General features: G+C 41.0%; 1 protein-coding gene and 1 long non-coding RNA gene across 4 annotated transcripts; one reads left to right on the top strand and one right to left on the bottom strand.

Moving 5' to 3' along the window:
• Positions 1–4,146: 4,146 nt before the first annotated feature.
• Positions 4,147–24,840, bottom strand: pik3r1 (phosphoinositide-3-kinase, regulatory subunit 1 (alpha)). Of its 2 annotated transcripts, XM_082540949.1 has the most exons (15): positions 24,587–24,840; positions 22,928–23,559; positions 14,471–14,563; positions 14,307–14,381; positions 13,974–14,105; positions 13,110–13,311; positions 12,716–12,798; positions 8,191–8,392; positions 7,915–8,095; positions 7,685–7,810; positions 7,458–7,600; positions 7,192–7,368; positions 7,003–7,077; positions 6,745–6,915; positions 4,147–6,593 (listed from the first exon to the last, which is right to left on the bottom strand). In XM_082540949.1, the coding sequence occupies exons 2-15, from the start codon at positions 23,265–23,267 to the stop codon at positions 6,404–6,406; spliced, it is 2,190 nt and encodes a 729-aa protein (XP_082397075.1). In that variant the 5' UTR covers positions 23,268–23,559; positions 24,587–24,840; the 3' UTR covers positions 4,147–6,403. The 2 variants fall into 2 exon arrangements, with proteins under 2 accessions (XP_082397075.1, XP_082397076.1); XM_082540950.1 differs by lacking the exons at positions 12,716–12,798; positions 13,110–13,311; positions 13,974–14,105; ... (2 more) ...; positions 22,928–23,559; positions 24,587–24,840 and adding an exon at positions 10,637–11,073.
• Positions 24,841–43,782: 18,942 nt separating this feature from the next.
• LOC309711502 lies at positions 43,783–60,565 on the top strand. 2 transcript variants are annotated; one of them, XR_014277989.1, is made up of 4 exons: positions 43,783–44,183; positions 57,756–57,838; positions 58,040–58,104; positions 58,841–60,565. It is a non-coding gene; the product is annotated as an uncharacterized lncRNA (long non-coding RNA). The 2 variants fall into 2 exon arrangements; XR_014277990.1 differs by having other exon boundaries at positions 43,788–44,183; positions 57,756–57,830.
• The last annotated feature ends 8,743 nt before the right edge of the window (positions 60,566–69,308 follow it).

The raw sequence follows: 69,308 nt of genomic DNA on the forward strand, positions 1-69,308 counted from the left end.
GACAAACGTAATACTTTCCGAGAGGGTAAACCGATGGACTTTGGTGCCTAATTACTTCCCTGAGATCTCTTTCTTAGAGCTTCTCATCAATGCTTCAGATATATCTGTGAATATTTAACAGAGTGCTGTGCAATGCCGGAGCCTCTGCTCCCTCTATCAGGGGTTTATAAGATAAGCCGTCTGAACCCATTGCCTTATCGCTAAACCTCATTCTTTATGGCTCTGTAACTAGTATGGCTACATTACAGTCAGAGCATCTGACCTAAAAGAGGAAGAATTCCCCTTCTAAAATAATCAGAGATATAAAAGAATTGAATGATTCTATTGATTAGAGTGTCCACAATTGAAATAAAAGGCAAAAAAGAGAGCGATATTTCACTCTTGTCGCTCCATGTGTGACAAATTATATCAGTTAGGTATCGTCCAGTTTTGTTTTTTTTTCTTTTATGTAGGACATGCTGTATAATTTGTCAACCCACTGATTCCATGGTTATGTAAACTCCGAGGCTCTTTCATTAAATATTTTCCAGAGAATATGACTATTAATCACAGATGTAGGAGGCCATTAACACCAGCCTCTCCTTATGTGCCACCACAATAGCTTAGATGATTAATAATTGAGTTAAGATGGCATACCATGAAATGCTTCACTTTTTTAAATGCCATATACTGATTTGAACTGAGTCACTTTTGAGCAGATATGAGTGTCCAGGAGGTGTGGTTTACCGCTGACAATGTGCCTTTTTTTCTCTATTGCACAATGTACAAGTGTTGCTTCACGTATGCAGTGAAAAGTCATGCAGCCTGCACTGCAACTTAGGCACAGGGCTGCAGGAATAATAACATTTTTAACACACAGTAGTGATTCCAAACCTTTGAAAGATTTTTGAAACAAGAATCTTTCTGGTTTCTACTTGTAGCCACAACAAGTGGTAAGTTACAGATGAAGTACATTTGCAGAGAAGCAATTTCAAAACACTTTATTCCGATTGACAATTATTCCGATTTTGGTTATATTTAAGTTAATGTGCAGCACTGTGCAAAAGTGGTCTTGTGCAATGGTTCTCCATGTTTTCTGGATGCCTTTCAGAGTTTTCAAAGTTTTCCTCTGGACATGGTACCATTCTCAGAGGAATGCCCTTTTTGTTGTTTGTTTGTTAAGCTACTTAACTCTGACCTATGTCACAAACACTCATAATTTGTTCCCATTTCATCAGTTGAGTCTATGACAAATGGCAATGATAAGACAGTTTGACAGGCGTAAAAAAGTATTTGTTCACCAACAAGGTGATTCTCAAAGTGCTTTTAGCTGAAGACCTGACAGATCTTGGTATGGTGTGCCATGCGGCATTAAAAAATTTGAGGAAACTGGACAATTTTGTCCAGGTGTAAAAAACTATGTACAGCAGAAAAATGAAAAAACAAATATATTCATATACTGTATTTCCATATCTAAATATACAGGTTCATAGGTTAGGTTTGATTAGTATTTGTATAATCTTTAGAAAATTACTATTACGTCAATATTGAACACTAAGGTTTTATTTTAAAATGCATCAGTCACAGAAATGCATCTGCCTGTTCATTTTCTACTGCTTATCTGAGCCTGGGTCATCGGGTTGAACAGTCAAGACAAAGGTTCCCAGACCATCCTGTCGTCCAACCTCCATGTTTCCCTCTGGGAGACAAAAAAGCATTAAAAGCCAGCTATGAGACGTATACTCCCTAGTGTCTTCTGGGTCTGTCCTCAGGTCTCCGTCCTGAAGGAAACACTACACCTAGTAGGCATCCTTGTTATGCTTCGCCTTCAGGCTCAGCTCTGTCTGACCAGCACCCACACTACTACTACTATCATCATTCGCCACCCGTGTCTGGGTACTTCACTGTTTCCCAGATCAAACCTTTGACCTCACGCTTGGAGATGCATGGCCACTTTATATTCAAATGCAAGACATCCCACATCCAGCTGGAGGCAACTGCTGGATGAAACCTAAAGGACTACTTCATCTGCAAGTATTTTCAGTCTATTAATAAAATTGTGAACTAACACCATCAACTCAAAGTCAACATATTCAGTTCTACTCAGGTACTACAATCAAGAATATGATTTGATATGCTAAATATACAGTTTTATGAATTCCTGAAACAAAATGCAAAGTCACTGGAAACAACATTTTCTCCTTAAATGTCAACGAGGCCATCTTTCAGCATTACTGTAAAGCTCCATGGTAATTTTCCACTAGCTAGTACATGTGCTAACAGATATAATCTATTGAAAAAGTTCCAAACTGACAGTGTGTTCTGCTTTCTACATCTGGAATGACAGTCATGCTCACCAAGTTTAGGCCTTTCAAACATCAAAAGCATTTCACAACACTGGCTGTCAGTCAGCAAAAACTGGTTTGTACACCTGTAAATGTCTGTAACGCACCACTATGCTGGGGAAAAACCTCAAACCTGTTCAGAGATCTGAATCTATGATGCTGGAAGATCAGCTGTATCAAAATTTAGCAGAAGTCAGTTTTGCAAAGTTACTTGGAAGTATCTTATCGTTCTTATAGATGCTTCCAAGTAGTTAATATACTTTATAGTAATAATAATAATAATGGATTGGATTTATATAGTGCTTTTCAAGGCACCCAAAGCGCTTTACAATACCACTATTCATTCACTCTCACATTCACACACTGGTGGAGGCAAGCTACAGTTGTAGCCACAGCTGCCCTGGGGCAGACTGACAGAAGCGAGGCTGCCATATCGCGCCATCGGCCCCTCTGGCCAACACCAACAGGCAAGTAGGGTAAAGTGTCTTGCCCAGGGACACAACGACCATGACAGAGAGCCCAGGGATCGAACCGGCGACCTTCCGGTTACAGATGCGATTCCCAACCCCCTGAGCCACGGTCGCCCTTAAGTGTTAGTGTTCTCATATTATAGTTGTTATAATATAGGAACTCGTGAAATTCTCTATAGTAAGGCACCCCTTGGATCTCCTTTATGAAAATGAAAGGTGATAAGACCAACCCATAAATCGCAGGGATACTTCAGCACAGATCATTCAAATGTAACTGAATTTTCAACCACAGGCTCTTAACCCCACAGGTGAACTCTGAACAATATGATGCTGTAATAAAGTCTGCTTCTTGTCCACGTATTGCCTCTCTAAACCAAGATTAAAAGATATATTAACTGTATCAAAGTGCGTTCAGGGATTGCTATAGTTAGGTCTGTTACATTGCTAGGATTATCACTGAATTCATTTTCCTTTGGATCAGCCCTTCCCCTTGACCTCATTTTCCATCAAAATCAAGGTCAAGGAGGTAGGCTGTCACTTTTGGAGTGTTCAACACTGCATTAATCTCATGTTTAGCTTAGCATGTTTTGCATGCCAATTTTAGCAGTAATTATATAATAATAATGGATTGGATTTATATAGCGCTTTCTAAGGCACCCAAAGCGCTCACTCATTCACTCTCACATTCACACACTGGTGGAGGCAAGCTACGGTTGTAGCCACAGCTGCCCTGGGGCAGACTGACAGAAGCGAGGTTGCCATATCACGCCATCGGCCCCTCTGGCTAACACCAGTAGGCGGTAGGGTAAAGTGTCTTGCCCAAGGACACAACGACCAGGTCAGAGTCCAGGGATTGAACCTGCGACCTTCCAGTTACAGATACGCTTCCCAACCCCCTGAGCCACGGTCGCCCATATACAAATGTTCCTTTACAGTTAAATGGCTTTCCTGCAGCAACTGCACCACTATTTGTTGAGGAATGTGTTTCTAGTAGTGGGAATTTCCATGTATGGATATGGCAAAGGATTTGTGATTTCCATGAATTTAAAGTTAATTGCTGTATTATCACAGACAGATGTGTAGATGTAATTGCCAACATTCAATAGTAGACCGACTTCATCTTGTTTTAACATCAGTTTACCAAATCTGCAGCACTAATCTCTGTTTTTGAAGCAACTGTTTCAGAGCAATAAGTTCATTGCAGTAATTGTAGTTGTCAACCACCCTCTTAAGCTACAGTTACTCTAGTTAAGAGAATAGAATCAGTTACATACTGTCGGTTTGGCCAAAACTGCCAACAGAGCAACACCACTAACATGAACTCATTTTACTCATCAGTCAAAACAAAGCCATTGTTTCGTAAAAAGAAGAGTTTTATTTCATTTTTAACAAAGCCCAATACAGATTCAAAGCAAAACTGGGGAACACTGGCAATCTCAATCCAATCGTTTTTGGGACGCCAACACCAAAGAGGAGCTTCAAATAAAAAGGACAACAATAAAACAACAATACTACCCAGAAATGGGGTAAAGAAATAATGGTGCACGTTGTCAGACTTAAGAAAAATTGACAAAGGGAATCAAAATGTTCATGCCAGCAGCTGCTGAGGATCTAAATGTCAAATATGAGACACCTGTTAACAGCTTTGGAGGAAGGGAGGGGAAGAAAAAAGGAAAAAAGACAACTCCTATAAATGTGTTACATTTAAAGTTGTGAATGAGTAATTTGGTCAAATGTGTTAAAACTAGTCTGTGTGTAAATAACGAAAATTGTGAATTAAAACTAAGCTTTCCTCTGTGGTTTGTACATGTAGACCGTTCCCAAGAGAACAAGTTGTGTCCAAGATGGGAATTAAAGTAAACTGTCACGCCAACAAAAAACGGGAAACTCAAAATCAGATTCTGTTAATGTCTCTACAACTAGTTTTCTACAGATACGTTCAACAGGTTCACCTGACAGCTGTGATGACATGTTGAAGGGTTACAAAATATATTGTGAGTAATACAGTTTGTGATTTTTTTACGTCATAGTTTACGTGGTCTGGCGCACTTGTATCGTAGACTTGTAAAAGCCAAATTTAGGGTGTGGGAATAGAGCACGTGGCTTTGTTTTCCTTCTTTTAGGGGTTATGAAATATTATGTTACCGTCTGAAATGAGCCGATCCACCCATGTAAACACAGTGATTTTCTGATACAGAAAAAATAGTAAGTGTACAATGCATATTGATCTTTAATAGCAATATCCACCAGTTGAAAACACCAGTCTGCTTTGATATATTCTCATATGGGAACAAATATATTTTATAACAAAATAAATCTATACTGTTGTTTCTGTGATGGTAGATAAGGGTCGTACAATCCCATCAGCCTGACCTTCTTTGTCCATTTTAACAAAGAACTGCATGTAGGCTTAGCTCTGTCGGAAATAGTACTTGTGACTAAAGCAGCTCAAATACTCAAAAGGCTCTGCCTGAGAAGAAAAAATTAGTTTGAAGCCAAAAAAAAAAAAAGAAGAAAAAAAAACACCTTTTCATCTGTATACCAGTTGTTAAAGTAATTTATAATAAAGTATGTTTCTATCATCTTCTAAAAATCATAAGCATTTTTTAAACTGTATCTTGGCATTTTGACAAAATATCCTCTTGGATATTTACACAGGAACAAAAAAATACTTTTCAAGCACTAAAACAAGCTTATATTGTGGGTTTGCAACAGAATAAAACAATTCTGAAATAAAAATGGAGAAAGGTTTGCATAGCAGATCAGGATACAACTAAAGAGGAACAAATCCTTTTTGGTACGAGTCATGACTGCACATTTTCACATATGTACATGAAAGAATAGTCCATTCATAGTTTCTCCCTGCCCACAGTTCAAATCAAGTTTACGTATGCACTGTAATGCTCATCAGTGAGAAGGCAGAGTGTGGGTACTTGTCCTCTCTGCTCTTCTAATAAAAGTCCATAGGAGTTTCTTTTGTGAAACTTTGTTTTGTTTTTTAAAAAGTGCCATTTTGCTACATTTGTCAGCTGATCCATGGTCTGCTACTGAACAGTTAATACAAGCAAAGTGTTACACAGCCCTCCAATATCACAGAGTTTCCTGATTCTATGAGATTTGGTCACATGGACAGTCACACACACACACACACACACACACACACACACACACACACACACACACACACACACACACAACAGGGGAAGAAGGGGAAAAAGGAAAAACAAAATTTGTAGCCGGTGAGTTCTGTTGCGATTTGATAATCCAGCTGGTAAAGCTTTTGGGAACAGGGGGAAAAAACAAAACAAAAACAAGCACCATAAGGAGAAGGCCTCAAATGTCCTCCGCTGGGCGAGTTCAGCAGTGTTCGCTCGATTCTGTGCTCCCACAAAAAGCAGAAAGGGGAAAAAAAAAAAAAAAAAAAATCTACATTCAGACTCGCCTCAGGCTCATGGTTTAGGCAAAGTCACTGAAATGTTTCAGGCTTTGTTGTGACTTTTCCTCCAACTTCAAGTCCAAGTCCGGCTATCGAAGCCTTAATCATGGTGGTCGAAACATGTCTCCAACTTCCATGGGGCCTTAATCGTCAATATGGATACGTCCGGGTCCTCATCGTCTCTGTTGAGCGTACACAGGGTACGCTAGTGTCACATTCAGAGAGTCATTGTGCTGGACCAAAGACGTGTGCTGGTAGTGAAGAACGAGTTCTTTTAATGAGTTGTACAGGTTATAAGGTTCAGCGAAGCCGTACCCTGTGGGGGTCTTGTTGATGACGCAGTGTTTCACCTCGCCGTCCACACTGCAAAGAGAGGACAGGAGTCACAACCTGCTGTGATGCTCTCCATCAACTTTAAAAGTAGTTCATTCAGTGGTGGCTGAAGCCATAACAGCAGGAAGACATTTCAACACTAAAACTGCAATTCTTTGCTACGTAACAGCCAGATACGTACACCACACTGCAGGCGTAGCATCCCGCTTTGCTGCTGTCTCGAACCAGGAATGTTCCGTCTCTCTTGCCCTGGAGGATCGCCTCCGCCTGTAAGCGATTGATGTTGCCCAGCTTCCAGGTTCGCTCATCATGATGAGGAAGGTCTTCATCATCGTCCACCATAGAATATTGACTAAAAACACAAAACAAATATAAGTTGTCATGAAAAATGCACATTTTTGTCGTCCAGCGAGTGGATGATTGACACTCGCTAACTTACTCTTCTGTGCTCTCGTTCTTGATTCCCAGCCACTCGTTGAGTTTTTTCTGCCTGACTCCCTTCTGGGTCAACCACCTACAAAGAGAAAAGTCATGGACATTAGAAAGCAGGACAGACCAATTTTGATTTCCCTCAGAGGGAAGACTAGTTTCCGATGTAGCCAGGATGCTGTTCAGGCGCTGCACTTACATGAGATACTGGTCTCTGGTCTTGCGGAGCTGGATGAGGTCAGGCTTGATGCTGTTCATCCTCTTGTCGATCTCCCTGTAGTCTGCTGCCTGTTTCTTCAAGTCTTCTTCCAGCCTGCGCTTGCTGTCTACTATTTCACTAATCCTCGATTTCAACTTCTCGTAATTTCCCATGATCCTGGAAGGAGAGGAAAAAAAGGATGAGTTCTGAGCAGAGCAAGCATTTCGTTATCAGCTGATGCACAACAAAGTGTGGTCTGCTCTTACCTCTGAATCTCTTTTTCATTGCCTTCTCTCCTGAATTTCTCAATATACTCCTTGCTGTAGCGCTCTTGTGTTTGGCATTGCTCCTCGAATATTTTGATAGTTTCATTGAAAGCCTCTATCGCCGTCCTTTTCATTTGGATTTCCTGCGAGCAGAAGCACAGTGTTAAGCACTTGACCTACAAACACTGCAGTAACACTCTTGATCCTAGGTGTGGGGTGGTACTCACTTGTGATGTTCTGGTGTACTCTTCATAGAGACGGTCGTACTCTTTGTTCTTTTCTTGGTATTGCTGGTGGTACTCGCAGAGCTTCCTGCCCACAGCTTCGATGTTGTCCTCTTTTACCACTTGATCCTGAAGAAAGAGTCATAGTCAAATACAGGAAAAAGTTGAGGTTCAACTGCTTTAAACACGCAGGTGTTTTAATTCTGCTGGGATGCATTGAGCTGCCACCTCACCTGCTGGTGTTTAGACACGGGGTACAGCAGCTTGACGTCTAGCTTGGGGTTGTACTGAGCCAGGGACTCGTTGCGATAGTGGTTGATGAGCTCGACGACTGAGTTGAAGGTTAGTGGATCAGAGAAGCCATATTTACCATCTCGATGGAATATCTTGATAAGCTTGTTGTTTCCTCCTTTCCTGTAGACGAAACAGCAGCGGCGGTTAAACCAACAGGTCACCAACTACAAATGGATAAACAGTCAATTTGAGGAAACAGAGGACAAGACACTTACCTCAAAGTCAGAGTGTAGTCTCCGTGCATTTTTGTAGAGGCGTCCCGCACCAAAAACGTACCATCTGCAGTGTCCCTCAGTTTCTCATTGACCTCCTCCCTTGAGATGTCTCCCCAGTACCATTCAGCATCTTGTAGCGCCATGTTGTTGTTCATACCGTTGTTAATCACAGATGTGGGCTTGGGTGGCTTTGGAGGTAGAGCTGCAGGAAAAGGCAGAGAACACAGAATGTAAATAAATCGACTACAACGCGATTAGGCTTATGAGTGTTTGTGTTAAAATAAAGCCGACTCAGAGCTCGAGATCTGGACATTTTAAGGCAGATTTTTAGGGGAACGCTTGCACTGCCTTTAAAATGTTTACTTGATCTTCTTGTAAATAATTAAAAATACAAAAAAAAAAAAATTGCTCTTTGAATTTATTTAATATTTCAAAAGAATGAACCCTCATCTGGATAGGCACGTAGGCACACATGCTCGTTCGCATGCATCCTTTTCCATGAATTGGGTTGTGGGGAAAGGAAAAAAAAAAAAAAAAAAAAAAAAAAAAAAAGGCTTCCCATGTCTAACAGAGAGGCAGCATTGGTGAGGCAGTGGGAGGAGAACTGAAGCGTGAGTCAGGGAGAATGAATTTCATTCAAGAAATGGAGCCATCTATAAATATTTCCAGCTCCTAACGCAGCAGTGAAGCCTTTTTCATGCAGGAAAAAAAAAATGCAGAGAGAACAGCAGAAAAAGATGGCTGCACAACATTTTACAGTAAAATAGGACAGACTGAAATCCTAATGACCCTTTAAGCCTTTACCAGCAGGAAAGGCTGCGCTTTAACGCAGGATAACCAGATTCTCTTCTACCATCAGTAAATCAATTAAACTCTTAAAGCTGGAGCTCACCGTGAAGCTACCAGTAGCAGAGATAAGGCAGTCGGCTATTTTTAAACCCCACAAATCTGCACTGCTTTTGTTCGCTGCCACTGCATTCACAACCCTCCTGCAGCAATGGACCTTGCAGAACTTTGCACGCTGAAACCACAAGCACTGTGCACACAGCTACAACCGTGACATAGATTTCAAATGTTTCCATTCTGCGCAAATGCAACCTACCAATCCGACCACAGCGCTTCTCTGCATACCGCCTGCCTTCCAACCTGATCACACTTTGTCTCCAGATTACTAGAAATTTCTAACTCGCGTGAAGAAACCAGGCTTCTAAAACCAGAGCCAAACACCTCCACAGACAGACAACTTGCGCTGATCCAATCTCGCCTCTGCTCCACACAAATACTTTATTACAGCCACTTAAACACGTACTTGAAAAGCCATTAAGGGCAGCTTGCTCAGTAACGTGTTACATCACTTACCACAGCCAATCACACAGGGGGTCTGTCACCAACCGCTCCTGCATCTTTCATTTCCTGTGAGCGATGAGGTCATTGTAAAAGTGTCGCCTTTTTAGAACTCTAAATAGATAACTGAAACGACTGCGTCTCTGCATCAACCAGCACTGCGTCCCGGTGTGCATCCATCTGCGAAAGCAAGCGCGCCGCATCTCTCTGCTAGCAGAGGAGAGAGAAAGGACCTGCTCCCTGTTCCATGCTTCTCCTCTGTCATCCTCTCGCTCTGTTCAGCTTGTCCACTTGCTCCCCTGCAGGTTACTCGGCCCCTCCTCCCCGCGAGTGTCGTGCGGACATTTAGTCCGTCCCACTGCTGGCACTCGTAAAGCCTACTCTGCTGCAGCAGCACGTACGCAGCTAAATTATAATGCCTGGCCCGGTCAGCGGCACCCAGAGCTCCAAAATACGTCTATAATCCCACAGCGTGACGCTCAGCACGACAGGGATAGCTCCCTTGATTTCCTGAGTGAAATTAAAATAGCCCCAGTTCTTGGTAAAGGTAGAAGATTCAAGTGAAAGCAATCGTTGTCCTTAGTTCAATTGAGGGACAGTTGGTGGAAATTTTAGACGCTTAAGTTATATAGTTCACATCAACTACAAATGAGGAAAAAAAGAACAGGTTTTAATGTTTGAGTAAGACCTAAGTGAGCAAGCCTGTTCCACCGCACTTGGATAGAAAAAAAAAATACAACAGTGGATTTAAAAAGACTTTAACATCAACTAGCCATTGTCCACCATAGCTATAAACTACTTAAATGTTCAAGAGCCTCTTTTGTCTGATCTTAATGCAGAGGTTCATGCGCACTCTCCAAGTATGGCCCATAACTCATAAGCATGAGCAGTTGCCCGAGGCAAGTTTGCTGCTAGCAAAGATTGAAGTCTTACTAAAACACAAACCTATTATTCCTGTTCTGTCTTTTCTAAGCTGTGACATTTGTGTCTTAATCTTACGCACGAGGCCCATTTCGTTATAGCCTGAAGGCAAACGCAGCAGAACACACAATGTTCCACTTTTGACACCTTTATAAGACAAGACCTGAAACATCAAACTTACGTTGCAAGTTGTGCATGTCTCGAGGAATCAGTTCTCTCTTCTTTGCAGCTTCTCTTTTATTCCCAAACAATAAAGTAAATCCAACAGAGTTAGTTTCAAGTCCTTCTGTAAAGCTCCATTTCATAGTTTAGACCAGTGAGTACATGGACGTGGTCTGTTTTAATTCTTAAAAGGTCACGGCTTTGTGTGCCTCTTAATGAAATCCAGGTAATCCGCTCGACGTGAAGCAGGTGCCGCATGCGACTGTCTCACTGACTGACTGCTCAGTTCCTGCTGAAGGTGCGGTAAAGGGCTGAGTCTCTCTGTCTTTCCCTTTCTGAGCCCTGTGAGGCGGAGGCCTGCTCACGTGTAGTCACAAAGTTAATGATTAGCAGGAGCCGCTCCAGTGTCGATGCAGCCTGTTCTGAAAGCAGCCACTTGTGCCAGCTGCGTTGGTTTGTGTGTCTCTCTATGCTCTTTGGTCACTCCCTCTTTCTGTTTGTAAAGGCGGAGGCTTGGGGGTGGGGAAGGAGGGGGGCAGTCTTATGATTAACTTGCAAAGTTTCAAATATTTGCTGAGTTGAGCACTTTGAGACAGGGAGGACATGTGGACATCCACTGAAGGGGGAGGCAAGTGGCCCTAGAACTACAAGCAGCCCTGAGTTAACAAGAAGTGCTCTGTGGAGCAGGCCGACTTTCCAGCCAACCAAATCTAAGTGGGCCTTTTGTCGCTTACTTAAAATAGGAACGCAGTAACTGGGAGGCACACACACACACACACACACACACACACGCGCGCGCATACAGGTCATTCACAGAAATGCATGCATGTTCCGTACATGTGTGTTTAGAAATTAGGTTATTTACCCGTACTATTTGCATTAGACAGGTGACTGAAACCAGTCTGGCCCGACTAAACATTGCCATGTGTTACACTGGGTACAGTCTTTATGGGTATGTGCAGAACCAACAAAAAGCATTTCAGGGTTTCTCTCTTGCCTGCCCGACCATTCAGTCAGCCATCCATCAAGCCTACAGCCAAAGAGCTCCCTGCAGGTGCAAATCACTGACAGCTGAGAGCAGACCATGCACAGGAGCCTTATAAATAGTCCTAACAGGTAATAAAAAGTTTAAGCAGCCACAGTCAGTGCTGGGCCTGCCAATGACACCGCTCCCAACTAGAGCTGTAAAAACAGAACTGCCATGCAATGCTCTGCTGTCTCAAATCACCAGACCAGCTTTGTCTGTATGCAGTCCACTGCAGTAACACGAACAAAATCAGACTTGCACGAATCTGTCATCTATACCGTTGGAGGCACATGCTACATAACAGCAAAAGCCAGAGTAGAGACGAAAAAAAAATAAAAATGTGCTCCAAGAACCACCCAGAATCTTACTGAAGATTTTACATCACATGCAAATTCCCCAATGTTCATATTCATGAGGCTGACAAAAATAAAGCTAGACAGAGAAATACTGTTCTAACACAAGTTGCTACTTTGTAGTCATTAAATTCCAGTGAGAACCTTTTACATAATACATAATACCATTTCATTGCATATAAAAAAAATTTAAAAAAAAACATTCATCTGCAACATGGAAATATGCTAGTTCAGAAAGAAAACTTTTCATGCTTTACAAACTGAGAAGACCTAATTCAAACCACTCCACAAAGACTCAACTAAGAACACTTGTTTCTACTAATAAGCACATGCTAAAAAAAAATCAACTCGCTTTAGCGCCATAATATGAGTAACTTTCCAATCACTGGGTACTTTGTGGTTCCCTACAACTGCAGCAGCACTAAGTCTCGACCCTCCTCTTCAAGCTATTAATAGCTCAGGTCTCAGTCAGTGCTGTGCACAGTCAATGCAGAGCAAATTTATGTTCTCCTTTCAATGTAAATCCTGCACAAGTTCCTTACAGCTTTCAGTTAGATCAGTAATGCAAAGCACAACATCCTTTCCATCTACTTTTCCTTTTTAACTGAATGCATTTTTTTTAACCGTTTACTTTCATGCCCTGAGCACCCACAGTAGTAGGAACAGCAGTAGTTTTGTGATGGGTGAAAAATCGAGCGAAAATACAGCAGTCAATTACCTGGTGCAGCTTGACTGTCACTCCACTCACTGGTCACCAGAACCTCAATGATCTTGATGTGAGAATCCAGACTGGGTTCACAACTGTGAGGGGGACAAAAAAGCAAGGTAAACAAAGTTTGTTTCAGAGCCAAGGTGACAGTCACTGCTGCTCTGTGCGGTTTTCAATCAGATAGCAATTCAGGCTTAGCTACTTTAATTGTGCCGCACAGCTGGTAAGCAGAAAAGCTCCAACCTACATCCGTGTACAGCTAAAACACATGAATGTGTGATACACTGCAGTGCGTGTCTTGCCATTTCTTGACTAAGCCTGCATGCTTATCTGTCTGCTGACTGAGTGCCTATCTTTTACAAACCAAAATATGCAGCATAAGCCTTACACTCCCAATACCCACCTGGTGGCCTGTTGTCTGAAAAACACAGGGCTGAAGATCTCGCCCAGCGATCTGGCACTGAGCAGGTTCTTGGAACCGTTTTGGCACACTCTAGCAAAATGCCTTAGCAGACAGTGGAGAGTCAGCCAGTACTGGGGAGGACGGCCTGGGGCGCTAGCAAAGCGACGTAGTAGCTGGGCACATTCCTCAGGATTCACCACCTCTGTTGAAGATGAGAATAGCCAAAACGTTCAGGAAGACAGGAGATAAAGTGCCCTACTTTAAAGTCTTCTGCAGTTGAAAAGCAGCACAAAATGAAAGCTCTCTTTACACAGTAAAGAAATGGAAAAAGGAGTCATGTGCAATAAAGACTTGGAAACCGCAGAGACACTGTGTGGTTGACAATGAGCATAAGGTACACTGGCAGGTGATTGGCTGCTCAGAGATGCTAGAGATAAACTTTCAGGCTTGTTTTAGTTCCTATTAACCGCAGATATCCTGTTTCTGGCCATGTGACAGCAAGAGAATGCATAACACTGAGAATTTCTTCTTTTCCCCTCTGCTTGCAACAGACAGCAAGACTAAGGTTAAGGAAATGTGCTAAAATACACAATTAGAAATAAATACATAGATTTCTATTTCTTATTTTCTTAAAGGACCCATAGATGTTTTAGAAAATAAAAGCTAATTTTACACAAACAAAAAACAAAGAAAAAAGAAGTCCTCAGACACAATGGGTACTGATGAGGTCTTGTGGTTTAGTGTTCATGAGTACATGATGTTCAGCAGCAGGGCACGAGTACATTACGTCAGCACTTCTCTTTAGGCCAACCTGTACAATCAACAAATGACCACTGAAACTGTGAGGGAACCTTCTGTTCTCACCTTTAGCACTGTGAACCATCTGAGCATATATTGCAGTGGGAATGATGGGTTGGGGAAGATCCTGCAAGTACCTACGCAGACCGTCACACAGGACTGGAAGCTCCAGGTGATCCAAGTCTGCAGATGGGGGGTCTGAAATGCAGAACGGCACAAAGACGCACGCTTGAACTCACTTCAGTAAAGTTAGGTTTAACTATAGCACAGACTCTTCTGGGCCAACAGACTCTTATGCACACACTTAGAAACCTTTTTTTATGCACCCCACTCATTTTTTCCACTCAGACTTCCTCTTCATATAGGCTTATAAAACACATGATAAAAAGAGCTACTTACCACAATCAAAATACTGCCTGACTTCAAGTCCAGCACCAGCGTTAAATGTTCTATATAATGTGGGGTTATCCAGACCTACAAAATAATTAACGAAACATACTGTAGAAACATAGCATGCCAAATAAATGCCAACAAAAATATGAAATTGATTCAGTCAAGCTCACCTTTCCTCTCAATTGCTTCAAGCAGTTTGATCAAAATGGGTGGAGCAATCTCTGGAAGGGAAAACTGCTCCGTCAAGTCGGGCAAGAAGAAACCTAAAGATCGTTAAAAAAATAAAATAAAATATTTTTTAAATAAATAAAACAAGCAATTTCAGTTTGTGTAAACGGAGTGAAAATCCTCCCACCAAGGCTTAGTACAAATCCAGCGTCATACCTGTGAACCAAATTACTCAGTCCAATAAATATGCTGGCACCACACAATTTGCTAATAACAGTTGAATAATTCCATTTTAGCACCCCTGCCCTTCCCAAAACACAAAAGCCAGCAAAGCAAGAAGAGAAAATGTTTCTACATCCAACCTATGCTTTCCAAATCAAACAACAACAACACAATCACGACCAAGACAATCAGTTGCCCTATGCTGTTGGCTGTTTGCAAAACAGACACAGCTTTAAGGGGATTTCACTAAGCTCATTTCTTCGAGGTGAGTGCTGACAATGGCTGGTTTTACTTTCAAAACTGAGTCCCACACAGCAGAATTTAGTTACACTTTTTGGAGATTGTTCTATTTTTTACTCTTATGCTACTGTACCACAACGAATTCCCTTTGTAAGATCAAAAAAGTATCTATAGTTTATGTGTAACTAAATAAAGATATCAACTGGCCAGTCAGTTAAATACAGTTAATCCTGTGATGACTGTTCATGTGACCTTAAATGGTAAGGGGCTGCCATTCATCTGAACCAGCAAAGACTCATTAGATTCTTGACTCCTCAGAACTTCAAAGGAAGCAGGTACAAGACCAATGAAGTGGCTTCAAAAGTAAAATGTGAGTATTTATAAAAGGCTGTTTCAACAGGAGGTACTGAGCACTGAAGTTAAGGTTTGGCAGACCAAGGAACTAAGCAAATATCCTGTGATATGAGGTAAGCCAGGTCTGACTTTTTTTTTCTTTTTTTTTTACTTATTTTTCCTTCAGAACTTTGCACCCAGGTGTGGACATGAAAGCAGGAGGGGAGTTGGCAAATCTAAATAAAATCTTCGCCAAGGCATATTTTGAAAAGGCTTTTTTCCTGAAAGGCTCAACTGTTCAACATCAGGTCTGCAGTTTCAAAATGCTGCAAAACTATGAATGGGACCCTTTCTCTTAACATTATTTTTTCTTTCCACCTAAAAGTGATTACTTTTTTGAATCAGGCATTAAAGGCCAAGTACTGGTGTGGCTAATACATAGACGCATAGGGGTTATTGAAAAGCTACCCTTTTGCATGAAAGAGGGTTCAGTCAGTTAAATAATAAATTCTGAACCACATTCTCTGGCTAGGGCAGGACCCAGGCTGCCTTGTTGTGTGTCAAGTACATGTATTAGTAAAGCCTTTCAAACCAGAGAACACACAAAAATCCACTTTGGACAACTGGTCATCTGGAAGATGTTATTGGAAATACAAACTGAAAGGGAATGGAGGGGGGAGGAAGGTTTCTCAGAAGTTGGTGTTCCATCTCAGACTTTGCAAAGTTTCCTGAAATAGAGATCGAGACATGCAGTGCAGCCATCACACACCTTGGAAATGTAATCTTTCTCCCAGACAAGATATCCAACACGATCTTCCTTCTACAGCCAAAAGGTTTTCTGAGAAACCAAATTCACAACCTGAAGTTAAATTTAGAACACTGACCCACCCGTTGTCACAATGTTCAAAAAGCACATGACAGCACGATGCCTGGAATTTTTAAACAATAAATCACAAATATGTGTAAGGAACAAGCAAATTTTCACACATTTACTTAGATTAAAAAACACTCAACACTTGAAAATGATTAATACATTGATATACAAACAGCTGCTCGTACTTCTGCACAGCTTGGAAACAAACCAAAAAACAAGGAGAATCTTCCAAGTGATCCTCCAGCCTATTTATTCCTACCACAGTCAGCCTCTGAGGGACACGGGTCAGGAAGGATATAGAGTTGCTTCTTGGTACTGTCGACAATGTGATAGTTTCGGCACCAATGGAATTGTATCAAGTAGCCGAAGAAATATGGCGGAAATGCCACAAGGTATCAGTGATGATTTCTGAGATGCCTTGGCATGAGATCAAGGCTCAACGTGCCCATACAGGCCAAACCACAGAAACATAAAGGGGAAAGGAAAAGAAAGAAGAAGAAACCTATAATTGATGTGTTCATGGAAGGCAAATTAATTCTAGAAAAACTTTGTAAAAATTGGTAATAAGTAAAAATTAGCTACAGTAAAAGCTATCCATTTCTTTTCTACTGCACATAGGTATACCTAACTGTGATAATGGCACAAGGTGAATGCAGGTTCTGCAAAACTCCTTACTGCAGCTTATGCAAACTGAATCTCCAACTCTCTCTGGAAAGGTAATTTTAATTCTATTAAACAAACAGGGCCCTCTATGTTTTACAGTAGCATTACGGCACTATTAACACAATGTGCTGGCATTTTGCTCCATTTACAACAGCTGACAGGCTACACTTCCTCAGACTCTCTCCAAGACTTGAATAGAAGCTGGTTTCTGTGGTAACTAGGGTATGGAGACAGAGGCCCCTAGGACGTGCCTCTACACGTCTGCATGTTTGGCAGACCTCATGATATCCCCCAAGGCCTCAGCCCGTCAGTAGTCAGTTAGACAACCGCAGGTTGAGGAAGTCGATGCAGCTGCCACTGGTTCTGCTGTGGTGTGGGGAACAATCTGTCCGGCTCAAACGGCACGTCTGAGCCGAAAGGACTGTGGGCAGAACAGAGCTGGGGCACTACCAGTGCACTAAAGATAGCGCTCACTTTGGATAAATTTAGAAGGCTGGAAAAAAGGTCTAGCCAAGGCACATTGGTGATAGATCACCACCTAACACATTTTAAAGTAAAAATTGTGCAAAATGTACAAAAAAAATTCAAAGTTGTTTGTCTCTACAGTAGCATTTAGTAAGACTAGGTGCAGCTAGTTTATAGTATTACCAAAACCTAAAACCTTTGCAATGCCAAATTCTCTGGATTTTCTGTTGGCATGGGCAGCACTAACATGTCTGAGCATGACTGTGCTGAATAGTGAAGCCCTGAGCTGAATTAGGAAAAAGGGCAGGCAATGTCTCCTCCTGCAGGCTGGAAGATGAAGTGCAAAAGCAAAGTAACAGCCAATGAGGAGACTGTTGCTACAGCTTGGCAATTAACCCTATGAAGCACAGAGCATCAGTGAATCGCAAAAGTAATGCAAGCAGCCAGTTTCCCAATGTGAGATCAAATTTAAGAACCAATGAAGCCTCTCACATCAAATTAAAATAAACCAACTCCAAATCTGATAACTTAAATGGCTTGAGCACAATTGTACAACCTGCACTACTGCCTCACTTTAAATTATAAAGTAAAAGGATGATTAAACAGTGTCTTCATTCAAAGATTAGCCACTTTCAATGTGAACTAGCTTGTAATAGTGCACGGATTTATTAAAACCACAGCTAAAGTATATTATTTAATTTGAGAATATATTTAAGTTATCAAAAGGTCAAATCAAAACAGGACTAAAACTTTTTATTTTTGTTTGTTCTGATGCAAAAAGCCAAATGTCACCAGGGACCATAACAATCATAATCAAATTATTTTTGTTGGTTGGCAAATGACTTATTCAAGAACTTCACCAAGTTGGGCTTGAGCATTTCCAAGAAGAGATCATCTTAGCCTTGCACCTCTAATAGTATGAAAGTGGGGCATATCATGATGGCTGCTTAACCGCAATAGTTTTGAGATATGCAACTGCAAAGGCTCTTTTTCTGATGACACATTAAGAGGCACAGGAGGGAAAACACAAATATAGCAATTCTTGCCTTAACAGAAGTGACCAGGACTTTTGATGCAAAACAATGCAAACAAACTTCCAGGACAGATATAACTGAATGGAGGAGATGATTTATTGTGTCCACTCCTTAATGCAATGCAACATCTCCAGTGCACAAGAGCTGCCCGCACACCACACACATAACTTTCCTGGCACCAATGAAATTGTGTTACTCTCCAATCTCACCTTTGTTTAATTGCACAGAGTCTGTCTGCTCCTCCCTGCCTTATTTGCTTGCTCCATTTCTTAATCCTGCTAGCAGACATGCTCCGACTCCCGTAAAGAAGATTTGGCAATTCAGACTTCAGCCTCTGAACGGCCTCATGCAATGAAACAGTTATGCACACTTTGATGCACACAAGTCTCACTTGCTTAAACACACAATTTTTTTTTTTAATGAATCTGTTATTTTTTGAGTCCTAGTCTTTTTCCCTGTCATATACTGAGCAGCAGTAGAGTTGTCCCCTTAACTGTAGTGTCTATAACCTCAGTCTGACATTCTCTGAGGCAGACAGAAGGGGAAAAAAAATAAATAATTGTCATGTCTGGCACATCCACACAGATTAAGAACAGGTCAACCCCCCCCCCCACACACACACACACACACACGTGTCACTGTTATTTAAAGCAGTTTAACAGTTTTAAGCAATGCTTAAAGTTCCTCTTAATTTTACATTTTAAACCGACCAGAGGAAAAATTAAATGCAAACAGTTATTGAAGCTACTACATTATTTGTCTCTGCATCATATCAGTTTACAATACAAACCACCCATGGAGAAGGCTACAAGAAAAAAATTAATTGATGAACACTAGATGGGAAAGGGTAGCCGGTTAATACAGACTAAACTTTAAAATGAAAAATGAAGGGACTGCTCAAAAGTAAACTGATAACAAATGGAAAAACTAAAAATGTGAGAGGAAAAACAACTTCGTCATCTTAGGTTTGAATCGGGATGCTAAAACAAACAAAAAACTAACAAATCGCCTTTCTTTAAGGACAGTCAAAACTAAATTTTATTATATCTGCAATTTAATGATGTGGATGCAAATTTCCTTTGTCACGTGGGCTGCTTTAAACACACTGCATGTGACAAGGCTCCCCTCCCCATTCTGGAAACTATGACAAGTCATAATATATTTAAATCCAGCTCAAGTCTGAGATTCACAGGCACTGAATTTGTCAATGACACGCTTCTCACCTCTGACTAAAGCTTTTTTTTCCCTCTCCTCTCAACAGCTTCTAAACATACTAATATTCCACCTAGTACAAAAGTCAAATACATTTCCTTTTGCCAGCAGCTTGTCCACTCATAACAATGACAGCACAGAGCAATCGCTAGGGTGCTATTCATCATCCACCCATTTGTTGTATAGCTGTATTGTGCGTCGAGATACAACAATCAGCACTTAGCACAATACAGATTCATCACAAAGGTACAAATCAGTCCACTATGCAGTCTGTACGTACCCCCGACTACCAAATTCCTGGCCCCAGCTGCCTTTAGTCCCACAGAGGAACACTACATCAGAGGAAACTATCACAAGATAAACTTCTGCTGTGCTTATTCTGCTGCTGACTTGGATGGATTTAACGAACTGTGACTGTGCTCTGGACAAATGAAAAGAGTATACCAATTTGAAACCTACGCCAAGGCCATTACATGTATAATTTAAGAGAAAAGTGAGCTCTTAGCAGGGGGGGGGGGGGGGGGGGGCAAAAAAATAAAAAAAATAAAAAAAAATGACACTACCAACAGAAAGTGTATTCAATCCAGCAGATGTCAGCCTGAGTGCTAAAGAGGCCCCGAGAAGGAGAGCTGCATTATCTCAAACTCCAGCTATGCAGAGTGCTCTCCCTGAAACGTCTCCTCTGTACAGGCTGCACTCAGCCTTCCTGTAGCCAGCACAGATGCTCCATTAAGTACATCCATTACTAGTTATAAAATCCACATTTCATTTTTTGGTAACCAAAAAAAGTCTGCATACACACCAGGAGGCATATTTAGCAGAAAGCTATAAAACATTTCACTGCATTTTTTTTTTTGGATAAATACTGCGTACTATAATGTTGTGCACATGAAAACTTCAAACATACTGATAAGGCTCAGACAAGCAGGGGAACACAGCCTGCCATCAAATATATCCTTAAACAAGACCGAGCGTGTAGGCTGTACCTAGTGATAGCGTGCAGAGCAACAACCGGTTATTCATACTTATCTAACGTTTTGGGAAAAGAGGGGGGAAAAATGCTGATGCTGGCCAACAGATGGGAGGAGAAAAATAAAGTAATTACACACTGAAAACACAGAACTGAAAACACAGAGGTTAATATTAGGCCATAACATAGTCACTGTCTAAACAAATTTAACATGCAACGTGCTTGTTGGGCATCAGGAATTACACAATTGGCTACAGACTAAAAGTAGCTGCTTGTATTTTTTCTTTTAGTACTATGACTCAGTTAGCTTATTCGAAATTCCACCTCAATTACTTCTTTTTCACCATTAAAAGCAACATACTAGACGTGAAAGGTGTGAGAAGTTTTTAAACTTGGAGAATTTCAGTTTGGGAACCAACTGTGGATTTTTTAAATTAAATCAAATAAGCAAATTGAGCTCTGAGCTGGTTATTTGCTTTCCAAGTTCTTCTGCTTGGCAGCACCACACATGTATATTCAGTTAACTGAGAGGCCTAGTAAAAGGAGCAACACTTTAATGTTGTTGTTTTTTAAAGAAAGGCTGAATGCTGGAATGAGGACTAATAGTTTCCCAGCCCAGCCCTTTAGTCTCTCTCCTTCCCTCTCCACATCTGCTGCACTCATGTAAACCCCCCCTGTGGCTAAGGGAGGAGAGGCCCCTTTCCAAGCCCTCCATTCTCCACCCTTTTCCTGGGACCAGAGCTGATGGTAGGAGCTATCAAAACATTAAAAAAAAAAAAAAAAGGAAAAAAAAGGAGGAAGAAGGAGAAAAAAAAAAATCTGGAGTAGGAGGAAGGGAGCAGGATCCCTTGGTGGTGGGCAATAAATCACAAACACTCCGAGCAGAAGACCCTCTTCAAAGCCCCCTTGAGCATGCAGATCCCAAGCTCCTCCCAAAGCCTGCAACCTACCCCAATCCCAGCTGCAGCCCCTCTGCCAAGCCCCCAGCTCCACTTCAGCCCTGATCCTCATGCACCCATCCTGAAACTAGCACAGGGACTCTCTTCCCCTTTCACCCACAACTCTGGGCCCTTTCTTCCCCCCCCCCACCCAGGACACAGCAACTTTTCTTCTCTCAGTGCTACATTCACACTTGGCAGTGCTGCCACTCAACCACAACACATCCATTCAACATATGCCCCTTTTTTAACAAAAAAAACAAAAACAAAAACAAAAAAAAAAAACAGCTCCTCATTCGCACTGTAGACCACAGCAAAGAATTTCACAACAGCACCACAAATGGCCTAAAAACTAGAAACCTGGCGACTACAGCTGCTCTTTAGGTGAGCAAAAAGCTTCAAGTGCACATTAACAAGCCACAGAGTCTTTAAAAAGACGAGTTTTAACTGCAGTTCATAGTTGCGGCCTGAGCTGTAACACTGACTCACATTTCAAAGGGTCATTTTGAACTGCAAACATCTCGAAATAATTTTTTTTTTTTTTTACCCACCAAAAGAAAAAAATTAAATTAAAAAATTAAAAAAAATAATTATAATAATAATATGGAGACACCCCCCACCACCAAAATATTTCAGCTATAACTTAGATATTCTGTGATGTTAGTAATATGTGATTGATATTTTTACAGATTTAACAAGGTGTTTAAAAAAAAAGACCAGAAAATTATTGGTTACATTACTTTTTTTTTTAAGCAAATTATAGTTTAAATGATGACACAATCGATCAATTTTGCTTGAGCTAGCTTAACTGCCCCCCTGCTACCAGTGTATACATTGAGCTACACAGGTACAAGAATTGCATTCCCTTAAGATGCAGTTTGAGGACAAAGATGGATGATCTCGGCTGGTAACATATGGCTTGCAGAAAATGCTCTGGTGTACTATATCCAGCATAAACACCAGAGCCCGTGTCCTCTGGGACTGAGCATGGTTCACATTCAGTGCAGCTGTACCGCACCAGGCAGAGTTGTTAAACAAAACCCTGTTTTGCAGCATCAGCATCCTGCTGATAACAGATTCACAACTCTGACTTGCTAAGGTTTTACTTTAACACTTAACTAGTTGTCTGTGTCAGTGGACTACCAGAGAATGCACAAAGCGACATAACAGGTTTTTGTTTTTTTGTTTTTGTTTTTTTTTTTTGGGGGGGGGGGGGGGGGGGGGGTTAATATTGCTAACATCAGTTTACACCCTCAGGATTTTAATACATTCAAAATGTCACAATTAATAATAATGTTAAGACAGATTATGAAAACTGTTGTAGCTTAAACTAGCAAGTTATACAGATAGCTCATGCATTTGTCCCCTTTTTCGTACAGAAATCACACTGCCGTGTATTATGCTGGTAATCCAGGAAAAAAAAAAACCTTCAGAACTTTGAGATAAAGGAGAACACCCATGAATTTGATACCAATAAACATGGTTTAACAGCTCTTGTTTAAACTCACCTTGTTCTGAGTCCGAGTCCATCTCTGACTTGAAGGAGGAGGCTGGAGCTACAGGTAAGGGTCTCAGGGGCCTTGGCTTGGGTGTAGGGGGAGAGATCCATTTCTTCCCAATGTACTCTACATAGGTGCCAGGAAAGTCCCCTTTTTCCTGAGTGGTCTCGTTAAAGCCTGGCAACCAGCCAATCTCATCTGGCCGCTGCTCCAGGCCATCGGTGACCCCAAGAGCCACCAGCTCTCCTTTGCTTACCAACAATATATCCCCAACATGCAGATCAATGTCCTCCTCCCTCTCTTTTTTATAATCATAAAGTGCTCTGTACTGATACCCTTCAGCACTCATGTTTGTGTGTTTAATGTTCACTTGTAAAGATGAGTCTGAACCAGTCTTGTTATTTTTAAGGGTTTTTTCTGAGTAACTTAAGCCCAGCTACTCATTTGCTGGTTAAAATGGCTGTTGTTCCAACAAAGCTACAATTTATGATTTTACAGTGAAAACAGTCTCTAGCTTGTCTTCATTCTTTCACAGTTCCCGTCTCTCGCGAATAATTTGCAGCTCTCTTGGTGTGTTGCCTCGCAGTATGTACCCATCAGTAAATGGCCTGCAGCCGTGATCTTGATAATGCTGCCCAGACCTGTAAGATGAGAGGAAAGAGCATTTACAACAGGCAGCACAAGACTATGATGGGCTCCTTACAATGCCCAATGTGAATGAAATGGGTTATGCCAAGATTTTACAATATAAATACTGTAGAAGTCTGCAACTTCTCACAGTAGGCCCACAGTATACAGTAAATACATTTAAAATGTACACTTTTATAATGATACGCCATAATGCATTTGTGGCCCTACTTTGTCACATGGCTTCCAAATCATGTCTGCAACAGTTTTAATGTGTGCCATCACTGACCCACTCAGTATTTTTTTTTCTTAAATCAGCTGCCAACAAAATAACTATTAAAAAGTAAATAATTTACTGAAGAGCAGACTCCATATTGATGACAGTGTAGTTTTATTGGAACATTTACAGTTTCTGGCACACTGAAATCGACTTCTCTGCTGCCCTGCCAACATATAGTGGGCTAGCGTTAGCATTATACTTGACAGCTTTATTCTAATGCCGACAGAGTTATATAAATAAACATCACCCTTATTCATAGGTTTAGAGTTTTAAAACGCGCAGGGAGCGAATTTGTGCGTTTAAAAACGTATGCATGGGTCCAGTTTATTCTGCTGGCGGCTTTACAGCCCTGCGGTGCAACTTTACAGCCGCTGCAAAAATGTCGGGGGAGTAGTCAGCTAAGTTAGCTAGCCAACATCAGCCTGCTGCTAAACTAAACCACCACCTAATTAGCTATCAGCTAGAGGAAAACAGGATAAGGGTTTACTAAACGTCTCTATTTAAAACCAGAATCAGATAGCTTAGGCTATTAGCAAGGTTAGAGTTGTAACGAAAAAGTTAGCAGAACAGGGAATTGGAAAAAAAATAAACTTCAATGAAAAAAAGGAGTGCATGTTAAACCGAGGATGATGATGAGTCGCTTTAAGTAGTTTTAAATAACTCAAAATTTAAGTACTTAACAAGAACACGCTTTAATTGTAACTTCATAAGAAATAAATTCTTTGTAGCGAGGTTAAAAACACTGGAGAGCAATAACTTACTCGTACACGGATCCGCAGACGAATGCAACGAGCCCTCTTTCTTCCACACTAAAACACTTCCAATTCGTTATTAAGCTTTAGATCTGCGATGTGCGAAGATTTAATTGCAGCCGTTGGTGGATCTCTTACGCGCACGGTTGAAAAAGAAAAACTCTCGGCTCGACTTTAAATCCGATTTAATGAGAAGAACAAAATGTTACGACCTACACCCTGCCGACGTGACGGAACAGCTTCACCATCCAGAACAAATGTTCCCTTGAACGTCGCCTCTACGACCAACAAGGGGGCAAGCACAGAGCGGCATCTCATTGGTCCATCTTTCTGTCAATCAAAAACGCCTCATAATCTATCCAATCGTATTCCTGTTGTGGTGGGCACTCCCCTCTCCGTGTACTCTTGCAACTTGAAACACCTGTGGAAATTACATAACTTTTGCACGCAGTCCTGCCATTACCTATGTTCTGTTGGCTGGTGAAATTAAACATCTAGCATATTTTTTCCAGAGCTGTATGATTTTAAATCATGCACACTAAAACAGTGTGAAACTAAAGCATAAAAGAGCAAAAATATATTGGGCTGGCCATATTCTTTATTGTCTTATTTTTTAATCCACATCTTGAACCTGAAAACTGAAATCCACTGAAAGATATAATTGGTATATGGTAGAGTTAAACTTGGTGTTTCGTCACCATAGTTTCACTTTTTTGTTTCTATAAATCATGATATCTCCTCAGAATGGAAGGTCCCATAATCTCAGTCACCATTAGAAACACATGACTGTGAATGTGGGTGGCCTAATTATGACAGGGAAAGAAATCCCTTATCAAGCATAAACCCTACTGTCCCGATTGCGCTAAAAAGAGACTGTAAGCAGCTTTGTGCAGGGCTAGGTGCCTGTAAGTGTTTCCACTGTCACACAGACATCAGGGGCCATGACCATTCAGAAAAGAGGAAGTAGTGTAGAAATCAGGAGTTGATGGTGTTGAAACTAACAGTAACTCGGAACTTCAAGCTGCTGATTGACATCTTTTTGACATCTTTCCTTGAGTCATATTAACATGCAAAAACAAGCTTTAAAAGTACAAAATTTCAGTCCACTATTACAACACTAACAGGAAATGTAGCTTTCTTCCTTTTCAATGCAAAAGTAACTAACCTGTGTCCACTGAATATTAAAGATGGGTTTTATATTTCTGCTGCAGATGACAGAAATGAATATTTGAACCACCAGACCATATAATCCCTCACTGTGCCAGCACCACACCTCATCCCCTGATTAAATAGTCAGGCTCTGGTGACCCATCTGCTCCCCCTGCAGATAACCAAACTACACCTCTGCCATAGCACATTTGCTGGACCGGAACTTGTTGATATTTTCCCAAAAGAAAAATTAAGAGTAAACCATGCAAATGTGGATTTCATGGTTCCCATAAATGCCTTATGGCTTATTGGCTTGTTTATGCAGCAGAATATCACACAAACATGCCAAGTGGTGTTTGCTCCGAATGAGTAGTTATTCATTATATGTTCTTCACTGCCACAAAAAGCAAGTGGTAGTGTAAATTTAGCAACCATGTTTTAGTAAAGACATAGTTAGAATTTAAGCCTTTAAACTTGTTTAAACTCGTGTTTCCTTTTTCACAGGGAATATTTGCCTGTCATTACAAACTGCTGATATTTCATTTGTTTTCAGTTCAACTTTTAATTCAGTTCAATTTAGTTTTATTTGTACAATATCAAATTACAACAACAAAATTTGCCTTAAAGCGTTTCATATTGTAAAGACGTAACAATAATGTATAGAAAACCCCAACAATCAGATGACCCCCTATGAGCAAACACTTGGTGACAGTGGGAAAGAAAAACTCTCTTTAAACAGGAAGAAGCTCAGGATCAGGGAGTGGCAGCCATTTGTTACAACCAGCATAAAACAAAAGCTTATCTTTTTCCAGCTTATCATCACTATCATCATTTGCATCTAGTTTGACCCACTGTTGATCTTTTCCGCTTTTTAGGGACTGTTTTCCCTTTATGCAAAGCTCAGAAGCTCGGAATACAAACCCTCTTTATTATTCATGACAACCTGCTCTTTAAATGGATACTGAATACTAGGTAATTATTGTGAACTTGATCGGTTCTGCTTTGAATATTTTGCATTTATATTGTATCCTTTGAACAGTTAAAAATATATGAGAGAAACTTTGCTCATTTTGTACTCAAGGTCCAAGCAGTCACTTTACCAGGGCTGGACTGGGATAAAAAAATCAGCTCAGGCATTTTGACTAGAGACCGGCCCACCAGGTATTAAAGCCATAAAGCCTTTGAATGAAAACAAAGGCTGTTGTGACAGTGATGCACGCTGTCTTGTTGGTATATGTATGATTTCTATACATTTTATGTCAGATAAAAACTTTGGTTGTAAGATTCAGATAATTATTTAATAAAAGCAAGACATTTTAAATTAGAATAAGAAAGAAAAGTATTTCTTTGTGCCCCCCTTTCCCTGTTAATGCCCTACCTGCCCCCCCTGGCAAAACTTTGCTAGACCCGCCCCTGCACAGTTACAAGCTGTCAGCTACTTAGAAAAGGATCCTGGTGTTATTTGTCTCTCAGAAACAGTTCATAACTTCCCTTCAACTCATTCCTGTCACCTAAAAGGTAAACCTGTTTCTCCATCACCTGTTCAGCTCTGATGATTCAGTAAGGACGTCTCCTGGTTTCATCTTCATGTTTCCCTCTCACCACCAGAGATGGGCAGTAACGCGTTACTTGTGACGCGTTACTGTAATCTGATTACTTTTTTCGAGTAACGAGTAAAGTAAGGGATTACTATTGCAAAAACGGTAATTAGATTACCGGTACTTTCCCGTAGGAACGCTGCGTTACTGCGTTACTAAAACCCTGATTTTTTGCAAGAATGTCTCATGACAGTGACGTAAGCGAGTGCGCCGTTAGTGACAACAGCTGTGTGCAGATCAACAATGGATCATATATCGAGTGTGGAGAGAGTATGAGAGTGCAGCGTTTAAAGTGTGGAAGTACTGACCTTACTTTGAGTTTGATTCCATAAAAAGTGACAAAAACATTAGTGTCCGTTGTGCGTGGGAAGAAAACTTCTTTTTACAGCGGAAAAAAAAAACCCTAAACTTCCAAGCAAGCAGGAGTGTGCAACGATGTAATGGGAAACTCACAAAGAAGCTCGCGGATTCTTCAACTGACCGCGGCACACCTGCACCAGGGTAAACCTCCGCCTACCGTAGTCCTGCTTTACAGGTGAAAATAGAGCAACAGGACCGCTGAGTCTTTGACTTTATTTATGTTCTGCTGTGTTTTACTTGCATCTATTTGAAAGAGTGAGTGTAAACACAAAAAATATTTTATTTTATGTGCTGGAATGTGCAGAAAATAGGTTTAAATGTTAAACTAATTTATTCAACTCAGAGAATGTTGCATATAATTAAATTTTTGCTTGATGCATAAAGTTAAAAGATTAAAACTGATAAAACAAGTTAAAAAAAAGAGACTTTTCCATTTGATTACATTTTGTATGATGGATTATGCAGAAAAAGTAGAATTGGGCTGAAAGATCTATCGCTTTATCACCTTTTCAGGTTGTAAATCGTGTTTTTAAAAAGTAACTAAGTAATTAATTACTTTTGAAAACAAGTAATCAGTAAAGTAACGGGATTACTTTTGTGGGGAAGTAATCAGTAATTAGTTACTGATTACTTTTTTCAAGTAACTTGACCAACACTGCTCACCACATATCCAAACCAATATCAGGACCAGCAGCTTTACAGCTGTGGCTCCAGCAAACATCAGCTGATACTAGAAATTGATATTAAATAAATTCTAACAACAGCTGATCAAGCTTAAACGTGCTGCTGTTGTTTAGCGCGACATCTGCTGGTTTCTGCTTTCTGGCGCAAAGTGGGCGATAAACAAACAAGAGAGAAAAGCCGATCAGCTGATCATTGATCAGTTTCATGATTGAAGTAGCAACAGGAGAGGGAGGGGAGAGAATGAGAGAAGAAGAAACAGCTGCAGCATAAAGACACAGAATAACTCCAGCTTTGTGTCTTTTTCTATCCTAGCTGAAGTCCGGGACAAACTGTGTTCCTTTTCAGCTCAATACGAAACGCGTAATATTTTCTCTGAATACGGGACGATTCCGTTTTTTACAGGACGGTTGGCAATTCTACTAACTAAACTTATGAATAAAATAAAGTTCACTATCTGTAACATCATAGCACCCACACAGCTGTATAGAAACTCTGTCTTGCTAGCTAGTACGCAGTAAGACTTATTGTAACTGACGGTAAAAAGTCAGCACAACAAAAATAAATTCCACCTAAACTTGGTTTCTATCTGACCCAGATAGACTGCAGGTCATAACTTCTTACCTGAAGTTCAGTTCACCTGACACTCGGACCGGCAGCCGCCTCGGGTCTCTCCTCCTCCTGCCTCCCCTTTGCCTCATCCACCTGTTGCCTCTGTGGAAGCTCCGCCATAGCCACCACCAAACAACTGAGTTATTTTTACACATCGACCAACATCTGGCCAATCCACCACCCGCATGCTTCTCATAACCCACTTCCAACCCCCGCTTAACTTAGCGTAAAAATTTAAAGGGAGGATGGAAGCCTAGGTATTTTTGTGTGTTTGTTTACTCTTAATGTTAAAATAATTAGCTACTAACTGGAACTTCCAAATGTAGTGAAGATTATCTAATTTCACACTTAAAGGAAGTCATAATTTTTGATTTCCAAAAAAATCCAGGCATATAGCAGAGGGGATTATTTCATGCTTCAACAGCACACTTCATTTTTAAACAGTCACCTCTGCTTGCACTGGGGCCCATAAACCAAGACTATGCAGTTTTATCAAAATCCTGCTCCTCACATACAAGGTCTTAAATAATCAGGCCCCAATCAGGCCCCCATTATCTTAATGACCTTGTAGCACCATATCACCCCATTAGAGCACTTTGCTCTCGCACTGCAGGCCTACTTGTTGTTCCTAGAGTATTTAAAAGTAGAATGGGAGGCAGAGCCTTCAGTTTTCAGGCCCCTCTTCTGTGGAACCAGCTTCCAGTTTGGATTCAGGAGACAGAAACTATCTCTACTTTTAAGATTAGGCTTAAAACTTTCCTTTTTGCTAAAGCATATAGTTAGAGCTGGACCAGGTGACCCTGAATCCTCCCTTAGTTATGCTGCAATAGACGTAGGCTGCTGGGAGATTCCCATGATGCATTGAGTTTTTCCTTTCCAGTCACCTTTCTCACTCACTATGTGTTAATAGACCTCTCTGCATTGAATCATATCTGTTATTAACCTCTGTCTCTCTTCCACAGCATGTCTTTTATCCTGTCTTCCTTCTCTCACCCCAACCGGTCGCAGCAGATGGCCCCGCCCCTCCCTGAGCCTGGTTCTGCTGGAGGTTTCTTCCTGTTAAAAGGGAGTTTTTCCTTCCCACTGTCGCCAAAGTGCTTGCTCATAGGGGGTCATATGATTGTTTGGTTTTTCTCTGTATCTATTATTGTACGATCTACTGTACAATATAAAGCGCCTTGAGGCGACTGTTGTTGTGATTTGGCGCTATATAAATAAAACTGAATTGAATTTTATCAACACACACTGCAGTGTGCAGCACTTCAGCTTTAAGCTTTTTCTTTCATTCTGTGCTCCCTACTCAGTTTTGCTTTTACTTTTGTGAGCAAGCTGAGAATTTTCACATGGATAATCCCATAATACTCACTAACATAAGATGAACTTGTGAAATGCATCACCCTTCTAGAAAAAAGGGAGGGGGGATACTTTCTCTTTATGATTTGGATCTGATTTTTATGATTTTTTTCAGAATATAAGAGAAAACATGAATGTAACATTCCCATCTAAACCCAGTGGCATGAAATATGCATGATGATTAAAACATTTTTCATCAACATGTAATTAAAATATTGATTAGACACTTTATCTAGATTTTAATCATGAATGGTTGCATGCTTAATCCAGATGGGATTTCATATCAGTTGCTTATCAAACAGATCATCAAAGTTGTCATTTTCTCATTGTTTTCATTACAGTTTGAAATGATTCCAGATCCTATACATTCCCCTCTGCTGCTCAGAAGTTTTCCCCAGCACTCCTGACATAGTGTAATTCACACTATAAGGATTTGGTCACTCACGAGTCGATGGTTTTCTGCTGCTAATTCCATATCCTGCACAGTCGTTGCACAGTCCTGCCTGTGTACTTGTCAGGAACAGCATTCCTCTGGCATGAAAGAACACTTCTCTCTACTCAACCATCAACTCATAAGATGTGGCAGGCAGTGACCTTCTCCCGACTACACTGTAAATCATTCATTTTCAATATTAGCCACACTTGAAGTGCTTTATGGCCTGAGAAGTTCTTATGTGCCTTGCAGAAGCATGCACTAGCTCTCTTCGTGGATCAGAGATAGGCAACTGAGGTTAGCATAAATGAGGAAAGCAATTTATTTATTTATTGTTACCTCTTTATAAAAGAAGAATCTACTGTATATCCAAAAAGTAGAACTTAAACTAATACGAGTGTTGGTTGAAGTAGAAGTACCAAACAGCATTCAAGGAAGGCTCTAAAAGGAAGTCAGTACTCAAAGGATACTAAGTACTTAACTTTATAGGAGAAATAGGCTAAGTGTGTATACAGCCCAATTTTGGTACTTGTAGTAATATCCTCTTCAAATTGTGCATGGATAAATTATTATATAACCAACTAATTTAAACTGTATTAAGACTTGCATAGTTAGAAGCATGGCGATTTTGAGTTACGCTACTATTTCATGTTGTCCAGCATTTGGCTGCCTGCAAAGACACTGTACATATAACAGATTGCTGTGTAGGAACTCCAGTTTATGCATTTAGTTTTTAACCCCATTTTTCACGTACACTTTAATATCACCCTGAATTTATTACAAAGGCGCTTCGTGAGAAAGCTAGTGCTAGCATTAGCTGTGAACACCACACCTTTATCCTCCCGGCCAAATATGGTCATGTTCCTTCTAAAAATAAATAAATAAAAAGTAGTCTTGTATAAAGCCTGGATTATATTCAGTTGCAGACACTAACATGGAGAGCTGGAGACCTGACAACCGAGTAGTGATTCCTGTTATACTTCTTTGCAGTCTGGTTGAAGTCAGCTGCCTTCATGCAGATTTGCTTCACTGTAATGAAGTCTTTGCTGATAAGTCAACTCGGTCACAAAAAAAAGCCAGGCACGGACCCTCATACCTACTGTGAGATGATGAAATCCACGTCACTGGGACCAAAGTGGACCCTACTCACAGACAAAGGAAGTATAAAATCCATTTGAGACTGGAAGTCTTTTTGCATGGCCTCTAAAAGATTGCAGGTTTAGGACGGTTCTGTTTTAGCTTCACTTTTTAGACCCCGAAGCTACGTCCATCTTTTATACTGTCTATATCTACAGACTGTATTACTAAACAGCTGTAGCTCTAGTATTGTTAATTACACTATTTAAGTATCTTGAATTAGCAATTCAATAGCTAGCGCTATTAGCTAATGTTAATCTGTCACTGAATTAACCCAGACTTACTTTTGTAACGAGGAGTCCATTTTATTCTATTTTTTGTAGATCTTAAGTTAAATGCACTAATCGTGTGGTATTGTCTTACAACAAAAAACTTCATTATTGCTTTTGTTTACATGCAGACATTAAGATACCTGGGCCCTGTGCTTCGTACGTCGCTTACTACATCCAAGATCAAATGAAACATCCAAGACCAAATCATCGCGCTAACTCTGAGCTCGCTATTCCGGTTCCCCGAACACACCTGTTGTTGACGATTAGTATAGCTGGATGAAGTAATGTGAGATCACTGGGTGGCCCAACAGGGGCTACGCATCGATAGTAGAAACATTGATCGGCAACCCTTTGATTGGTCGGCGAAAATGTCGAAGGAGCGCGCTCGGTATTTTTCGGCAGCAGAGCAAGAACTCTTGAGTGAGGGATTTCAGGAGTTTCAGAGTTTAATTAAAACGCAAGGGAACACTGCAAAGGCTGCAAAAGCAAGGAGAGAGGGCTGGCAGAAAGTTGCTGACAAATCAAACTCGTAAGTAATTCAATAATAACAATAATAATGGAGTGGATTTATATAGCGCTTTTCAAGGCACCCAAAGCGCTTTACAATGCCACTATTCATTCACTCTCACATTCACACACTGGTGGAGGCAGCTACGGTTGTAGCCACAGCTGCCCTGGGGCAGACTGACAGAAGCCAGGCTGCCATATTGCGCCATCGGCCCCTCTGGCCAACACCAGTAGGCGGTAGGGTAGATTTATCATATCACACCATATTATCCAATATTATATTACATTATATTATATTATAATATGTTATATTATATCCCCTTTCACATTAGAGCCACAACAGGACCCACTAGAACATGGGAACAAGTAAAAGTGAAATATAAGAATATTCTACAGAATGGTAATATTTATCACTTATACTGCTTTTCGTCTCTTGGAAAGAGACCCTGAAATAATCTGTTTGTTTGTTTATAACAGCAACCAAGAAAAGGGCAGAGCAAAAAAAGACAGGTGGTGGTCCTGCACCCCCTCGTCAACAAGTTGGTTAAGTGAATAATACCCTCACGGGAAAATCGATATCTCTCTATGAGCACACTGTCGCGCTGAGCTAAAGGATCCTGTCTGTCCCGCAATATACGCTGAATTCTGAGGACTCTCCTTATCAATCTTGCACCTTCCGCAATGGGTTGCTCGCGTAAACGGACAGGATATGACTGCGACAGACTTCCCAAATCCACCTTCGCTTTTATAGCCGTGGTCTCTCATCTTGATTACACGAAGTAATTTACAATTACTACTCTGAAATATGAATTACATCTGTAATAATCACATACATGTAATAGAATGTTAATAGTACATTTCCCTTTTTTAGGGAATGACCTGTATGTATCTGTGTGACATCAATAAAAGGATCAAGTGCTGCATTATCTTTAGTTACATTGATGTTATTTATTTATGGTGAAACAGTGGTGGAATATCGCTGTTGCTTTCGTATAAATGAAGCGGACATACCTGCGTGGCCGCGATCTAATCCTGTTTACATAAAGTAAACCTGCTCCCCAGCAGGTTTACGCTTACGGCTCTGTTGCTATGACAGCAAGTCCCGGATGGGCTTCGGGGAACCGAACGATCCAGGATCACGCGAAATCGTCAACAATCTAATCCAGCTAACTCACTTAGCGCGGTACGAAGAACAGGCCCATGGGCTACAAGTATACTGCATTAGTATACTGAATGCTAAACAGTGTAGAGTTTGTGCATTTAAGCTGATGGTGTGTTTGTAGCTGACATGTTTGTGTCAGCTACATTTCTGTGCTGTTAAAGGTTAAACTAATTGTGCACTCAGGACGGAGCATGTGAGCTCATGTAACGCACGATGTGACAGTGACAAAGTTAAATACTGACTAAGAAGCTCCTAAATGCATTTAAAAGATTCTAAAGGTCAAAATACTCCAGCTGTGTATGTGTGTGTGTGTGCTTGTGTGTGTTTTAAATTGTGCAAATTTTAAAGGAGTAGTTCCTATAATTTGGAAACTGCTTTTTTATTTAAAAAAAAAAAGAAGTTGCATGATTTCAAATGGAGGTTTTTATGCTGCCAGCGGATCAAATGTCAGTGGACTCTGTTCCAAAAATGCTCTAACTTCTTCCTTGCATTAACAAGATGTCTTGGAACAAAGTATGGCAAGGTGATTAATGAATGATGTTGGCAAGCTTTTGTGGAGACTTCTGGGAAATCAGTGACACAGATAGAAACCTGGAATATCATATACTCTGAGTGTTTATGATTTTTCTTTGTCGTTCTCTCTTAAGTTCTTATGTTCAACCATGGCAACTTTTTATGTGGATCTCTCAGTCCTCCTTAAGCTTGATTTAGACTTGTGTGGAAATCTATGTCTTAACTAACAATGTAACTTGAAGCCCCTCTTAACCCTACACTGCAGCCTTCCACACCATTCAAGTCGTTGTGGGCTGTGTTGAACTGATGTGTACTTACATTTCCCAGGAGGTGCACATCAGGTTACGTTGAAGGTTAAGGCGATGGGTTAAAAGGAGTTTTTGGTTATGGTTCAGAACACATTAGCTAGGCTGCTAATAACAATTAGCACACCAGCACTCTTGATTCCTTTCACTAGTTTCTAGTGAAATTCAGAATCCACATTACAATAGCAATTAAACTTTCCGAACAGCTGATCAGAGATCCTAACATTTCCACGCTCTTATTTTGTTTGTCTTATTGTAGCTTTTCATAGTCTTTCTTTTATTAATTCTGGGCATAGTCTACATCTACAGTTTGCATGTACATCTGAATGTTGGAATAAATGTAAGACTGCATGTTGAAGCACTTCATAACTGTGTGAAAGTGTTATAAAAATATACTATTATTATTATTATTGTCACTAATTTAATGTGCAGAGATTTTGGTAGTTAAGAAGATTAGCGGACTTGGCCATTATGAAGAAAAAGTTAATGATCTTTTTCCACAGTAGGCAATTTCCATGTGTTATGTAAGCAAGTCTTCCTGTTTCAGTTCCTCTAAGTTTCTCTTTATTCTCGCCATTTTGTCATACACACACACACACACACACACACACACACACACACACACACACACACACACACACACACACACACACACACACATAAATAAATATGTATAACATAGAGATCCTCTCTTCCTCATTTACTGTAGCTGTCAAACTCTGCCTGTCTGGAGAACTTGTTAGTGTCCCCTCCCTTCTCTGTGCATGCCGTGAGAGCGTGAGGTGACATGTCACATAAGAGGAAAAATAGGCCACATCGTGTGGAGGTACAGCACAGAAAGTCGCAGAGCCTGCCATTGCTGCACTAGAGGACTCCGTTTGATGTGCATACACAGAGAACAGTGACCTAGTTGGGCAGTGACATGTTTATGGCTGATGAGCACAGGCCAGTGATTTTGCCAACAGAGATTGCACCCTTGCTTCAGGGCCCTTTCATTTAGAGCAGTTGGGCTTGAAAGTATTCCAAAAGACGAGACACGACTCTTGTCGAGTGAAACCTGAGCTCTCCACCTTCAAGCCAGTCCCCTTAACTTTTTCTTCTAGCTCTGTTTTTAAGTCACTCACATTTTTATCCATGCTTGCAGCATGACTCTAGAGATGGTATATGATGGTCAGTTTGGTAGTCAAACTACTGTAGGCTCAAATATCTGTGATGCAGAGGGAAAGTCCTTTGAAGTCATGAAGTTTAGTGTGAATGTTCATGTGCCCCAAACTTTGCTTTGATTGTACCACCTTCAGATCAAAAGTGAAAAGTTCTCTGTTTCTAGCTGAAAACAACAAAAAAGAACTCAGCCATGAGCTGTAAGTAAGTCCTGTATGTTACACTGTAACAAACTGCTCTAGAAATACAGAAAATATAGTGCAGTAAACTCTGTGAATTCGTCGGAATATTGTAAATGCTCGTGGTGTTAAGGGTAAAATATTAACAGCAAGCTTCTGTATAATCTTACAGCTAAGATACTTTTCCTAGGATGTGGTTCCTCAGATTATGGACAGTTTGTAGACAGCGGGTGAGTGCAGAGACTCATGGGAATGTAAATGTTTAAAATGGATGTGGTTTCTAGTGTTTGTGTGGCCGAGAATATTGTTAGGTTTTAGCTAGCAATGGGTCCCCCACGCCTGAGACTCCTGAAGGGATTACTCACATCCAACCGACATTCATCTTCAGGGTTATTGGGTTCAGGGTAAAAAATACAAATGGATACAAGAGGCTGAATACAACAGAGTTCCTGCATCCATGCAGTGCACGGGTCAGGACATTTTGGGACAAAAGCAGATATGTGATGAAAGACATGAGACTGAGCACCCGTAGAGAATAGCGAATGGTGGTTTTATACATACAGCAACTTAATATGTTTTACAGCAATAGTATGCACATTATAATAGGAACACTGAAATAATAACATATTAGCAACCATTAAACACATAATTCCTTTCGCACAGTTCTGGCATATTTTGCTACATTAAGAAACTGTAAAATAACAGTTTCAAGCTTGGAAGCTAGCTGCAGGGACTTTTTTCCATAACGCACTGCACTGAATTGATGCCATTTTTACACAGTAAGACACAACAATTCAATGGAAACGATTGGGCAAGTACTGTACTGTGCTATTGTTTATGACTGCATACTTGCAAACGGCTTTGCGTTTGTTGTTAGTTAATAAATCCCACCATATCAGAGAATGACTTTTATCACGTTTCAGTTTCTCAATTTTCTTTTTTTTCTCCTGGCAAAAGTTCTTCTTCATCCTTCCTCCTCACTACACCTCCTGCATGGTAGTTTTCTTAAGTGCCTGTGCAGAGAACTCCTCTACTAGCTTAAATTATTCATTTTTTCCCCTGAACATGAGACAAACACATCAGGCTGCCTTTCTAAGTTTACATGCAGTTGAACAATAAACTTACTGACCCTTTTAGTTGCTCAGTTCTTTTATTTGTCAAAATGAATCTCTTCTTTTCATATGAAACTGTAGAAATAAGTGATATCCATTGGCCTGTTTCGCTCTTTTTTTTCTTTTTCTTTTTTCTTCTTTTTAGAAAAAAGATACTTAAAGCTCATTTCAAAAGATCACAAGTTCAAGAGCAACAATGAGTCTTAATTCCTCTGGTCGCTCCCAAATGGTGTCCAAGGCCATGTGTGAGTTGCCACAGGGCCTTTATGACAGCCTGCACATATTCATTTTTCTGATTAGAGCCTCAGATCAAGAGGCCTGCTCTATAATTACAGCCAACTCCACACTCTTTGTGAGACTCAAGTTGCCAAGGAAACAGCCAAATTAAGTATGTCTCCAGGGTGGGGGTGGGGGGGGGGGGTAAATATACCCTAGCTCTATATATGTAATCTTGTTTGATGTGTTTGCCACAGCTCTCTGCCTGTGAAGGAGGAAATAATTCACAGACATTGGATGGGTAGAGGGCTGAGGTGGGCGAGACCATTGTGTTACTCTGTCATATAATCAGCCAGAGAACAGGAAAGACATTTTGCCCAGTTTTCTTTTGACATTAATAATACAGTTACAAAACCACAGAGAAAGGCCACTCCGTGCGATTGAATCAGCCTCAAGATCAATTTCCACTTGGTATTCAGTGGCAAGATTGTTAACCCTCTGAATGAACATCATGCGGGGAATTCTGAGGAATATGAAGTAATCAGCAAAAGTACTCCTTGGAAATATTTGTGAGACATCTGCTGCATGTGAAGCATTTTGGTAATAACTTCATCCCTAATAATTGCTATGTATCCATCCAGGATGCCCTTCAGTACTCAGGGAAGAACACACGCTGCTCTGTTCCACTCTCTGCATTGACACAGAGGATCCGTCCAGCTATTTCTCACCTGCGCTTCAAATTCGTCATCAACACATAGCAAGGGTTTCAAACTGTCTATTTGAATTACATGAGGGAGCTATAAGATCTGGCTGCAAATTGAATTTCCTGGTAGATGCCCATCCATCCCCCTGTCACTAACACTGTGGGTCTACTGTTACAGTTTCAATAAGATTACAAGATGCATACATTCCTGGAGAGACGCTGCAATCCAGCTTTATTAATGTTAACTTCTCCTTTCCTGAGTGAGGACACAAACATTCTAGAACTTCAAGTAAAAATACATTGCTATAGTTGATTTTCTATTGCTTTCTTAGTATAGATATTTTATCCTGAAGAATAGCAGAGGTCGCAATCAAACTGCTTAGATGTACAGAGAGTTCTAATTGAAGACTTCTAGCATAATGCTTGCTGAATATTTGATCACTCTTCTTGGCAGAATTGGATTCATTTCCTAGCACAGACATGGCTTGTAATCATTCCACAAGTTTTCATCAGGGTTAAAGTCAGGACTTTGGGAAGGCCAGAAGCTTAATGTTAGTCTGCTTTATGCTGTCCAAAACCCAGTTTTTCTATAAGCTTGCCATCTTTGTCCCATTGGAACACCCATTTGTGTCCAAGTTTCAACCATAGCTGTTGATTTGAGATGAAGCTGAAGAATCTGGAAGTAGTTCTCTGTCTTTATTACTCTATCCACTTTGTGCACGGTACCCTAAATCCCCGAGCATGATGCAACCACCACTATGCTTGACAGCTGGTACAAACTTCTTAGATTTGAAATCCTCACCTTTACTCCTCCAAATGGCTCAGTCTTGCAAATTTGCAAAAAGTGCAATTATCAGTGGATATTAATGGTCTTGTTGGTTATCACCCTCTCAGTCAACGGTGAAAACTGGCCTAACTGTGGAAAGTGACACTGGTGTTCCAGTTCCACTGCCAGTTCCTAGCAGACTTGAGCCTTGGTCATGAATGTGTGTTCATAAACATCCTAACCAATTTTCTCTCATCTGAGGCTGACAATTTGGCTCTTCTTTCAAAGTGGTGACACTTCAGGCTTATATTGATGTACAGTTACTTGAAGTGATGATCTTGGATTTACAGTTGTTTAGAAATGGCTTCAAGAGACCTTCCCAACTTGTCTAAATCTACAATTCTCCTTCTTAGATCTTCGCTGAGTTCCTTGGACTCTCCCATTGTTTTAAAAATTGATAAATCCAATAAGTGCTGTCAAACAAATCCTTTTAATGCCAGCAAAGCAAAACTACTAGCTGTAGTCAATGAGAAGTTAATAGGCCTTGATCATGTCAAGTTGAAGGATGTTGTAGAACCTTCAGCATCACCTATTAGAAGATTGTGAAGTGAACACATGCAGACATGTATATGTGTGTGTGTGTGTGTGTGTGTGTGTGTGTGTGTGTGTGTGTGTGTGTGTGTGTGTGTGTGCAAATTCTCGTTTTTTTAAATCATGAAAGATGTATGCTGTGCAATCTTTTTATCCATCCATTCTCTTCTGTGGGGAAAGGGGGTACACCCTATAAAGGTCGCCAATCTGTCACTTTCCTAACACAGTGCCGTGACTAACACAGAGACCAACAACCATTTGCACCTATTGACAATTTAGAATTACAGATTAACTCCACTAACTAGAGGTCTTTGGACTGTGGGAGGAAGCCAGAGTACCTGGAGAGAACCCACTCAAATATGGAGACCGTGCAAACTTCAGAAAACACAAAAAGGTCCCAGCCAGAAGCCGGATTCAAACCCAGGACCTTCTTGTAACAGTGCTAACCATCATGCCACCTCACTCCACTGCAATCATCACACTCTGAAAAAAACAACAGCTCAAAAAATAATTAAAAGCCTAAAATTACCATGACATTCATGCCCATTTATGAGTATACGTGAACTTCTGACCTCAGCCGAATGTGTGGAAAAGATGATCTGAGATGACTGCAGTAGCTCATAACTGTTTTCTTTGTTTTTAATTTAATTGAAGGAACATAGACTTCATAATATCAAAGAACAAAACCCACTCTCACTGAACACAGACATCAGGACAAAAACAAAATATCACAGAAATGGTAAATGGCCTGTATTTGTATAGCACTTTACTAATCCCCTAAGGACCCCAAAGCACTTTACACATCCAGTCATCCACACATGGTGATGGCAAGCTACATTGTAGCCACAGCCACCCTGGGGCGCACTGACAGAGGTGAGGCTGCCGGATACTGGCACCACCGGGCCCTCTGACCACCACCAGTAGGCAACGGGTGAAGTGTCTTGCCCAAGGACACGATGACTGAGACTGTCCAAGCCGGGGCTCGAACCAGCAACCTTCCGATTACAAGGCGAACTCCCAACTCTTGAGCCACAATCGCCCTCAGAAGGAAGTGAAAAAAGAAACAAGGCTTAGTACGCATCACTGAAACAAAGATCTGCTCGACAAGCTGGTACTCTACCACACATGCAGTTACCAGGATAAGGTATCAGTGTACAGGAAATGATGGAATGGGCACTGCATTGTGCTTAAGGTCAACTATCTGGCATCATTCAAATAAAACTGGGAGCAATGAGACCCAACAGAGTGTCAATCACAGAAGGCAAGCACAAGCTAGACTGAACAGCAACTGTCAAGATTGACTTGTGGGTCTGCTTTAGCAACAATCTCTCATATATTATTCCATTAACCAAGACGGTAGTCAATTAATGTTTCTTAGCACAATGTGTTAAAACAGATAGCTAGCTGGCTCTGACCAGAGACAAGAAATTCATCCCAAAAACAAAAAGAGGAAGAGGTTGTGGTTTTGTTAGGCCTGCGCCAGTTTCATGACTTAAAGCAACAGCTTCCTCAAAGCATACTGTCAATGGGAGGTTACCAGGCAACCAGCTGTCCACTTCACTTACATACCTACCAATTAAGGATGTTAAGAAATGCTGAAGAAGATGGCTATTAATGATTTAGCAGAACTGAAGAAACCTATAACTAGCAGTTACAATAATCAGTCCATCATTTCTCACTCCAGTTTCTCAAATGTGAAAACAAGTTGTCTTTTTCTTTATATTTTTTGATTGAAAATGGCTTTGTCAGGCAAAATGACCAGACATCGTGCAAATGTAAATGAGTTGCATTTACATTTGCATGATGTACAGTAGATGCAACTCAGTGACAAGTAGTGACCAAGTAGGTGATTTGAAACAGTAATCCATGCTTTTATTTCATCTCGTTTGGATTACTGTAATGCTCTGTATTTTAGAGTTAGTCAGTGTCTTCTCTCTCATCTGCAGCTGGTCCAAAATGCTGCTGCACGACTTTTAACCAGAACTCATAAAAGAGAGCACATAACTCCCATCCTCGCCTAACTCCATTGGCTGCCTGTATAATTTACAGAGTGGGTCATTTATATGGATACACTGTAATAACATGGGAATGGTTGGTGATATTAAAGTCCTGTTTGTGGCACATTAGTATATGTGAGGGGGCAAACTCCTCAAGATGGGTGGTGACCATGGTGGCCATTTAGAAGTCGGCCATCTTGGATACAACTTTTGTTTTTTCAATAGGAAGAGGGCCATGTGACACATCAAACTTATTGGTAATGTCACAAGAAAAACAATGGTGTGCTTGGTTTCAACGTAACTTTATTCTTTCATGAGTTATTTATAAGTGTCTCATTGTTCACAGCCATTGACATGTCGAGGAGGTCAACACGTGAGAAGCGGATCGAAATTGTGTTGATATCTGGTGAACGCAGTAACCGGGTCATTGCAGCAGATTTCAATGTAAGACACCCTACGAGACCACCCATCTCCCATACTACAGTTAGCAAACTGTTTGCTACGTTTTGTGAAACTGGTTCAGTGTTGGATTTGCCAAAATGTGGACACAAGAAAACTGTCACTAATGAAGAAACATCAGTGGCTGTCCTAGCTTCATTCAGCAAGAGCCCACAGCGTAGCACTTACCGCATGTCACTGGAGAGTGGCATTAGTCGAACATCCCTTCGGCGGATATTAGCTCCTCACAAATGGCACCCTTACAAACTCCAGCTACTGCAGCATCTAAACGAGGATGACCCAGATCGGCGCACAAAATTTGCAGAATGGGCAAAACAAAATTGGAACAGGACCCTCAGTTCACGCAGAAGATTTTGTTCAGCGATGAGGCAAACTTTTATGTGAATGGTGAAGTTAACAAACAAAACCACCGCTATTGGCCTGACACTAACCCACATTGGATGGATCCCTCCAAGACTGTTGGAACAACAAAAGTGATGGTTTGGTGTGGTATATGGGGTACAACGATAGTGGGTCCATTCTTCATCAATGGAAACCTCAAGGCCACTGGATATTTGAAATTGCTACATGATGATGTGTTTCCCTCTTTATGCACTGAAGCTGGCACGTTCCCTGAGTTTTTCCAGCAAGATGGTGCACCACCACATTATGGGTGCCAGGTCCGAGCATTCCTAGATGAACAGTTTCCTGGAAAGTGGATTGGTCGTCATGGGCCAGTTGAATGGCCCCCAAGATCTCCCGATCTGACCCCCTTAGAGTTTTATCTTTGGGGTCATCTGAAGGCAATTGTCTATGGTGTGAAGATACGAGATGTGCAGCACCTGAAACTATGGATACTGGATGCCTGTGCTGGCATTTCTCCTGCGGTGTTGCTATCAGTGTGTGAAGAGTGGGAGAAGAGGGTTGCATTGACAATCCAACACAATGGGCAGCACATTGAACACAGTTTATAAGTGGTCAGAAACTTGTAAATAACTCATAAAAGAATAAAGTTACGTTGAAGCCAAGCACACCATTGTTTTTCTTGTGACATTACCAATAAGTTTGATGTGTCACATGGCCCTCTTCCTATTGAAAAAACAAAAGTTGTATCCAAGATGGCCGACTTCTAAATGGCCACCATGGTCACCACCCATCTTGAGGAGTTTGCCCCCTCACATATACTAATGTGCCACAAACAGGACTTTAATATCACCAACCATTCCCATTTTATTACGGTGTATCCATATAAATGGCCCACCCTGTAATTAAGTGTGCCTATGCCAAGAGGCACACTTATTACTATTCGTCGGATTTATTATTATTATTCTTATTATTATTATTTTCCTTTTTCCACCTAAAATTTTGCAGCGTAACTCACCCCGTACTTTTGGTGTTTATGACTTTTATAGTTTTTTAAATATTTAGATTTTAGTGCAGATTTAGTACGGCCTGTCTACCCGTATTTGGATTACCGTAATGACGACAATATCAACGGCTCGCACAGCGTCGCTGCTTTCAGGAACCATTGGAATTTTTAAGGTTGCGCAAACCGTTGAATAGTTACGGTAACCGCAAGGGTATGCTTGGTGGAAAACTCCATATCCCACAATTCATAGCACACCTCTGCCGAGTAAAACAATGGCGGCTACCTCTTCGTTTTATATATGTCTTTTATTAGTTTTTCTAGGTCACAAAATAAACTTTTAAGATATTTTCAGGCGAGAATGTAGGTGTGTAAACTTCAAATAGCTGCTCGTTTTATCAAGACATCCCATATTAGCAAGTTCTCTTACGTGCTAGCTAGCTAGCCGGCTAGCAGCAACACGCGGCTAGCTAGCTAGCCGGCTAGCAGCAACACGCGGCTAGCTAGCTAGCCGGCTAGCAGCAACACGCGGCTAGCTAGCTAGCCGGCTAGCAGCAACACGCGGCTAGCTAGCTAGCCGGCTAGCAGCAATACGCGGCTAGCTAGCTAGCGCGGCTAGCGACCCTTCGCTAAAAAGCACCCGGGCTTCGCTTACAGTGAGGCGTCTCTAACTCCTTTCGCCCCCCCATCGCTCGCAAACAGTCTGTGTTTCAGTGGACTTATATTTCGTTTATATGGGCCGATGATGCTGGTCGATGTGGGAAAAATAACTGAGTTGTTTGGTGGTGGCTAACGCGGAGCTACAACAGAGGGCAGCTGGCCACCGGTGTATGTCTCTTTCCCCTCCTATGCGGGGAAAGAGACATACACCGGTGGCGAGGCGGCCGCCGATCGACCGGTGGTGGCTAACGTGGAGCTCAATCGTGGATAAGGGAAACCGAAGGCAGGAGAAGCAGGCGGCTGCCGGTCCGAGCGTGAGGTGAACTGAATTTCAGGTAAGAAGTTATGAACTGCACTCTATTTGGGTCAGATATAAACCGAGTTTAGGTGTAGTTTATTTTCATTGTGCTGACAGTTACAATAACTGGTTCTGTGCACGACAGCTGTGTTACTGATGTTGAACTTTATGACAGCCTCCCCTGTCATTCTCTCGCCTGTTGAAACTTCAATCATGAAACTGATCAATGATCGGCTTTTCTCTCGTGTGTTTATAAACAACAGCAGCATGGTTAAGCTTGATCAGCTGTTGTTAGAATTCATTAAATTTTAATTTCTAGTATCAGCTGATGTTTGCTGGAGCCACAGCTGTAAAAAAGGACTGATCGAAACCAGGAGATGTCCTTACTGAATCATCAGAGCTGAACTGGTGATGGAGAAACAGGTTTACCTTTTAGGTGACATGAATGAGTTGAAGGAAAGTTATCAACTGTTTCTGAGAGACAACTAACACCAAGCTCCTTTTTTTGTGTAGCTGACAGCTGGTAACTGTGCAGGGGCGGATCTAGCAAAGCTTTTGCCAGGGGGCCAGGTAGGGCATTAACAGGGAAAGGGGGACGCAAAGATATACTTTTCTTTCTTATTCTCATATAAAATATTTACCTTTTATTAAATAGTTATCTGAATCTTACAACCAAAGTTTGTATAATAATACACAAGATTGGCTGTAGACCATTGTTAATCATTCAGAACATTGTGTAAAAATAACAAAAAACAAAAAGTGAATGCAAAAGTGCATAAATATTTATTTTACGTGTTTGATGTGTGTGGCAGGGCATGGTCTGCAGTGCCGCTGCAGGGGAGGTGGACCCACGGGCATAAAGTCTGTGCTCTCTCGGCTGTTTTTTTTTTTTTTGGTGTGTGTTGGGCTGTGAGTTGAAAAGCTACAGCCGGCTGTGTGGGTACACCAACCATGTGTGAAAAGTGGTCCATAACGTAGTGCTTCAAAGCATGTTCATGCAAACATTGTTGGGTCTGCCGTGGTACAATGGGACTTCTGCTCATGAACCTCTGTGCACAGTGTCTGCAAATCGGGGCTGTATGAAGTCACCTCATCTTTACACAAAACTGTAAGCTGTCATCTGTGATGCGCGAGCGGTGTTTGTTTTTACCATACTTCATGGTGGAGAATGGCTGCTCTGCTGAGTTTTGCTCTCTGTAGCCGTATGAATGGCAAACTACACTGATTAGCAGCGGCATAGGCACACTTCTGAAATTTTCGCTTTCTAGTATTTATTTAATATTTCTTTATGTTATAAAAATGACTTTGAATCCTGATAAAAATGCAAAATCATGGGTTAAAAATGAAAACAAGAGAACTAAGAATGTATTAATATTTGTTGACAGAAAAACAGAAACTGTATATGTGCCAACCAAAGTGCCATTTTAATTCAGATGAAAAAAAAAAGGGATTTATTCATTCATTGTCCATTCAGGATCTTAAAAATGTGACAATAATAATGAAATAATACAAATAATGTAACAATAAGAATGCTGTAATAATAATTAATGTAAATCTAAATAATATTGTCCTTCAGAGAAATAGTTTGTAGTCCTGGAGAAGTTTACTCCTGCAGAGCAACTGGGACTGTCTGTGGTCATGATGGTTGAACCTCCAACCACTTTCCCAGCTTAGCCTCAGAGTGCTGCTGCTACTGTAGCAGCCGCTCTTCTCCTCTGTACTTGTCAGGACTTGCATTGTCACATCTGGGGATCCCAGGCCGTGCTGGAGAGGAGAGCCTAGTCTGGATGCTGACCTGCTGCCTGTAATTATTAGCCTTTTTCAGGCTCTTCTCCACAGGACGCCTGTCTTTTTCAGGGACAATCTTCATCCACAAATTCATAAAGTCCTTGTGAAGGGTCAGTTTATTGATGATTGTTCGCCCATGGTACCTGTGGAAGATTACAGTTGTCATTAATTTTCATTAATTGTGTAAACTCACAGAAAATAAAACATTGATGCACTTCAAACCCATTTAAAAGTACCCACCTGGCTTCAGGTGCAGCATCCCCTGCCATTCTAGAGGCAGCAATTAGAAACCTTTCAGTGAAGCTTCCTGCTTTCAGGATGACGGCTGCTCCAAGTTTGTCAGCCAGCTGGTGCAGGTGTTGAGCCGTGCTATTCCTCACTGCGACACAGCGATGGCTGAGCAAGGACAATATTAGACACACAACTCAGTGAACATGATCTCTCTTTCATGTCTTCTAATAAAATCACTACAGCTTCTTCTCTCCTCTTACGTCAGTCCTGTGTTAAACAGAGCGCTCAGAATCCGTCCATGGCTGCAATTTTCCACCATGGCATCAAGTGCCAGATTGACCTCCTGATGAAGAAAGTTGTTGTTGGGCTGTGCAAGCTTCAGCAATAGAGCTCGGCCTGTTGTTTCAACTTCTGGGTCCATTGTTTTCTGGAGCTGAATGTAGAGCTCATCGATGGTATGTATGGCCTCACAGGCTACTGCTGAGCGTTGGTTTTTCACCTAAAATGTGAGTGAAAATCATCAGTTGAGGCTGTAGTATGCACTTGAAGGGAAACTAGCTGCATGAAACACATATAAGAAACATAAAGTGTGCAATACCTCCTCAATGAGGACCAGACACACTTCATGCAGTTTAGTCTTCAGGATGTCCGAGTGGTGCTTTGCCAGAGACTGAATAGTTTGCAACCCCTGTCTTTTCTTAATCCTGTATTTACACAACACAACATTGAACACGACTTCAGGAACACCACAAATAACACAGCCACATTATGCAGCACTGTTTCTGTGCAGTATTTAATGTCTCCTTACTACGTTTCTTACCAGTCGTCTGAAGACAGCAGACTAAAGCTGTGGGACAGGCTCGCTACAGGTGTAGCTAGAGGCGGGAGTTTGACCCTGCCCTCTCTTGGATTATTCTGACTGCACTGACTGTCTGCTTTCTTGTCTGATAATCAATGAGGTTAGGAAAGAGAAACTGTAATTTCTTCTAATTCGAAGCATTGTACATGTTGCAGTGATTAATTGTTCATTAAAATCTTTTTAAAAAATCTCTTAATTTAAAGTTTGATTATTCAGCATCTTCTACAGTTACTGAGGAAAACCACTTACCGTCTATAGGGACGACTTTTGCACGGCGCAGCATCGTCCCAAGCCGAGGTCCTCGTTTTTGCGGTATGGGAACTGTTGGAGGTTTTGGAGTCAAAGGCTTTACTGCAGTAAATGCTTTGGTTGGTACTGTGTGTCCAGGTGAGGTTACAATCCCATCCTGGAAATGCTGCAGTTTTTCCAAAATAGGCCCAAATTTGTCTTTTACCGTCAAGACTCTTATTCCACGAATGACCTTCGTGTCTGTTTAGACAAAAAATAACTACAAATTGACATCTTACTAAAAAAAAACAACAACAATAAACATTTTTCTTCCTGATTTTTTTTTTCTTCAAAAAAGCATATAAAATGAATGGACAGCAAGAATATGTGTAATTTAGCATTAAAATAGATAATCTACAGTGTCAAATTTTAAAATCTAAACTAACTGATTAACAGCAGGTGTAACCACTAAAGAAAAGCATCACCTTTGAACCGACCTTCTCCTGAATGTTTAGCAGAGAAAACAGGCAATTGCGATGGACAAGCTGCTCGAGGAGGTGGAGGAACTGGAGTGAGCAGTGTCATCTCATCAGGGCTAACAATGAGAGGAATGGCCCTCAGCTCACTTGGTGTGTGTGTGTCTACAGAGCTGAGGCTACACAGACTTCTGTTAGGGTCCTCCTGATTCCAAAAGGGGTCATCCAACCAGGGACTTAAGTTCCAGCTTCTCTGGACTCTCTGTGGAGAGCCTGGGCATTGCTTAGGTAAAGGTGGGAGTCGCACAGCATAATCTCTGGGTCTCTGTGCGGTATGCAATCTGTCTGCCTGTTGAAAGAACACATTTGTCTTACTGCTCTGAGCTTTGTGAAAGTCCAGGATCCTGGACTCTGTGGTGAAGCGCTGACAGTTGCTCTGTCTACAGTGACTTACACAAAAATTACACTGTGCAAAGCAGCAAAATATAACACATCTCTCAGAAACGTTTACATTTGAACAGCAGAGAAGTCAAAAATGAGTATGTTTAGTTACTTACATCTCCATTTGTGCGTTTTCTCTGACTCAAATCTTGAAAGCAATGGAAAAAGGTATCTGATGTCTTTTCAGGCATGACTGAGATAAAAAAGTGAACAAATTGTTTAGAAACAGAAAGTTTGTGAGTGCTTCTCAGTGTGTGAGTGACAAGTTCTAACTCAGCTGCTCAGTAAATCAGTTATGATGATGTCATATGGAACTCACGGTGCATTTTTTGAAAATATTCATATATATACACTATTTTGTGTTTTTACAAAAATATCAGACATGTCTCAATCAAAGGCAGCTTATGATCTCTAATTATGATCTTTAATCAACAAATTTAAATAGACGTCCTAATCACAGCTTCTAAAACTAGACAACACTATACTGATAAATTCATATAAAACAGCAAAAAGGAGATAAAAGCACCATCATAAATAGAGAAATAAGTACAGTAAATAAATAAATACAGTTTTTAAAAAATACAGAAAAAAACATGTGTCATTTGCTACAACAACAACAACAAAATAGCAGTTTGGACAAAGCTGTTTCTTCAAGCTTCGCCTGCATTTAGGGGCTGCAAAATTCTGTCCCAAAGGAAGAAGCTGAAATCCTCCAATAAGGGGTGGGAGTCATTTAAAGTAGAGTAACTCATCCTCTACAACTGCCTAGTATTCAAGGACTCTACGTTAAGATGCTCTAACATGGTACAGTACCTTCAGAAACGCCCCAAATTTCTTATATACTGAAAATGAAATCTCTTCTCAGGAACTTTTTCTCGATTCAGTAGAAGTAGATCTAGTATTCATTTTAAAGTTCTAATGTTCGTTTTAAAATGTTTAAACGGTCTTGCCCCACCTTATCTCTCTGGACTTCTTCATCCTTACTCCTCCCCCAGGTTTCTCAGGTCAGCTGACAAGCCGCTCCTGGAGGTACCCAGGTCCAAGAAAAAGCTCAGAGGGGACAGGGCCCTCTCTATTGCTACTCCTAATCTCTGGAACAATCTGCCCCAGCACATTAGGCCCCTTCACTGTCCACTTTTAAAATGCGTCTTAAAACCCATTTTGACTCCTTGGCATATGACACTGTATGACCCTGAGTTTATTGTTTTTAATCTATTGTACTCATTTTATTGTTTTTAATTCTAAAGATCATTTTATACTTTTTATTTTGCGCTATTTGTGCTCATTTTATTATTTGCTGTCACTCTTATTTATTTATCTTGGGTAAATCTTTTTATTCATGTATCATTTTTGGCATGCCAAGTGTACAGCACTTTGTGTTCAGCTGTGTTGTTCTGAAAGTGCTATATAAATAAATTGCTTGCTTGCTATAGTGACACATGCTGGGCAGTTTTGTGGTTAAGCCTTTCTCAACCCCGAGGCAAGTTATTGAAATGGCAACGGGAGGAAACAACCCGGCAAAATAACACATGACAGCGAGATAAATTTATATTGGCGTGTGTATTCAGAGTGTTACCACTATTCTAGGATTTCTATTGTCAGAATAATATTGGTGACTTTAGACCTTTATTTAAACTGTAGACTTGCTTGAACTTAAGAAAGTAGAAGGTTGGTTTGTTATGCTTCAAGGTTGGATTTTATTAATGAAAACATTAAAGGGAAAAATGTTAACAAGCAAACAAACCTTACTAAAAATGTTCATGTTATTCATTGCATTATACAACATAGTGAAGAAAGCTGCAAGCTTGACTAAAATTCAAGTATTAGGGAGCTCCATTAGCATCTAGTCTGGCTTCACTCTACAAGCCAGGACAGGTTTGCGTGACTGGAGGCTCAGACTGTGTATGCAACCGGAATAGACCCATAAAACTGGATGGAGCATTGTTTGACATATAATATTAATTCAGCAGTGGAGTTCTCTGCCAGGGCATGACTGACATTTATGAACATCGCTGTGAGGCATTTTATCACTCTTGGAGCCATATAGAAAATATTGCAGCTCCTCTCCCTGTCAGATAATGGCACTAATTTCACCAGCGTGGTTTAAACCTCTGTGACTGCTGAAGGGCAAGAATTACTGGTTCTTTGTGCGTCTTAATCCTTACCAAATAATGAGAAAAAGTCTGTCATTTTTCACGGCTTATAATTCAAAAGGTGGGCTTTTTCAAACCCCACATTAAAACAAATGTTTCTTTTTTGGCATGTATTCATTTATTTATTTATTTTTGATGCATCATTCCAAAGTAGTTATGCAATATAGAAAAAAATCTGCAATGAGGTAACCAAGCAGGTCACCAAGGGACAGTCGCCATGGCATTTTGTCCTGATTGTGTCAAGAGCGTGGCTGTAAGCATAAAGGAAGAGAAATTCCATCCATCCATTCGCTTCCGCTTATCCTTTTCAGGGTCGCGGGGGGCGCTGGAGCCTATCCCAGCTGTCATAGGGCGAGAGGCGGGGTACACCCTGGACAGGTCGCCAGTCTCTCGCAGGGCCAACACACAGGGACAGACAACCATTCGCACTCACTTTCACTCGCACATTCACACCTAGTGACAATTTGGATTTAACCTATCCCCACAAGCTGCATGTCTTTGGACGGTGGGAGGAAGCCGGAGTACCCGGAGGGAACCCACGAAAACACGGGGAGAACATGCAAACTCCACACAGAAAGACCCCGGCCTGATGGTGGAATTGAACTCAGGACCTTCTTGCTGTGTGGCAACAGTGCTAACCACCGTGCCCCACTCTGAGAACTGCAATAAGAAAAAAAAAATTCTTATTGCAGTTCTCAGAGTTACGAGATAATCTGAGAGAGCTACAGGAAGTAAATAAACCACTTTTTTTTTTCTAGATATGTAATTACCTGAAAGAGTTGCTGAGACATGAACTCGCTTCCTGTTTAGTGGCTTCGCACACTGTTTCAGCTTACCGTAAGCCTGATAAGTTTTGTGAGGCTTTAAAACTCAAAATCATTTCTGACTGTGAAAATTTTTTCAGTTTTTCCAAAACTCCAAAATGTGGGAAGCTGAATATAATAGAAGCTAATTTCCTACGGTTATGTGGAAAAGAAAGCTGTCACAGGACTGTGAAAAACTAAATACACTTCATTATTCAGTAGCCTGTAGAGCTACTTCTGCAGCAATAACTTGAACTAATCACCTTCTGTATTGCTTCATCACTGTCACATTGTTGTGGAGGGATTTTGGCTCATTCGTCTTTACAGCATTGCCTTGGTTCATTAACATTTGTGGACATTCGTGCATAGCTCTCAAGGTCACGCCACAGCATTTCAATCAGTTTGAGGTCTGGACTTTGAGCCATTGTTGTACATTTTGGGGCTTATTTTGCTGTTGCATGACCCAGTTTCACTCAAGCTGTGGGACAGATTGGCCTTACATTTTATTCTAGAGTACTTTGGTGTACAGGTTAATGGTTGAGCTAATAACGGCAAGGTACCCGTGTCATGTGGTTGGAAAACAAACCCAAATCATCACCCCTCCTCCAACTGCATGTTGGTATGAGGTTTTTGTTGTGATATACTGTGTTTGCTTTTTTCCAAATGTGGTGCTGTGTATTATAGCCAAACATCTCTTTGGTAATCTTTGGTCTCGTCTCTGCAAAGCATATTGTTCCAGAGGTCTTGTGGTTTGTTTAGATGCAGCTGTGAAAGCCTGAGCCATGCTGCAGACTTTGTTTTAGAGAGAAGAACTTTAACATGCTAATTGAGGCCTGTAGAGTCTGGGATGTAGCTTTTAGGGGTTTTTTGCAGTTTCTTTGAGCGTTGCACAATCTGACCTTGAGGTGAATTAGCTTGGACTGCCACTCTTGGCAAGACGGTTGAATGGTCTTAACAGATCCCTGAATGCTCCAGACCAACAAACTGCTAAAATGTCAACTTTTAAAGAGGCGATCACACTTGCTGACGACTGCACAGGGTCCTGTCAAAACTCTTTGTAACATTTTGCTTAATCTGAGGAATCCCCTGCTGCTTTATTTGGCATGAAACGTTGTGCGGTTAAACATTTTCAACTCCGAACAACTGGTGTTGCTGAAGTGCTTAAGACACTGCTATGATAGCTATGAGTGCCCCTTATCAGTGCACCAGATTTTACTATACGGCTGTGGGCTTACCACTGAACTCCAAAAGCAGAAAAAATAATAACACATTAAGGCTGTGTACAGCTTTGGATGTTCCCCCTGCCAAATATCTTTTAGAAAAATATCACAAAATTCAAGCCAGTCATTTCATTTCATATTTAGGATTAAGTCTGCCTTCACTTTGCTAAATTCCAAAGCTTCCAAAAATGCCAAAGTAAATAATGCTGTAATTTCCTGTGCCCCATCTAAAGGCCTACTCTGTGTTTACAAAAACATGTGGTTTTTATACTCTAAAAGACCCATGGCAACGGCAACGCCTTTGACTGAATCCTCTCTTGGGACATTACCATATCTGATTCAGTGTGTGGAAAGGGTATATTAGAAGATCCAGACCCTGTTAAGAATCAAACATCCTGTTCCTCTAGCAATCTTCCACCAAAGTCATTAAGAACCCCCTTTCTAATATTAGAAGCTCCTTGACTCGAAATGATGATAACCCTGTCCTTTGGAATGGCAGTGTCTTAAAATTGTGTTTTGCAGGGTATAGAAAAATAGAAAAAGTGCAAAACTTTTCTTTGGAAGTGCATGTCATTGTTAAGTTCATACCCAAATTATTCTAACAGGGTGCATATTGGATGGTCAAGCATTTGTGTCACTGCACACTCATCTCTTTGGAACCAACAAGCTGACAATTTGTGCATTTTATCCAGCTATTGTTCAAATGCACAAGAAGCTGGCAAGGAGTTTCAAATTCCTCTACTTTTTCAGTCATTACAATTTCTGACAAGTTTGGCAGAACAAAAGTTGCCCTTTTTTTAATCAGATATACAGCTGTGACAGAGAGAGTACATTGAGTGAGGCTTGTAGTAAGAAATAGCTTTGAGTGCTCTAATTGAGTAGAAAAGTAGTATATGAGTACCAGTCCGTGGTGTTGTGCATTTCTGCCAGTCTTGCGGTCTGCTCATATGCAACTTTACAAGCCTAAGCCATGCTGTCATGTTCTATATAAAAGAAGAGGCTTTTTCCTGCTAACCCTTGGAAACAACACATACTTGTGCTCCTATGAATTTTAACATTTAGCATTCTAACTGAGGTCTGTAGAATCTGAGAGCTCTTGGGTTTTTTGGTATTTTCTCTAAACGTAGCATGGTCTTACCTTTGGCTGACATTGCTGGGAAATCCTCTCCTGGGAAGACAGCTGGTAGCTGTCCTGAATGTTTTCCACCACCTGTTAATAATCTTTTTCACCGTGGAATGGTGGACTGGAAATAACTTTTATTATAACATTTCCCAGACTGATTATCAATTTCTGCTTTAACAACATTGCTGAAGGCTTTCCTCTTTGACATTGTGTTAACATACCCATGAATGCTCCAGTCCAGCAAACTGATAACATTTCCATTTTTATAATAGACTTGATTAACTGTTTACCAAATTTGCTGGTGATCAGTTAATCAAGTGTATTTGATTAGCAGCACCCGGCTGCTGCCTACACTCTTACATCCAGTGGAAGGAGCAAAGGTGTACTTAGTTTTTCCTGGGACTGCATAGATTCCTTCATCCTATTGGTAGCCCAGTCATGAAAACCTGGGTAAAATATAAGAATTTTGGGGTAGTTTCTCAGGTTTCCACACTTGCTGGTGAGTCTTTCTAGACTAAAATCAGTAGCATCAAATCCAGGTAAATGCCATTTGTTATTAAAATACTTCAGCAGATTGGTAATTTTTTCTGACTAACTGGAAGTAACAAGTTAATTGTTAGTGACTTTATGGATTCATTTGCATGAAATAGCCTTTTTTATACTTTGCATTTTCCACAGTCTTGTGTTTTCTTCCTCGTGTGCTGCATGGAAACTGTATTAGAGATAAAAATGATGCCTCAGTGTAAAATCTGATTATCATAGCCCTGCATGACTTTGGTCAAAAGCCCAAATCAATTTTTAGATATTTCCCTTTTCACTCAGCTGCTCCTTAGACAAACAAGACAGCCTTTGTTTCAGTTTTTTTTTTACCAAATTACATGTTCACCAGAAGGTAGGTTAGGCATTTACCTCATCTGATAACCTCATTCTTGATTGAACACTTAAGTGGATAATGTGAGTGGGAGGCTTTTCAGCACAAGTCCCCTGGAAACATTGGACCATGTTCTTGTCAACAACCAGTGTGAGTCATTCATTAAAGAAAAGTGCTTCCTGCGATCGAAGCCCAAAATAGATTGTGGCATTACAGATGTTAGCTTTAGCAGTTACTCTGGGCCTTTAATGCATTCATTTCACATAAATGCCTCAGTGCAAGTTCAAATGGTAACGCTTATATTTTCTTCCCATCATGTATGCCTCACATTCTGTTTTTCTTGTTCAAAAAAGAAACCCTGCATCTACTCTGTATGCTGAGTATTTTTAGTATTTCACTGTACACCCAAGGGATTCTAACTGCTTTAGCAATCTATTTGTCCCATCGTAGACCACAAATTTTCTGCTTTGCACTGCACTCTGTGTTTAGATACGCTCTAGGCAAATTTGGGTGAAGCAGTGCTCTTGTGTGACCCTTCAAATGAATGACTATATTCATGGGTTTGGGTGTCATATGCTACCTTTACAATGCTTAGAAATACATTTTTTAAGTCTTGGTGGCGTGTTTGTGCCTTAAGGAGCAATGAACGTAGCCACCAGCAGGGGACTGACAGTTCTTCAGTTTCTTACAGTCCACTCGCAAAACCGTCACAGAAGCACACGAACACGTTATGGTAGTTCTCAGTTGCATCGCATTACTTTAAGCTTGACTTCTCTCTTGACTTCTTATGTATCCTTTTGTCTTGCAAGTCTGGAACATGCAACTAAGGAAGAATCCTTGATTTTTCATGTTGTGAGCTATTGAGCTATCGACCCCAACTAAGCAGCAGCCACGTCCTCAGAACACGACTCCAATATGTCGCATCAGAGGTGGCCTTTGGTATCCTTTTTTCTAGGAAAGGTTTTCTCTTTTAATTGATTGAAGGTATAATACTATTTGTCTGACTCCGACTCATGATTGTATGCCCAGTGTCTGTGCTTGTATTTGTATCTTTGCTAGACTTTGTTGCTGTGTACATAAGAACACGTGTTCCACTTGTTTGCTCATCTTTTCACATTAGTCAATAAAATAAACTTGCACTTGTGCAGTTTCCAAAGACTAAGGCCATCTGTGTATCTTTATCTGTCACACTGAGCCACTTGTAACGAGAGAGAGCGAACATGTCTCCACCAAGCTGATTATTGCACAAGCCTATAATCTGCGAACATCTGCAGCTTGACTAGTCTGTCGCCACTGGTCTCCACGGTGCGAGAAATCCGCCAACAGCAGATTTGTCGACTTTCTGCTTAAAAGAATTATCTCAGTTTGGAGCCAAACACAGTCTTGCTCAATTTCAGCGGGCAGACAGGGTTGAATAAAGAGCCATATTGATCAGGTTCAATTCAGAGTAATCTCTAATACACAGAAAGAACTATGACATACGTGAGCTAAAATTCTATTGCACCAAACTACCAGATGAACTGGAAGGATGTAAGTGTTGGTCGGAGAAAGTATTAAAAAGTGTAAATAAAACACCCCAACCGGTCGCAGCAGATGGCCCCGCCCCTCCCTGAGCCTGGTTCTGCTGGAGGTTTCTTCCTGTTAAAAGGGAGTTTTTCCTTCCCACTGTCGCCAAAGTGCTTGCTCATAGGGAGTCATATGATTGTTGGGTTTTCTGTGTATGCGACTGTTGTTGTGATTTGGTGCTATAAAAGAAAATTGAATTGAAGTGAATTGAAGTGAAAAGCTAATAACACAGTTTGTTTGTTTGTTTTTCCACATGTTGAGTTCTGTGGTGATTATTTCCTTTTGTTTTGGTTACAATTTTTCAATTTTGAATATGTTTTGGAGATCCTTCCACATAACTACTTTTATTTAAGTTAATGACTTAAATGCATTTCATAATAGATTACAGCAATATTTTTAAAAGCGCCAGAATGTTAGAAATAGTCTTGTTGGTGGTTTCAGTGACAAATAAACTGGACAAACTGAAAGAGTTTTAAATCTCAGGCTTGTTTTCAATAATCGGGTGAAAATTACTTACTCGCTGAATGCTAATAATTGCATGTGGTGTTGAGATCAGATGACAGACTCGGCCATTGAGGATATATCCCATTTCTTTGACTTGAGAGATTTTGGGGTTGCTTTTGCAGTATGGTTTGACTCATTATCCATGTGCTCTGTGGAGCACCGTCCAATTGCTTTTGCAGCAACTGGATGAATCTCAGCAGAGAGTAATCACCCTGCTACTTCTGTCTGCAGTCACATCATCAGTAAACACTAGTAATTTAGTTCTAGTGGCAGCCATACATGCCCGTTCTCTGCCTCGGTCATGTTTGATGTTCACAAGCTGTTTCTCTCCTTCTCCAGCCTTTTCTCTTCCCAACAAGCTCATTTTGGTTTTATGTGTCCAGAGACAGACGAACTTCCAGGTCTTTTTGATTTTTTTTCTGGCAAAGTCTGATCTGGCCTTCCTGCTCTTTAGTGTAACCAGGGGCTTGCACCTTGTCATAAACCGACTGTATCTCTTGATGCATCTATTGGTCTTTCGGGTCTTTTGGCACTGCTGAGCTGGCCAGTACATTCCTTCTTTTTAATAATGTACCAGATTGTTGACTTGGCGACTTCTGAAGATTTTCCTACCTGATAGTTTTGAGTTATTTAACCTCACAATCCCCCTCCGTTGTATTGACGTCTTTTTGGACATCATCCTAATTCCAGTAAAAAGCTACCAAATACAAGTTCAACACTTGGGACACTAAATCTTCTATCTTATCTTAATATGTAATGAAAAACATAAAATAATGTATGTATGAAATAATGAGGGAATGGGCCTGATCTGGCCATGTCAGTGAACTATCCAATTAATTTTGAACTTTTACCGTAGTTTTCTGCAGCTTTTTATTGAACAGTAGTTCATTGTTGTGCAGGTTCTACATTCTGAGCTGATGAAATCAGCAGCTGTAAGCTATGTGTTCCTGCGACCGTTAAGGCTGTGCTGGCAGACCAAGTGAGGCAAATCCAGTCTATTCCAATTATACTGCGGAGCACTTTACTCCACTTAAGTGCATTACCCCCTAATCAGTGCCTGGCTGTGCTCAGTTAGTACTTAGTGCATGACCTTTCCTTCATATTCATGAAAAGTAAGAGCTGCTGGAAAATTAGCTTCAGTCACAGTGAATTCTCTTATTCATATGTGAAGTTGCATTTATATGTGAAACGAAGTAATGTTTCTTTTAAGTTTTGATCAACAACAGTAACTGGCACAGAACACACAGTAGTTATAAATGCATTAAATCAAACAAGTGTAAATGCATTCAAGGTTCACTATGGATTTTTCAGCCGCTTTTTGTCGCTGTAACACTTCGTATTTTCAGTAACTGCCAATGTGAAGGAGCAGAAACAAGTTGAGAAAGCAACGCTGACATGTCATCATCTTCCTCGCTGATACGGTAAACTTGTAAGAAAGCGCTTCCTTATTTAGGTGTCACGTCCTTATTGCATATTTAAAAAACAGAGAGCAGCTTTATTGTACATCTGGATTTTTATTTGTAGACACGTGCTATTTGTTCATAAATCACAATTTGTTACCGTCCTGTTAGCTCTGTTTTTGGTCCCTGGGTAGGTTTTAACTGCCTCTCTGCTGTCTTGTGTTGAACAGGCAGTGCACGGGGAGAGCTGCTGAAAACAAATGCAAAACAGGGAAAGAACAAACTCTGCAACAAAGTGAGCTCTTGGGTTGTAATTTTATTAAACTGTTACGGTCTGCTATGGTCAAAGTTTTGCTTTTTTTTTTTTTTTTATTGGTCAGAGTTTTCTTATTTATTATTTTCTATATTCTTGTAATTGTTGTGCTTTAAGTTCTGTAGTTTCAGCGCAGGTTATATTTAAGTCCTTGAGTTTCCAGTTTATTTTGCCTCCCCTGTGTTTCCTTTATCCTGTTATCAAGTCTTAGTCCACAGGTGTCGAACTCCAGGCCTCGAGGGCCGGTGTCCTGCAGGTTTTAGATGTCTCCTTGATCCAACACGGCTGATTCAAATGGCTAAATAACCTCCTCAACATGTCTTGAAGTTCTCCAGATGCCTGCTAATGAAGTAATCATTTGATTCAGGTGTGTTGACCCAGGGTGAGATCTAAAACCTGCAGGACACCGGCCCTTGAGGCCTGGAGTTCGACACCCTTGTCTTAGTCTCTCTGGTAGGTGTTTTTCTGTCTTGTTACTTTCTGCTTTCATCTGATAGTCATTTATCTATGGTGCCATGTTTTAGTTTTACTTCCCCATGTTTTGTCTGATTTAGTTCAGCTGTGTCTCCCAGGTGTCTCACTCTTCCCCAATTACCCTTCTGTTAGGTTGTTTTTGCTCCTATCCTGTTCACTTTTCTCTGTCAGTTATGCTTTATGTATTTTTGCTTAAAACCTATGGATTCTGCAGTTGAGTCTCTGTTGCATATTTTCATTGCAGCAGGCAGTGGTGCACAGGTGGCAGCTGGAAGAGCTGCAGGCCACCGGCATGCCTCAAACACCTCCAGGATGGGGCAATGAGCCACCAGTGTCAAGGGGCATTTTCACGGATTTCCACAGGCTATCCTAAAGTGGCTGGGGCTCTCCCCAGAAGACCATTGTTGCTGGTTCCAGGGTGACTACATGGGAGCGAAGGAACAACCTTTCGCTTTTCTCTCCTCTCGCTTTTCGTCCTTGCCTGGGGGGTAGGCTAGGCCGGACTAAGTCAGGCGATGGCGGTATGTGGTCAGGTGTGGTTTGTCGCTCAGCTGCAGGGGAGGGGTGGAGCAATGGGTCCAGGGGTCTGTGCTAGGGGAGGCTAGCTGACAGCTGATTCCCATTGCACTAATCACCTAATCATCCATTCCCCTATCTCAGTAGCTGCTGGGGCCTGGAGCGGAGAGTTGTGCCTGAGAGCTGACCATGGAGCAGATCAGAGACTGTGTGCGAATAAAAAAATCACTAAAACGCAACTCCGAACTCTTCCCTTGTTTGAATGTGTGGAGGGCGGGGACAAGTAACAGAGTGTTACACCGTGTTATAAGCCAATTGGATTGCATGCTTTTTCTTAGTAAGCCTAAGTAATTATAATTTACAGTGGAGTCTCTTTCCAGTTTAACACAGATCTCTTCCTCTTATGACTTTCAGTAGCTACCACACTGCAGTCTCAGCATATCTACACATTTTATGGCCTAAAATGACATGCACTTTTCTGTGGTTGTAGCAACTCTGACACTGGAAGAGGCTAACTTCTCACAAAAGATGTTGGTGTCGTTGGCTTTTAGTGAAACAGCGACAACGGTTGAAATGTGGAAGACTTAATTCTTATTATTTTACTGTTTTGTGTTTTTTGTTGTTTTTTTAAATGCAGTAAATGTAGTTTTGCATCTGTGGACACAGCCGTGCTAACTGTTTCACTCTGCTTTAAAAATGCTAAGCTACGCACCCAGTGTCTTGTGGGTGGGAGTATAAAAGTATTATTAGGCATGTAACGACAACCACAGGAGCTACAAAAACTTTGTTTACTAAGCAGTAAGAACAAAAACTGAGTTTCAAATGAGATTCTTGCAGACCTCACGCTGCGTGCCATCAGCTATGTGCTTATTTTTCCACTCACAGTCCAAAGACATTCAAGGGAACTGAACAAAGTTTTAATGGCAAAAAACTTTCTCAGTGAGGATCATGTTACAGTCCAGTTCATAACCTTTAGACAACCCTTAAGAAAAGCGTCATGATCACCCAGGGCAGAATGGCTCTTTTGATTCTCGTTATCTGGGACAGCCTCAATCCTGCACTTATGTTAATCCATCGGTTGCAGCACCATGCAGCTGGTGTCTGTGACACAGGACTGAGCTAAAGCAGATTTCCAGTGATCTACAAACCCGGATGGCATACACAGAGTCTGAGCCAGGGCCTCTTACGCAAGTTCAGCCAGCTGTGGCTGTTTGGGCTGTGCGTGCAGGGAATGTGTTTACATAACGCTCATTTAGGCTTTTCCCTTCACATAGCAGGACCTAAAGAAAGTCAGAGGCATGCTGCTAGTACTAGACAAGAAGTTCCAAAAAGTTCTGTACAAGAGTTGTTGTTTTTTAATTCGGACACTGATGTTTATGAGGATTATGTAACAGTGGAAATAAAATATTGTGACTGTTTACTGAATAAAAAAACTATTATTCCTGAAAGTTAAATACAGCATAGCTTCAGCCCCACACCGGGTAACCTATTTTTCTGTCCTGTGGCTACGTTTGGATTAAAAAATGGAGTGTGAACTGCAGTGGTGCCATTGTAAGACATTCATATAGGAAAACAACTCTTATATTACTATTATTATCTATTATCTACTATTACTATCTTATTAATATTGTACTTACTCCAGAAGTTGATTCAGTTCATCTGAATGTAGCATTTTCAGTGGGAGGCTGAAGAAGTCACTTGGATAAGTGATAAAGCCTTTCTCCCAGTGAATACGCTGCATCAAGATGAGCAGAATCAACTATTACCTGGATGACCGAGCATGCATCAAAAAGTATTCTGCAGTATTTACAGTCCACCCCTGGCTATCGGTGCTCATAACACTCAAATATCATGTTTGGAAGCATCATTTTCTGTCCCAGATGGGATCAGGCAGCTCAGGTTAAGTCTCAGAGTATTTCAGGTACTGCTTTCATGTGAGATGACCTTAATGTGTCTCTGCTTCCATGTGCCACTGCAATCATGATGGCAGCACAGACTCCTGTACTGCTTTTTCCTCAGGCGCAGAATCAGCTCCTGATCTGCACTAAGCCCTGGGCCTTAAATCCCTCTCAGACACTCAATAATGCGCTTCGTGTGGGACCACACCGGGGTCGTGTCACTCTTCTGAGCCCTGACAGAGGGAGAACCTTCTCCTCCCCCCCATCATCCTCTTTTATTTGTTCTCAACCACTTGGTCTCAGCTTTTTCTACTTTTTGACCTTCCATTCTCATTCCCCTCCACTGGCAGCTCTAAATATGACCGCAAATACAAAAGGAAGCAAAGGAAAATCAAGAGGACCTCTGCAATGACTCTACCTTTTCTAACTGACATCACATCTAATTAGGCCAGTGAAATTGCTACAGTCATACGTGGCTCGACGGAACTGCATTAAAAAAAAGTCCTGCGGTCTGCTGAACTAAAAATAAAACAATGCAGTTGAATGTGAAACTTTCATGTGGCACATGTTCTGCTGCACTTTCAGATCAATGATTGACGAGTGTTCTGAGGAGCTGTGAAACTACAAAACAAACCTCACACGTCTGGCCGTTTCAAGCAGCGATGCACTGACTGTGCTATAAAAGACACAAAGTTCACATCAAGTGATAATATTTTTGGAAGTCATTTATCACTTGATGTGATCAAGTGATAAATGACTTCCAAAAATATAGCAGCCAGTAATGATTGGCAAAATTCAAGCACCATGTGAACTGCGTGTAGTTAGCATGTGGGAGCCATTACTGCAACATGTACCAAGCCTTTTTCTGTTTTACTGATTGCTTATGAGGTGCACTCTAGAAATCTATTTGCACTGCATTTAAAGCTCTTTCTTGAAAAGATGCACTAAAGAGTATTTTTAATCTAACAATTGATTCAGTTGCAGTGTATGGCTTTATCATTGCTAATGACTTCCTTCAGGAAGTTTAGACTTTGACAATAAAAAGCTCTAAGTCTATGTGCAGCTTCTTGCACAGCAAAATTGGGTAGCTGGCGCACAAAGGTGCAAAAGTAAAAAGAAGAGAAACCGATACACAACGAGGGGGGGGGGGGGGGGAATAAATAAATAAAAAAAATAAAAAGCAATTTATATGAATACATATATGTGAGTGAAACTATTTACATGGTGTATGTGTAAGAAACATTAAAACAGAAACATTGTGGGTCTGTATACAAGGGCAGTTATATAATGTAATAGATAAATAAGGGTGGAAGGGCTATGGTCATTTAGGGTGGAGATGGTAGTTCTACTGGGACCAAAATATTGCACATGAGCCAAAAGAATTGCACAGAACATGAAAAGACTGAGATGTTGCACATAGATTATCAACAGCAGTGTCAGAGTGGATGTGTTGGGGAAGTCTTTACACACTCTTAGTTTGCATTAAGAGTTCTGACAGCCTTCATGGAGCTTTTACAACAACCTGACAGAACAGCAGAAGAATCACAGGGCTCAAAACCCCCTCCACCATCACTGCTGTGCCCATTTACAGAGGGAGAACGCAGCCAACGAGGTAGATCAGACATCTGAATGCCTCCTGGGTGAGGTGTTTCAGACCAACCACATCCAACAAAGACCCTGGAGCACACTCAGGACACACTGGAGAGATTAAATCTTTCAGCTGGCTTGGGAATGCCTTCAGGTGCTCCCAGAAGAGCTAGATGAAGAAGCTGGATAGAGGGAGGTCAGGGCATCTGTGGGATCTGCTACCTCCATGACCTGGATCCAGATAAGAGGTAACAAATGAATGATTTTGGTTGATTTGGTCCTGAAGACCACAAGCAGGAAAAAGAAAGAAATCTGATAGATCACTTCTAGCAACTCAAAACTACTAAACTAATGACATTTTTTTAAAATCAGTGTTCATCTGATCGAGTTGAATTATGGGTAAAAAGGAATTTTAAAAAAACATTGCTCTCTTTTCGTACTATTCAAATCATTTTCAAAGTCTATGTAGAGAGAGGCTGACTTTATTACCACAATGAAACGATGCATAGATGGATGACAGCGAAATCCGAAAATAAATACATGAAAAAATGTGTTATACCACAACTTCCTGCAGAACATCGAGCCAACGCCTAAAATGCTAACACTGATATCATTTCTTGGTCACACACGAAGCTGAACTCGAGTTATTGTAACAAAGGTAGACGGGCCTAAAGACAGTATCCTCCGTTTCTGAGCTCAGAGTGTACACAGTTTGTCGGTACACCCGACATTTAGCAGCATTACACAGAGACCACAATATCGCCGAGTCATACACCATCCTCTCATTTCACTGTAATCCAGGCCGCGAGGGTTTTAATCACTGCGCTTGTTGTATTTTGCCACACATGGAGACGACTCCCGTGCGCTCTGAAGGAGCAGTTCAGGTCCCAAAAATCTATTTCAAACTCCAACTCAGCTGTATTCACTTATAACTGTGTTTGTTTATTTAATTGTTGCAACACAAGCGTTCCCACAAGTCCTGAAAATAATATTCTTTTATTGGTATTCCACCCTGTTCATAACCTCTGCATTGTGTACTTTGTGCATTCACTTGCCCGAACTCAACCAAACGCCACCCACACATACAAACACTTTTGCTTGTGTCCACATTGCATCATTCATGTGACTTTGCACGAAGAGCTGTATCAACAAAAGTCAGGTACGCTGCGGCGACTTGAGCAGGGCACACATGACAGTTTGAGCTCTTGCATAATCGTCAGGGATCTTTTTTGCTTTAAGGAAGAAGAAATACTTAAATTACATGTCACACAATCTGGGCTGGGCGTCTATAATCAGCTAGGGTTGCCAACTCCCTGAAAAATAAATAAGGGACACCTCGTGGCCAGGACCGGGCGACCCAGTTGTCTTCACCCTTCCCAGTGTGGTGAATTTTCTAGCTCTTTTTTTGTGTGTGAAATTATTTTTTTAACCATTTGACTTGAAGTTGATTTAAGTAGATGCATATTCTATTCTTTGTGATATCAACACATGTGAAACAAATGATCATTTAGCTATTTATTTTTAGCTCAAAATGACAACATTAACACAATAAAACAGGTCTCTTTCTTAAACAGAAGCCTGTCATGCTTAACTTTTGAGAATATAAGTAAATCTTTCTTTAAAAGAACTCTGTCCTGCTTAACTTAAAATAATAGAAAACAATAGAAAGAAAAATATTCTTGTAACAGTGCCAAGCTGGTCAAGAAGGCTCACCAGCGCCTCTTCTTCTTGAGGACTCTGAGGAAGAACCACCTGTCCTCAGACATCCTGGTGAACTTCTATCGCTGCACCATCGAGAGCATCCTGACCAACTGTATAACAGTCTGGTACGGGAACTGCTCTGCCTCGGACCGGAAGGCGTTGCAGAGGGTCGTGAAAACTGCCCAGCGCATCGCCGGAGCACCACTTCCTGCCATAAAAGACATCTACAGGAAGCGGTGTCTGAAAAGGGCTGGGAAAATCATCAAAGACCCCAGTCACCCATCACATGGACTCTTCACCCTCCTGCCCTCTGGGAGGCGCCACAGGAGCCTCCCCACAGCTGTCAGACTCCTGAACTCTGCCTCCTGACATCTGACCCACGTTAAACTCATGGACTGAACATACACACACCCACAATGGACAACTGTACCCTCAAACACACAATAATAACATGGACTGAACCATCACTCACAACCACTAGCACTTTATATAGCCTCTGTAGAAACTATCTACACCCTCACTTATCTTAACTGCACTACTGTATAGCTCTGTGTAAATAATCATTCTGTACATTCGATAATCTTTAATCCTACAACTGTTTACAACTTGCATAGTTCCCATTTCTGTATAGCTGTATATCCCAGATTCTGTAAAGTTATTTATTTCATATTCTGTATAGTTTTTCATATTTATATCCTGTTCATATCCTGTACATACCTATAGTTATAGAATATTCACAACATACTTCATACCGTGTACATTATAACATACCATAATAGACCCATTTCTGTAATATACTCACATGTCTATCTTATTGCTAATATATATTGTAATATATCTATATCACTAAAGCACTTCTGGATGGATGCAAACTGCATTTCGTTGCCCTGTACCTGTGCATGTGCAATGACAATAAAGTTGAATTCTATTCTATTCTATTTAGTGCATTTAGTACAATTGGCTTCAGTTGAGGTATTATTTCAGCTTTTCTAATGCTAATCAGCTGCTCCTGTTTGTAAACCCACTTGTTCCCATGATTACGCATCTTAACTCATCATCATTATTCACCTATGTATTACTTTTATGTATTAGTCATCTATTTGTTGTAATCATCTATCCTTGCAGTTGTTTATTACACAAAATAAATTATATTATCACACTTCTGGCCACATAGCGCTGATATTCACTGCACATGCCCATATTAACTTTTTCCAGCCAGGTGTTTTCCTTTTCCCATTCTTCCCTTTCTCTGAGGGAAACAAACATTGCTGCTCTAATGCTGGGCTTACACTGTGCGGTTTTAGGCCCATTTTGAGCCGATTTTTGAGTGATCGGACCGATTTTGGCCTTCATCGTGCGTCATGTAGTATACGTTGGGTAACGAGAAGTGATTAACACCTCACGACCAGTTCCCGATCATCAATCGCTCGTGAGGGTGTCACCGCAGCTGCTCGCGCGCAAACACGTAAACGTCGGTGAAAAAGACGGAGCAGCACAGCTGTGCAGCGTGTGATCTGGACACAAGCGATGGAGGCACAACTTGTAGAACTTTGGAAAGCTCATCCGAGCCTTTTCGATGTGGCCTCACAAAATTATCACGACCACAACAACCGTGAAAATAGTTGGATTTACATTGCTGCTCAATCACAGCTGCCTGATCATGTTTTTCATTAGCAATTTAGCAAAGTTGATGGTGGTGGTGTGTCTGTGTGAGTGAAAGACAGAGAGAGAGCGACAGATTGTCTGTTATAACCTTCATTTTATGGCGGGGGTAACTACTTTGGCACAACAGCGGCACAGTGTGAGCACTCAGGTCGCATCAGAGCATCGGGCGGTACAGTGTGAGAGTACATCGTGACCTATGAACTTCTAACCCCTGTGAGTCAATCGTGCAGTTTGAGCAGGAGCTGAATAACGCGACTGAAAAAATCGCACAGTGTCTGCCCAGCTTTAGGTGTACTGTCATCCGAGACTTGCACCGCAGAGTCGGCGTTTGTTTCCCTGTTGGCCATGCTTCTTGTTGTGGTCATCTGTTGTCTTCCGGTATTTTCTCCGAAAGCGACCTTTCCTCGACCAATGAGATGAGCGGTAATCTGAATTGTCATACTCGAATTGTCATAAGTGTGCTGTCAGCTCATTGGTCACAAAGCAGGAGAGGGGCTGGGAATTATGTTTTCAAACAAGGCGTTAATTCCATAAACATTTATAGACTACTTTTGATTCTCACTGTATTACGGGACAAAGTGCGTCCCTTATTAGCTCAATACGGGACGTGTACTTTTGTTTCGAAATACGGGACGATTCCGTATTTTAAGGGACGGTTGGCAACCCTATAATCAGCAGATCCAGGATAGTGGAATTCATGCTGCGATCACAGACTGACTTCATAGAATTTATTCCAGTGTACCGTGACACAGGCGAGTCTTTTCTTTCCTACTCGTTCCTCAGCCTGTTTGTGATGGCCCGCGCAAGCTCGGCCTGAAGCCATCAGTTGCAACATGAGATCTGAGAGCCGGGGCTGGAGTTTTGGCTTCTCCCCAAGTCACAGAATGTACTTGAGCAAATTCCAGCAGCAAAATTAATACGGGCCAGAGTGGATTTATCTATCTGCGTCTCAGATTGCATGCATCTAGAGGAACAAGCCGTCTTCCCGCTGCTGTTTTCATTGTCTTTATCTATAAAATTCTTTTTATTCTTTTGCTGTGTGATCAAGAATAAATAAATAAATTAAAAAAACAGCCCACTAAACTCCAGCAACTTGTTACAAAGCTAGAGCGTGTACTGCCTGCATGTTTAAGTTACTTTTATTTATACAGCTACAACGGCAGCCCACTGGATGGCAATGATGTTTGGTTGGTCAGTCGACCGCTTTGCGCCACACTGATTTATCTCAGCAACAGTTTGATGTACTGCCATAAAACTGCATCGTGGCATTCAGGCTCCCCACAAGTTGAAACCTGCTTACTTTTGCGATCATCCAGCAGGCTCTGTAATGCCACCATGAAAGTTTCACTTTAGTTTGTATATGAAGAACAATGACTGGATGGAAGGCCCTGCCAGAGATACTTTTAGTTTTCCTCACGCAACTCACTGTCCCCAGTCTAAAACAAAGACAAGTGTGAACTCTTGCACAGAAATTCATTGACATGAATCCTCATTTATTTTATACCAGTCAATTTGGCTCATTTGTTTACGATTAAACCCCCTGGAGGAACTTTAGTACAGCTTTGCTAGCAGTATGTAAACTAGCACTGTGAACAGGCTTTGCTAACACAAGTTAGTATTATTGGTACTAGCTATGCATGGACAATACTGGTTGTAATAATTTGACAAACTTGTTAGATGTCATATTTTGAACAATATAAATGCATAAAATTAAAAATATATTACATTAAAATAAATATGGATTGTAACATTCACAATGAAATATATAGAAGACTATAGTTGACTAAATGATGGTCATTATAGTCGCTTACTTTGATCGCTTGATCAACAACCAGCAGCCGCTCAGCTGCACAGGGAAGATTAAAAATTTGTTCAGACCATTAAAATACATAACAAACCTAAATGTCTACAATATAAACAAAAGTAAAAATGCGCACACTAAACATCAACAAACTAAACACATCGTGTCCAACTGAACTGCCACATGTGCAAATATATACTGTTGGATTTGTATAAAATATTTGTATACACCACACAGACGCTACTGTCAGTGCCCTCAGCAGTGTTTATGCAAAGTTTTATCAAGATTCGTCCACTTGTCCCGGAGGAGAAAGGGAACATACAAACCTACATGATCATTAGCGTATGGTGAACATGCGAAAGCTTTTCGATATGATTTCAATGTCTACAATCTACATGCGCCTGTGAGCTTATGTGCCCCCTCCTTAAACTCAACACTCTGGTAATTAAAATGCACATGACTGTAAAAGCAGGGATGGTTTTGCAGGTGGTGGCCACAGACCACTGCTGTCACCTTCACTGATTTTTCTCTAGCTCAGACACGGCCTACCAGGAGGACTTGCAGCTGACTCAGGATCCGCTGGAGAGGTTTTCACTCTCGGCTGAGTTGGAAACACAGGTAAGCGCCACAAAACGGCTGGAGGTTGTTTTTTGTTTGTTTGTTTTTTAAGATTTATCCTCTGAGAAATACGACTGTCTGTAGAATACAATGTTCTGATCAATGCTGTTGATCATATCCATTTAAATGAATAGAAAGTGGAACTTGGGGGAGGTTAAATGCATATTGTTGAGTACTCTCTACAATGTACGCATGTCTCTCAGCTCTCTCCCCCTTTAACCCCACAGCCTGCTGATAACAATGCACATGGCTGGTTACATCATCAGTATTGATAAATCTTTCCAAAATGGATTATGATCCAGCCAGCCTCCACTCTACAATCTCTCTGTTGCAGACTACAGCAATAATATATTTAAACAAGCTAGTGAAAATAATGAAATGTGTCCCTGTAAAGCGGTGAGATGCTAAGAATGCTGAGGCTAAGCAGGATTTAGAGGTTCAAGGTCAACTAATTATTTCTGATACTGCAGCCATGAAGACGTTTTCAGAAATCTTTAAAGTTGAAGCATATGAAGGTTTTTGACCTGTAGCTGCACCAGCACATTTTCCCAGCACTATTCCCAAACACCATTTTTCCCACCAATTCCTTCCTCTAATTAATGTTTTTGCTTATTAATCAGGCTGTGGTTGCTGATCCATCTGCACCATTAATCATGAATGAAAAGACCAATGGGGACTTATTTCTCTGAGGCTCGCTCATCTGATTATTCCAGAAGCTCATAATATGTAAATGATAACATGCAGTTTTACTTTGAAATACACGATGAATGCAGATCAGTGTTCTTTGCATATTTATATTTGTTTAGATTTCTCAGTGCGCCACACTTCATTAATCGTCTGACTCTCTGCATGTTGCGTAACAGAGGACCTATTTGAAGAGCCCTGGCACACACACAGAAAGATGCTGCCCCCTTTTGGAATTGCAT

The sequence above is a fragment of the Aulonocara stuartgranti genome, assembly GCF_965226115.1.
Source record: "Aulonocara stuartgranti genome assembly, chromosome: 7".
NCBI lineage: Eukaryota > Metazoa > Chordata > Actinopteri > Cichliformes > Cichlidae > Aulonocara > Aulonocara stuartgranti.

Coding starts and splice junctions, on each gene's coding strand:
- pik3r1 (XM_082540949.1), bottom strand. CDS start 23,267: ATGAGTGCTGAAGGGTATCAGTACAGAGCACTTTATGATTATAAAAAA. Junction 8,393..12,715: donor TGACAGTCAAGCTGCACCAG/GTAATTGACTGC, acceptor CTTTTCCTGCAG/CTCTACCTCCAAAGCCACCC. Junction 6,916..7,002: donor AAGAACGAGAGCACAGAAGA/GTAAGTTAGCGA, acceptor TTGTGTTTTTAG/TCAATATTCTATGGTGGACG.